At 37.2% G+C, this 72089-nt stretch overlaps 1 protein-coding gene and 3 pseudogenes across 1 annotated transcript; 3 read left to right on the top strand and 1 right to left on the bottom strand.

Annotated features, from left to right (window-relative positions):
* Nucleotides 1-1065: 1065 nt before the first annotated feature.
* Nucleotides 1066-44851, bottom strand: LOC120069654 (1-aminocyclopropane-1-carboxylate oxidase homolog 1-like; annotated as a pseudogene).
* LOC150038265 (uncharacterized) lies at nt 5725-6748 on the top strand (annotated as a pseudogene).
* Nucleotides 31456-32936, top strand: LOC150038266 (serine/threonine-protein phosphatase 7 long form homolog; annotated as a pseudogene).
* Nucleotides 44852-69803: 24952 nt separating the features above from the next.
* On the top strand, nt 69804-70406 carry LOC120069658 (uncharacterized). Its single transcript, XM_039021441.1, has one exon. The coding sequence runs from the start codon at nt 69804-69806 to the stop codon at nt 70404-70406; it is 603 nt and encodes a 200-aa protein (XP_038877369.1).
* Nucleotides 70407-72089: the final 1683 nt, after the last annotated feature.

The raw sequence follows: 72089 nt of genomic DNA on the forward strand, positions 1-72089 counted from the left end.
CCAGAGTCAGCACTTCAGGAAACAACCTCTCTACTATCCCAGAAAGTGGGTAGGAGTAAATTCCATCTTGCACCTTATGTCCCCAGCTATCTACCCGGTCTTACCCCTAAAATGGAAGTTTATTGAGCCTACGTTGTTGAGCCAACCCTCACCTATACAAATCGAAGGATAATCCCGAATAAACATGAGTTCATAGTTAGCTCAAGATTAAGATCAAGTTACCTAGGTCATCGCTTTGAAATAGTCAGTCTTAAACAGTAAACAACGTCATAAAGTAAGGGTGACTGATTTCGTGGTCCGATCTTGTAAAAATCTATTGCACAGGACGCCCCCACTCCTCATGTCATAACATGTACGAATTACGATCACATCGTTTGTAGCACTTTATAACTCCTCGTAACAACTACAGAGTGGGCCACACCCAATAGTGTTACTATAAATCATTTTGACCATTTACTTGAACCTGATCCATTTTTATGTCTCCACATAAAGTTCAAGTACTCATGTAATAGTCATGGATCTTTGAGTTTATTAGATTGCTAAAACGAAATAAGTAATACATATATTCAATAATAATTTATTGCAATTTTTAGAATAAATTTTATTGTTTACAACCACGAGTTTAAGGATATAAAACCCAATAGCCTTTTGGTCCAATAGGTTATCTACTTATCCTAAAGCAACTCGGAAATCTTATGAAACACTCTAGGCCAACTTTCTCTATAAATACTTCATTATAACTTCATATAAGGAAGTTGAGTCCTACTCTTAAACTCTCTAGCTTCCACGTTCTTTCACTTTCTGACTTAAGTATTGGGGTGGGTGTGGCAAGCACCACACCGTTGTGCAGGTTTTTCTTTTTGCAGGGCACATTCTTCTCCTCTTCAAACAAATTTATTGCTAGTGTCACGTGAAGGTCAGATACATTCACCCCTATCTAAAATTTGGTATCAAGACCCATGTTTTAGAAATTAAAAATCACACATCTTTAACAAACTCAAACTTTAACACAATTTAAATATTTTACAAACCTTGGAATTCGAAACCAAAAAACACTAAAGTAAATCAAAGCCTAAAATGTGTGAGAGCATCTATTCCGTCGAATCCCTTTTGAATAAAGTAGAGACGGTACTCTCTAACAGTGATTTGTTTATACTCGGGAGGATTTTGTTCGGACAACAACTGTTTGATGGATCCATAAAGTTTGGAGGTTGGTATAGAGCCAGTACTGAAGAAACATGCCACTGATACTCTTGGACCCTTACTATTAGCCACCACTCTATGCACCGAGCTCACAAATTTGTCATTTGAAATAAGCTGTGTCCATAAAAGGAACCCAAACCCGCCATTATATTTTAAGTTTGTCTCAATTACAATTTAATTACTTAATGAATGCATAATAAAACCTTGCCTGCAATAAGCTGCCGACGTTGACGACTAAGGCTCCAGGAACTGGCGGAATATCCACCCATTTGTTGTCATGAAGCACTTGAAGACCTCCGATGTGGTCCTGCAGCAACACGGTGATGAAGGTATTGTCGGAGTGCTCCGTGGTGCCGATGGCGAGTTCCGACTGAGGACACGACGGATAATAATGGCATGTCCTTCATTGCAATCCAAGTCCACGAGATGGGTTGATTTCAGACCAAGGGCCTTTGAAAGTAGTCTAAATATCAATTCTCCTAAGCTTCTCTATTTGTTTTGAATATTAAATTAGGATGTCTCTGCAACAAAAATCTTTTATCACCAATCACAAAAAGTAACACCAAAATTCTTTACTCTAATGTATTCAAAATTCGTGATTCAATCAATTCCTAGAAAAGTTTAAATTTATTAACAATTGTTTAAATGACATATTCAAATGGTATGCTAGGAGGTCACAAAAATTTTAACAAAGCTATATCTTAAAAACACGTTAATATTGTATTATAAAATTTTGACATTTATGAAGAAAAGTAGTTAATTTTTTTAGTATGTTGAAAGTAAAATGAAAATGTATTAAAAATAGGAGAAAACATTTTTTTTTTAGTCCTTGAGTTTTCAAGAATAGTTGTATTTGATTTCTAAGATTTCGATTTAACTATTTTAGTCTCTAATTTTTTAAGAATGAGTTTAAAACGATCTTTACTAATAAAATAATTAAATTTAATTAATTAAATATTGATATGGAGAGTGACTTAGAAAAAAAATACTCATTTTTTTTCTCTTTCCTCTTCTCCTCTCTCTTCTTTTCCTCCAATTTCTCCTCCTCTCCTCTTCTACCGGTGAATTAATGTTTCAAGAAGAGTGAAGCAAACCGATCAGAGAGATTAAAAAATTGTAAATTTTCTTCTTGATTATAACAGGGGTTGAAGTTGTAATCACTAATTGGAAGACCCATAAAGTGGTTGTGAAAAGGGAAAAGGTGGTTCCATTGATGGTCTTATGAATATCCAATTCTGAAACTTTGTTTTTTAATTTTGGTTGTAGGGGTGGATGCAGTGAGGCTAGAGAATGAAAGAAGGCAAATGAAGAAAGTGGGAAAGAGAAGAAGGGTGATGGCGGCGGCGAGAGCAAAGAGAGCAACAAAGAAACCGAGGGTGACGGCAGCGGTGAGGCCAAATCCATCGTAGAAGTAGCGCCGGAAGAAACCATACTGGTGGAATTGAAAAGTAATGACTATTTCCAGCATTACCCACAAAGGTACCTGCTACACCAAAGACGGGAGGAGAGAGAAGAGGAGAGAGAAGAGGAGAGGGAGAAAGTAGAGGGAAAGAAGAGAGATGAGAAGAGGAAAGAAAAACATTAAAAAAATTAATCAATTTTTCCTTTGCAAAAAAAAAAAAACATTGAAAAAAGTATTCTTTCCAAGTCATTTGACGGAGTTTTTTTTTAACATTGTGATTAGGAAAACTATTTAGGAAAATATAGTGGTTTTGAAACTATTTAGAAATCTATGGTTGTTTTGGAGATTTCGAAGGGGGATTTAGTTTAAAATATTTTGTCAAGGATTCAACCCTCGACCTGTTGTAAATTAAAGAAGGATCGAGAGTTTGATCCTCGACCTGAGAAGAGGACGAGGGTTCAACCCTCGACCTGTCGAAAATTAAAGAAGAGATCGAGGGTTTGACTCTTGACCTAAAGGAAATTGAGAAGAGGACGAGGGTTCAACCCTCGACCTGTCAAAAACTAAAGAAGATTGAGAAATTTTGAAAGAGGTCGAGGGTGACCTCTGGAAATTAGCGCCTATCGTCTAGCTTCCAGCGTCTATTGTCTAGCTTCCAGCGTCTATTGTCTAGCATCCAACGTCTATCGTCTAGCATTCAACGTATATCGTCTAGCACCCAATGTCTATCGTCTAGCACCCAACATCCATCATCTAGCATTCAACGTCTATCGTCTAGCACCCAATGTCCATCGTCTAGTGCCCAACGTCTATCGTCTAGCTCAATCATTTAGCAAATGATCTCGCTGATCTCGTTCTCAACGATCTCGCTGATCTCACTCTCAACGATATCGCTCTCAACGATCTCACTGATCTCGCTCTCAACGATCTCACTGATCTCGCTCTCAATGATCTCACTGATCTTGCTCTCAAAGATCTCGCGCATAGCCTATCGCTTAGCTACTGCGAGCATCGTTTACCTCCATGCAATTACTACATGATCACCCAACGCCCGCCTACACGATCGCCTACCTCATCGTGTAGTGCCGTTCACTTACTAGACGATCGCATACCTAATCGTATAGTGCCGCTCATCTGCTACACGATCGTCCAGCACCTTTGCTCATACACACTTGAGGCTGCCGCAAGCCTTATCAACGCATCATGCTTTTCGAACTCCCACTCTCGAGAGCTCTCTTTCCTCACTACATGATCGCCCACAAACTCCTACAGGATCGCTTAGCTATTACAATTAGATGATCGCCTTCTCAAAACCTATATATCGCCTACCTTTTACTATACGATCATATATTAAATGCTATACGATCGCTAAGCTTTACTACACGATCGAATAGTGGAAGTACACAATGAGGGCACGCTGCGATGGCCTCTCGAGAGCTCTCTTTCCTCACTACACGATCGCCCATAAACTCCTACATGATCGCTTACCTATTACAAATATGCGATGGCCTTCTCAAAACCTATACGATCGCATACCTTTTAATATACAACCGTATATCAAATGCTACATGATCGCTAAGCTTTACTACACGATCGCATAGTTGAAGTACATGATGAGGGCACGCTGCGATGGCCTCTCGAGAGCTCTCTTTCCTCACTACATGATCGTATACCAAATGTTACATGATCACATAGCTAAGAATCTGAATCTCTGCAGCGCGCATCAGAGTGATTTGAATCGTCGACCTTCTTTAGAATGAATCCGAATCTCTGTAGCACGTTAGCGTCTCGTCCCATCCCACACTGCTTTCACAATCCGTGAGAAACTCGACCATTTAGCTTATAACCCCACCGTCTCTCATTTTCTCCTCACTGCCTTCGTTCTGCTTCTCATTTTCACACTGCTTTCGTTCCCTCACTCTCCTCACTACCTTCATTCTGCTTCTCATTTTTTCCTCACTACCTTCGTTCTTTCATTCTCACTGCCTTCAGCAAATCTTCTTTTTCTCCCACATTCGTCCATTAAATTGTAGGTTTGTACCTTTTATTATACAAAATTTCATTTTTTTTTTAAGAACTATACATTTTGTTCCTATTCTCATACTATTATATCTTTCTTATAGTTTTTTTTGCTGTTTGGAAAACAAAGAACAAAAAAGGTAAGTTATATTTGTGAGTTTACTATTTATTTATTACTAGTTTTATTACATTTAGTAGATCTATCATGTTGAATTCAATAATATTTACATATTGATGTTAGTAGTTCTTTCTCTATTAGTGTTAATCTTAGTAGTTATTATCAGTGTTAATCTTATGGTTGGGATGTTATACCAACATGTTAATCTTATTTATATTTTGTTTGTTTTTGTTTATATTTAAGTATAGTTTATTGTAAGAAATATACTTAAATAAACTATAGTTTAAAATAGTTGATTTTCTGATGATATTTGAGTTTTCTAGTATTAACTTTGAAAATATGGTTTAAAATGGTTTGAAAAAGTTTAATTTCATTTTATTCTTTATTTTGTATTAAATTTGAAAAAATAGTTTAAAAAGTTTACCTCATTGTAATGTTTATAGTTTAAAAATTGTAATATTTTTAGTTTAATACAAAACTATTATGATTTTTTGAAATATATTTCTTATGATATTTGATTTTTCTAGTATTAACTTTGAAAATATAGTTTAAAATAGTTTGAAAAAGTTTAATTTGATTTTATTTTTTATTTTGTATTAAATTTGAAAAATAGTTTTAAAAAGTTTACCTCATTGTAATTTGAAAAGTTTAATTTATTGTTATGTTTAAAAATAGTTATAAAAAGTTTAATTTATTGTTATGTTTAAAAAGTTGATGTTCATAAAACTTAAAAAGTTGATGTTTATAAATTAAAAAGTGTAATATTTTTAGTTTAATACAAAATTAGTAGAACAATTACTAATGTATTGTTTGTCTTTTTTTTTTTTAGAAAATGGCGGCCAAATGCTTGGGATTTTTGTTGTTTACAAATGGTAATATGATTGATGGTATTGATGAAGTTGACTATGACCAACCACCAAGTGGGAGTTTTAGCATAAATGTGAACAGTGGAATTGTATTTGAACAATTCATTGAAATAGTTGGGATGTCACTTAGTGTAGATATGAGAACAAATCAGATAGAAATAATATATAGACATCCTAACCTAGAACCATCAAGATCAATAAGGTTTATGTCATTCCCTATTTCGAATGCACAAGTTATGAACTTGATGTTCTCAATCGCAATGCCACTGCCGAATTTAGTGCATTTTTATGTAAATGTAAATAGGATAGGGGTGGATATAAACTTGAATACATCATTTAGCCAGTTTGAAGATCCAACTGAATGTATTGATCCTGATCCGGAGTCAGTTGCATCGCCATGTGATAATGAAGATATGGCGCACGACCTATATAGAGACTTCAGAACTGAAACAGATGATGAATTTAAAGAGTTGGATTTCGATGGTCGTGAACATGAGTTACTTTTAGATACATTCAACGATTTGGATATGAATGTACTGGATAGCATTCGAGAACATGACCCAATTGTAGCCCATGTGGACGTTGACAATACTCAATTGTATAAAGGGATGATTTGTCAAGACAAAGAAATGCTACAACACGCGGTCAAATGTTTTGCAATAAAATTTCACGCACCATATGAGGTTGTTGAATCGACACCGACGATTTAGACAATTCGGTGTAAGAAGTGGAAGGAAGATTGCAAGTGGAGACTTCGTGCAATAAAGAAAAAATCGCATGGCTTGTTCGAGATCACTAAGTACGATGAGCAGCATACATGTTTTTATTCAGAACTATGTCAAATTCATGTGCAATTGGATTCATCAATGATTGCACTAGAGTTCTGTGATGCCGTAAGAGAAAAACCATCTATCAGTGTGGCACAACTGCAGTCCGACATTAAATCAAAGTTTGGATATCATGTTCCTTACCATAGGGTATGGGAGGGCAAAAGAAAAGCGTTGGCTAAAGTGTTCGGTGATTGGGATGAGTCTTACAAATTGTTACCCAAGTGGTTGTATATGGTTAAGCAAACCAATCCCGGAACACACGTAGAGTGGAGAGTGAAAGAAATGCTTACTGAAGGCCATGTTATCCTAACTTTTGTATTTTAGGCATTTGGTCCTTGTATAGAAGCTTGGCCGATAATTTAGATAGATGGTACACACTTGTACGACAAATATAGAGAAAAATTGCTTATTGTTACATCAATTGACACAAGCGGCCATCTTCTTCCACTTGCATTTGCTGTTGCTGATGAGGAGTCTGTAGACTCATGGGGATGGTTCCTGAAACACCTGAGAGAAATTATCACACGAAGAGATGTGTTTAATTTCAGATCGACATGTTAGTATAATCGCAGCAGTGTACAATCCAGCAAATGGTTGGATGAGACCAAAATGTCACCATCGTTTCTGCTTACGACATATCGTCAACAACTTTAATAAAAAGTAGAGATTTAATTCATTGAAAAATTATGTTTATCGTGCCGAGTGTCAGTTTCAAATTCAGAAGTTCAATAAAGCAATGAAGATATCAAAGGAATAAATCAGAGCTGTTTGAATTTTTTTTACAACATTAATTTAGAGCAATGGACTCAAGCACATGATGAAGGATTCAGATATGGGTGGATAACGACGATCTATCAGAGTGCATAAATGGAGTCCTCAAAGGAGCTCGAATGTTGCTATAAATGCTCTTGCTCAGATAACATTCTTCAAATGCATGAATTATTTCGAGAAAAGAAGAGAAGAAATAAGGGATGCATTGGAACGTCAAGATAAATACACTCGGTAATATTATTTTATATATATATATATATAATTAATAATTTATTTCAAGCATATTTTATAATACTAAGTGGAGTAAAAATCCAGGTACGCACATGAGAAAATAAATAAATAGGCTGCAAGATCTAGTAAACATGAAGTACAATCATACGATCGGTATGAAGGTCTATTTCATGTGAAGACCAGACGTCATAGTCTCAATACCAAAGGAGGAAACGTTCAAATATTGAGGCTAAACAGGTTCGAGTGGTACTGTTCATGTAACAAGTGGCAAGCATTCGACATTCTGATAACAGGCAGAAATGCACGTTATTACAGTGCTAAGTTCTTAAACAATGTTGGCTTGCGTTGATAAAATATGTTAGATTACGTCCAAAAAGCATTAAGTTCATAACATTGTGGTCGCATGCGTTCATCGCATAGAATCAGTTAATTTTCGTATTTTTATGTGGAATATGCGTTGACACAAGGCGAAAAGTGCAATCACAAGAAATCAACGGTCGAGCGCAGCATTACCGCAAGGCTTTGCGATGATTTGTGCTCGCAAACATCTGCTCAAGAAGGATTATCGCATAGAGTCGTCGCAACTTGGTGGGCGCATATGGGTGAAAGGCATAATTAATCACGGTGGGCGCATTTGTCAACCTGCATCGCATGCACCCTCGAGATAGGTATGATATTTTGTGGTCGCCTTATTTGTGTGTGTGTCATTTTGTCATCACATAAATAAGAATAGAGGCTTATGTGTAGGTCCTATAGACTTATCGCATATATCACATGCGTTCTAGCATTAGAAGTCGTAGCATTTACGTCGAGAGATGGTCTACTATTGTATGTGTGTTGCATGGTCGCATAACATGAACGCATCCTAAGGAGTGTTAGCCAAATCCCTTCTCAACCCGTTCACCGCATACTCATCGCATTTTTCGTATTATCAACTCTTTTTGAAACTCCGTCGCATTTGTTTATTTTTATTACCGAAAACAAAAAACCAAACAATTATTTGAGTTACTAGTTATTGTAAAGTCTTTTGAAAAGTTATCACCGCATACCGTTTTCCCAAGTCCCTGAGTTCGACCCTAGACTTACCAGGAAACTCAGTGGGGGTTTATACTTGGATTCCACTGAGAAACTTGTTGCTCAACGCAATTCCATCATCGCATTTCATTCCATATTTTCACCGCATAAACCAACCATCAAGTTTTTGGCGCTGTTGCCGAGGACTTCGGCAAATTAGTGTGCTAATGGTAATTTTTTTGATTTCTTTGCAGCTCTCAATCTCTGGCAAACTACGTGATGACAGAAACATGGAAGTTAATTTTTACTCGACAACCAAAATCCCGTAGACGCAGTATGCGATGCATTTTCCTAAGATATGCGTTGATAGTCATGCGTCAATGGTCGTGCGTTGGAATGAATATGCGTTAATAAATGTATGCGATGACCATGCGTTCTGTCACAAGTTTTCTTGTGCTCACGCCAAGTATAACACGAACACAAGTTTCTCGGGTAATCTGAGGTCAAACACAGGGACTTGTAGCTATATGTATGCGGTAATGTGCATGCGATGGTTTGAATAAAAGAATGAAAGGGAGGTTTTTAAGTTAACCCTACTCCTACTCCTATCTAACAGACAACACAATGAGAATATGCATGAGAGGTAGAGATACGACAAAACTTGACATGAAATAAATGTATGGGAAAATAGATAAAATGCAGAGATGGTTTCATTGCAATCCTTAAGAGTGACCGCAAGGGCAACCTTAGTCAACACAAGCCATGCGATCATGAAACACACATACAATAGTAAACCACGTTTGGGTATGAATGCTACGGCTTCGAATGCTAGAATGCATGCGATATATGCGATAAGTCTATAGGACCTACACATAAGCCTCTATTCTCATTTATGCGATGACAAAGTGACACACACACAAATAATTCATTGAAAAATTATGTTTATCGTGCCGAGTGTCAGTTTCAAATTCAGAAGTTCAATAAAGCAATGAAGATATCAAAGGAATAAATCAGAGCTGTTTGAATTTTTTTTACAACATTAATTTAGAGCAATGGACTCAAGCACATGATGAAGGATTCAGATATGGGTGGATAACGACGATCTATCAGAGTGCATAAATGGAGTCCTCAAAGGAGCTCGAATGTTGCTATAAATGCTCTTGCTCAGATAACATTCTTCAAATGCGTGAATTATTTCGAGAAAAGAAGAGAAGAAATAAGGGATGCATTGGAACGTCAAGATAAATACACTCGGTAATATTATTTTATATATATATATATATAATTAATAATTTATTTCAAGCATATTTTATAATACTAAGTGGAGTAAAAATCCAGGTACGCACATGAGAAAATAAATAAATAGGCTGCAAGATCTAGTAAACATGAAGTACAATCATACGATCGGTATGAAGGTCTATTTCATGTGAAGACCAGACGTCATAGTCTCAATACCAAAGGAGGAAACGTTCAAATATTGAGGCTAAACAGGTTCGAGTGGTACTGTTCATGTAACAAGTGGCAAGCATTCGACATTCTGATAACAGGCAGAAATGCACGTTATTACAGTGCTAAGTTCTTAAACAATGTTGGCTTGCGTTGATAAAATATGTTAGATTACGTCCAAAAAGCATTAAGTTCATAACATTGTGGTCGCATGCGTTCATCGCATAGAATCAGTTAATTTTCGTATTTTTATGTGGAATATGCGTTGACACAAGGCGAAAAGTGCGATCACAAGAAATCAACGGTCGAGCGCAGCATTACCGCAAGGCTTTGCGATGATTTGTGCTCGCAAACATCTGCTCAAGAAGGATTATCGCATAGAGCCGTCGCAACTTGGTGGGCGCATCTGGGTGAAAGGCATAATTAATCACGGTGGGCGCATTTGTCAACCTGCATCGCATGCACCCTCGAGATAGGTATGATATTTTGTGGTCGCCTTATTTGTGTGTGTGTCATTTTGTCATCACATAAATAAGAATAGAGGCTTATGTGTAGGTCCTATAGACTTATCGCATATATCACATGCGTTCTAGCATTAGAAGTCGTAGCATTTACGTCGAGAGATGGTCTACTATTGTATGTGTGTTGCATGGTCGCATAACATGAACGCATCCTAAGGAGTGTTAGCCAAATCCCTTCTCAACCCGTTCACCGCATACTCATCGCATTTTTCGTATTATCAACTCTTTTTGAAACTCCGTCGCATTTGTTTATTTTTATTACCGAAAACAAAAAACCAAACAATTATTTGAGTTACTAGTTATTGTAAAGTCTTTTGAAAAGTTATCACCGCATACCGTTTTCCCAAGTCCCTGAGTTCGACCCTAGACTTACCAGGAAACTCAGTGGGGGTTTATACTTGGATTCCACTGAGAAACTTGTTGCTCAACGCAATTCCATCATCGCATTTCATTCCATATTTTCACCGCATAAACCAACCATCAAGTTTTTGGCGCTGTTGCCGAGGACTTCGGCAAATTAGTGTGCTAATGGTAATTTTTTTGATTTCTTTGCAGCTCTCAATCTCTGGCAAACTACGTGATGACAGAAACATGGAAGTTAATTTTTACTCGACAACCAAAATCCCGTAGACGCAGTATGCGATGCATTTTCCTAAGATATGCGTTGATAGTCATGCGTCAATGGTCGTGCGTTGGAATGAATATGCGTTAATAAATGTATGCGATGACCATGCGTCCTGTCACAAGTTTTCTTGTGCTCACGCCAAGTATAACACGAACACAAGTTTCTCGGGTAATCTGAGGTCAAACACAGGGACTTGTAGCTATATGTATGCGGTAATGTGCATGCGATGGTTTGAATAAAAGAATGAAAGGGAGGTTTTTAAGTTAACCCTACTCCTACTCCTATCTAACAGACAACACAATGAGAATATGCATGAGAGGTAGAGATACGACAAAACTTGACATGAAATAAATGTATGGGAAAATAGATAAAATGCAGAGATGGTTTCATTGCAATCCTTAAGAGTGACCGCAAGGGCAACCTTAGTCAACACAAGCCATGCGATCATGAAACACACATACAATAGTAAACCACGTTTGGGTATGAATGCTACGGCTTCGAATGCTAGAATGCATGCGATATATGCGATAAGTCTATAGGACCTACACATAAGCCTCTATTCTCATTTATGCGATGACAAAGTGACACACACACAAATAAGGTGACCACATAATATCATACCTATTCCTAGGGTGCATGCGATGCAGTGTTGACAAATAGAGCTTATCCCTAAGTCCCTATCTCTTGCTTATGCCAATCTAATATCGCTCTCTCGTGTCTAGATTCTAACCTAGCTCTCTCGAGACATTAGGTTCTTTCTTTAGACTCTCTCTCAAGTAGCTCTAAAAGGGTGTTGGGCACAACATAAAACAAGACAAATGCATGAACTTGGTTGACGTAAGATTATTCTTATCTCTAGTGAACAATGCATACATTGCTTAATGCGTCCAACCACTTACCCTCCCGGGCAGTTGATTGTTGCTGACTTTACTCATAGACAAGCAATGCGTTAGCATATAAACAGGTGTTGCAGCAGCTTCACACTAAGCAAATAAGATTACTCACACACTCACACAACGTACACCACTTGGTGGGTTGCTACATGCTTCATATCCCTAATCCACACGACTAAGTATGCGATACCCAAGCAATCCAACTAAGTGTTGCAATGAAAGTGAAGATGCTAAGCAAAGAAGATGGAGATGAAGTTGAAGGAACAGAGAAATGCATTGGAAACAAATTGTATTAATTCCTTAATCACAAAAGGTCATACAGTACAATATAAAAAAGAAAGGAAAAGGAAATGACCGGCTGGAAGCAAAGACTTGCTCCCAGCGGATGTGCGTCAAGGCTGCCGGTGGTGCCATGGATGGGCAGAGGAACTGACTCTCTCGAGATCTAGCTCTGGTCGTAGGCTTCGGTCGTCACTCGAAATGGATGAAGGAGGTGAAGAACTCTCAAACTTCTTCTCACGCGTTTTTCTGGATCGCAAGGATCTGCCCGAAGCGAACCTCAGGTGAAAACCTTGGATTACTTGAATTTCAGCTCATCGGCTTCTATTTATAGAGTTGGGTCGCCGACAACATTAATTGGACTGCTCTGAGTCTGACATTCGACACGTTAGTCCTTTCTAAACCTTTGCCACTAACGACATGGTAGGTGAAATGTCAATATCATCTTTTGATTTTTCTCGAGGAAGATGCGTTGATGCGTTCATTCCACTAACCTTGCGTTGATCCCATTATCATGCATTGTCGCGTTGCCTCAATCATTCAATGACCGTATTCGCTTAATACCGCAACTCTACATGATGACCACAATCGCTTGACGAGCGCAACTCCCATGCGATGGACACATACGGCTGATTATTGCAACATCTATGCATTGATCGATGCGTTTACCTTTGCGATGGACTGTTTCTCCACATGTGGTCGTCTATGCGATGGTCTGGTTTCCGCGTTTGCGTCCATTTCTTGTTTTAGCCATAAAAATAGAACATTGAACGCATAATAACGCAAAATAATGGGTTAGCTGAGATTCAACATGCTGATCGACGCAAGCTCATTTTCTCGTGAATTCCTATCATGATTGCCGCATATTTTGCCTAACAACCTTTATAATTCTAAGTAAAAGGCCTAAGATGACATGTATTTTTGCATATTATCACTACGACCCGGAGATTGAGAGAATATTTCGACAAAGACTGAGAGACAACCGCCAACAACAAGACAGAACCCCAAGAATGGCGGAACAACCAAAAGCAAGGGCCACAAATGCGAACAATATAATGGCCAACCCCATCCTTCTGGCGAATGACCGCAATAGACCCATTCGGGACTATGTGTCGCCCGACCTCCATGATCTCCCTCCAGGAATCATGAGGCCAGCGTTAGACGAATCGAGGTTTGAAATGAAGCTAGTAATGTTGCAGATGATCTAGGCTGCTGGGCAGTTTGGAGGGAGGTGTAGCGAAGACCCACATGCCCACCTCCGAAGCTTCATAGAAATCTGCAACACTTTTGTGTTCTCGAATTCTCCACCGAGGAAGTTCGACACACTCTGTTCCCATTTTTCTTATGCGATCAAGCAAGAAATTGGGCATATTCTCTCGAACCGGGGGAGATAACCTCGTGGGAACAAGTCGTCTAAAAGTTTATGAAGAAGTATTTCCCACTAACCGAGAATGCCAAGAAAAGGAAATTAATAAAAATTTTGAACAAGAAACTGACGAATCACTTAGCAATGCTTGGGCAAGGTTTAAGCGGCTTGTAAGAGACTGTTGATAACTTGTAGAAATACAAGTTATTTATGTTGTTTTATTTAGATATTGAGGCAAAAAGAAAGAAAAGTTGCGTCGATAGTATAAGAATTGGCTAAGAAATACGAAAATTATAAAGTGTCGTAAACACACCCACTAACGCATTGCGATGACGAAATAGAATGTCCAAGTCTCTGTTTTGCAGGAAATAGGTCACCGCATGCGTTAATGACTCGAGGAAAAAATGTACAATGCATCTACATCGCATACGCCAATCGATCAAGAACGAAGAAATGATCAACGCAATGGCGGCGCATGCGACGATCGATCATGGGTTAGAGAGATCAACGCATTTCCACCGCATGTGGTAATCAAAACAATAATACCGCATGCAGCGATCGATCGAAGATGTGAAGAGCAACGCATTCGCGGCGATTATGACAAGTGTACAGATTTCTGTTGTATGATTCTGACAGATTGATCGTGGAGCAGAGCAGACATTTCCACTACGCCATAGTAGGAATTATCAGAATTAACAGCGGGACCACCAAAATAAAGAGCTAAGGTCTTGTCTATAAATAGCTTCCTTGAATTCATTGCAAAGGAGGCTGGTCTGAAGAGACTTTACAGAGAAAATCTAGGAGAACAACAAGACAAGGCTGAAAAGTGAGTCTCTGAGCAAGGAATTCTTTCGATTCTCGAAGTTGAAGCTTTGTGCAAGAGGTCACTTCCTATTGGGAAAGCAAGCCTGAGAGGGAAGCTTTCCTCTCCACTTCATCCATACGCGGGCAAGCAAAACGTCTCCGATCAGGATATGTGTCAAGACATTGGCACTCTTTCCGTATTTGTTTCTATTCTTTTATTCATCTACTATTTTCATCTTCTTTAATCTGTCATTCACAAATCATGTATCAAACGCTTATCTTTAGATTTAAATGTGATTATCATCATCATTATCATCTCTTTGTTCCTTTCCATAAATTTATCATCCATTTTCTCCATCATGTGTTCTTAATCCCCTAGGTAAAGAGGAAGAATTAAGCGAGTGAGTTAATCTTTGTTAAGGTAATCAGCTAAATTTAGCTAAAGCATGCTCGACATCATCTTCACCTGTGAGAGTAGAAGTGAAGATGTTATTACGCCTATCGAGAGAAGGTTGGAAGAATGTGTTAACTAAAGCGAGAAGTATTTCCAGAGATGGAAACAACCTTGTGTTCATTACGTTCATCTCTATTTCACCATAGACATATGGGAACGCGACCGATCACTGAAAGGTGTACGCCAAGAGAAAGCAAAACCTTAGGTGCATCCTTAACAAGATTGACAAACTTGCGATGTCCTTTCCCTCTACTCATTCTCTTTCTGATTCATTCATAAGACTTGCCATCGCATTTATTAGATTCTTTTGTACAACTTCACAGCCAGTCCTTACCCTGTATCATAGTAGTTTAGACATTTATTTTATCAATGCATTTTATTTACAACACAATTTTACATTTCCACATAAACAAAACTCTTTATTCTTTATGACTACCGGTCACATGTGCCACATTAGTATCACATCTAAATGACAACAATCCCCGTGTTCAAGCTCAAGTCCGTCTGAGAAACTTGCGTTGGAATTATACTTGGTTTTAGCGCAAGGAAACTTGTGACATGCACTACATCATTGCATACTACGAGCATATTATCATCAACGCATACACTTAGAACATAGTATCGCAAAATATCTTTATCGTAAAGCACTTGAGTGCATAACACATCATCAATTCATTCATAAACAGCGCAGTAGATAAAGATAGATATAAATTTTAGTCATCAAGTTTATGGCGCTGTTGTCGGGGACATGAACTTGTTCATGCATTCATATTCATCGTTGTCCATATGCTTAAAGACTAATTTATCCGTACAAGTTTATGGCGCTGTTTTTGGGGACATGTACTTGTTCATTCATTCACATTCATCATTGTCCATATGCTTAAAGATATAAAATTTATCTGCACAAGTTTATGGCACCGTTGCCGAGGATTGGTAATGGTTTAGTGTTGAATATTCTTGTGGTATCTTGCAGGAGAGATCTTTGCTGTACTATTTGTTTATCACGAAGAGTAGGCTGACGATTTATGAGTACTGGAACTGATCCAGAATTCGAAGCTAACCCAGAGATCGAGCGTACTTTTTGTGCAAGGGCATGCCAGAACCGAATTAGGCGAAGAAGAGCAAATATGACTAATAACGAGAGGCCCGAAGGAAATCAAGGGGCGAATCGGCCAGCTCAAGATCCTATTTTTCTTGCTGCCGACCACAACATCCCGATGAGGAACTATGCGACGCCAAATCTATACAACTTCTCGCTCGGAATTTCAAGACCAATGGTTGAGGAGAATGCACGTTTTGAAATTAAGCCGATCATGCTTCAGATGATCCAAAATGCGGGACATTTTGGAGGGATGAAAGGTGAAGACCCACATGCCCATCTAACAAGCTTCGTGGAGATGTGCAATACTTTCTCCATTCCTGGTGTTACTTCTGAGGGAATCAGACTATACCTTTTCCCGTACACACTGAAGGATGAGGCAAAGAGGTGGGCTCATTCATTGGAGCCAAACGAAATCAATTTATAGGATCAATTGGTGGAGCGGTTCATGAAGAAATTCTTCCCTCCAGCCGACAACGCAAGAAGACGAAGGGATGTGTTAAATTTTGAGCAGATGGAGAATGAGACTCTAAGCACCACCTGGGTGCATTTCAGAAGATTTGTGAAGAATTGTCCGCATATCGGGATTCTCGATTGCGTTCTGATGGAGACCTTCTATAATGGCTTGAATCGATCAACGTAAGCTGTTGCTGACGCCTCCGCAGTAGGAGGATTTATGGATAAGGCCTACACTAAAGCCAAGGTCATCCTGGATCGCATTTCGTGAAGCATGGATGATTGGGTGGACGATGGGTATGGGGGAAGAGGCCTCGAGAGTAGAAGAATTGAAAATGCCATTGTACCAGCAGATACAATGACAATCTTGGCCGCGCAAATGGCCGCAATGACCTCTCTCCTCCAGACGATGGCAATAAATCAAGGTACCCTCTCTCAGGGTGCAGCGCAACCCAATGTGCCGGCACAGTGGCAGTAATTAGCTGTGCACAATGCGGAGGGGGTCATGCTGCAGAGATGTGCCCATCAAACCTGCAATCAGTGTTTGCCATCCAAAACAACCCTTACAGCAACACTTACAATCTCGGTTGGCGGAATCACCCTAACTTCAGTTGGGGAGGTAACAATGACCAAGAAGGCCAGAGGAATCATCAGAACAGTAATTCCGGGAATCAAGGAAGTCCTTCAGCTTTTCACCAAAATCAGAATCAGAGTCACCAACGGCAACCGTACAACCAACCGTCCACATCAAATGCCTCTGTAAATTCATCATCCTTGGAAGCCCTGCTGAAACAATACATTAAGAAAAATGATGCAGTTATGCAATCGCAGGCGTCTTCGATAAGGAACTTAGAGGTCCAAGTAGGGCAATTGGCAGTCGAGCTTCGCAATCAAACACCGAGAACGCTGCCAAGTAATTCAAAAGCCCTTGGATCTCATAGGAAGGAACAATGTCCGTGATGAAATTGCGCAGGCAAGTCTAACCGCCTACTGGGATGCAGATTATGGTAATCTTGAGGAATTTATCTTTCAATCAGCATCCCTAACATCTATCTTTACTGCTTTCGTTAACACTTTCTTTATCGCTTTCCTCTACTGATTTCTTCATTACGTTATTTACTGCTTTCTTAACATTAGTCTTTACTGCTTTCTTAATTTACTTCTACTTTAATTCAAGTTGCGTTAATTTCATGCCTAGCTCAATTTATTTACTCTCCTGCCTTAGTTTGCGTTTTTCCAAATTGCTATGAATGATTGAATAAAAAGAAAATGAACAGCGCAAAGGCTTATCAACCTGGTATAAGCATTGCGTTGTTGATGAAACAAAAATATAATAATAATAAATAAATAAATAAAATAATAATAATAAAAATAATAACATATGGTATGCATTACGGTGACAGGTGTATTTTGCACTGATGGATACACTTTGTGTTCATCTTCCTCAAATGCATTACGTAGAGGGGTGTGTTGCGCGCATATGTACTCTGCGCCCGTCCTCAGCAAAAAGCACTATATCGAGGTAGTGTTGTGCTGGTAGAAATACCGTGTGCCCATCCTTCATAAATGCATTGAGTTGAGGGGTGTGTTGCGTTAATGCATGCGTTGTTGCCCGTTCTCCGCAATATGCATTTGCGGTAACGGATGCATTGCGTTAATCTTTAACATTGCACCCGTCCGAATAAAATACAAAAGATAAAATCTTTTTGCGATAGAGTAGTCGAATCATTTAAGCTTCCAAGGAAATGATGACTTAGCAGATGAAAGGACGTCATTTTCTGCTAATTCATAAATGCGAGGAGCGCAGCGGGCAAGCTTTCTGAGAATCTCGAAGCCTGCCACGCAGAGTTTGCGTTGGGCCCATCAAGGCCCAACCTATAAATCTCGCCCTTCTTCAACCTAAGGAAGTTTATTTGGATTCCTCGCAAAAAAAAAACCCTAAGAATTCCTCTGCATACCAGACCTTTAAATTTTCCTTCCTAAGTCCTAAAAATTTTCCAACTCTTTCACTACACCGCAACCATGGCCGAGCAATCCTCACACTCATCTTCCCTACCTTCATCACCTTTCCAAGCCCCCGTCACCGTATGGGAGGCGACATTCCTCACAGCTAGCTGACGCCTCACTGCCCAAAGAAGGAGAAGCGGGTAGAAGGAGATGAAGAGGCCCGACCAAAGAAGGAGAAGAAAGAAAAGAAGTCGAGTGAGAAGAGACAGCGCAGGTGAGAAGAGAAGCGCCTGAAGAAGGAAGAGAAGAGGAAGAGGGCGGAAAGCTTAGATGTCGATGGAGAATCCACCACCGCAAGGGTGGAAGAAGGGGTGTCACCACAAGAAAAAGAATTAGTGCAACCTCAAGTGTCATCAACGTATATCAGGACGGTTGCGATTGAAGATAAAGAAGATCCGGACATTACCCCTCTGATGCGATGTCGCAAGGTGAATGCACCACAAGGGTCAACAAGCGACCCACCATTTTTACAATGCATAGCAGAGGAAAAGAAGAGAAGACAAAGAGAAGAAGAGGAGAAACAAGAAAGATGTTACGTGCGCACCAAATCATTGCATCTGGCGATTTGGCAAGAAAACTCCACAATGAGAAGGTGCATTGTAACAACGTAATATCGGCAGAAGAAGAAAGAAGAAGGCTCGAGGATGAGCAACGCATATTGCTTGCCTCGAAGAAGTTTGAAAAAGAGATGAGAGAAGAAGAAGAAAAGAAAAGAAAAAGGAGGAGAAGGAAAAATGGCGCAAGGCCAATGTGCAGCACATAAGAGAAACTAAAAGAAAAGAAGTTGCGGAATGGAAAAAGGAACAAGAAGAGCAATGCAAGGAACGAGAACGCAAACATCAACAGTCCCGCCTTGCATTGGCTCAAGATAAAGGCAAAGCAAAAGTTGGAAGCAGCGAGCTTGCGCCGGCTATGAGGCGCCCATCAACAAAGAAAGAAAACGATGATATGATGATGGAGATGGGTTTCTTTCTTACGTCAACGTCACTACCAGATTTGATTACAAGTGTTGTACTGGAGCATGGGTAGGAGACTTTCTACCAATGCCCATCCATCATAATTCCTACGGTAATGAGGGCCTTTTATCATGGCCGGCTCCATGACACCAATGATGCGGTGATCATGAAAGGGTGGACAGTGCCATTCAGCGCAAGGGACATCAATGAACTGTATAGGCTGAAAGACATCTCGGATGCACCGGGTAACAAAATAATTGATAATCCCAATGAAGCACACATAGAGGATGCGCTGAGAGTATTAACGCAACCAGGCACTCAGTGGTCAGTATCTTTGAAAGTCATTAAGACCCTTGCATCCAACAAGCTGCTTCCAGAGGCGAGTCTTTGGGTTTACTTGGTGAAACGGTGACTCATCCTAACATCGCATGATAAAATAGTTTCAAGGGATCAAGTGATGGCTGCATATTGTATTGCGCACGACATTCCAATTGACATAGGCCAGCTGATTGCGAAGCAAATTCGAGGCTTTGAAGGCCGTGTAAGAGGCCAATACTTCTTCCCATGGACGATTTTGAGCTTATTCCTCTCTGTAGGTGTAGGCATTGTCGAAAAACCCATGCCGAAAGTCCACGGTCTCATTCACACAAAGATCCTGAGAATGCTTCTCAAGGACTCTCCACACTGCCCTGAGCTTCCACCCAAACGACCTCTCCTAGATCTGAATGCACCGCAATAGCGCAAGCCAAAGAAGCAACGCAAAAATGATAAAGGGAAGGAAAAAGTCCAAGATCAATCACCGTAAGACAAAATACCCTTGGACCCCTTACCTTTAATCATTCGCTATCCAAGCCCTCTAATGGAACCCCTTTCCCCACTTCCTAAACATTTCACCAATCTTCTTCTTGCTTCTGATTCAAACACCGCATCCCCAGCAGCATCTTCCCTTCATCTATCTCCACCTCACGCTTCACCTTCACCACCGCATGTTGATGACCCACACGATTTGGGAGAAGGCACTTCCGCTCAACCTCAAACCGTTGCTGCTGAAACATCGCAGGCGCATCCCACCATCGCAACCCTTGCTGCTGAACTAGCAGAGATGCAGTCCCTTCTCTCTCAACAACAAAATTTCTTCTGCCAGAAAATAACAGAGCTATAAGAGAGCAACGCAGAGTTGCAATGCAGTCATGTGATGACGCGGTAGGTGATGATTAATATTCAACGCAATATCTTCACCATCCACCTGAATCAAAGACAGATGGCAGAGCGCAACCATGAATACTTCAACTTCTTGACAGCATATTTACATGTTCCCATGGTGCCTCCCCATCTACAACAACCTCTGCATTTTGAAGAAGCGACTCGAGTTCCTCCGCAAAATCCTCCTCAAGATCCCCTGCCGCAACTCTAAATTTGGGGGTGTGCCACCTTCCCTGCAATTCTGCAATTTTTCGTTTGCGGCCATTCTTTTATTCATTCATTATTTTTTTTTATATATAGAAGCTATACCTTGATTTCTTTTGTACATGCTAAAATTTTGTGTATGATGATTGTAGTTCTTTGTATACTTAGTTAAATTTTATATAACTGAGTAATGATTCTTTCCATATGCGTTAGCCTCTTTACTTATCATCCTTTGTCAATTATTGCGGTAATTCTTGTCTTTTACTTTGTGTTATTAATTGCGCTGCCATGATGAGTAATATACATACCCTTAGCAATATTTCTTGTACATTGCACTTTCTGACTAACACTTAGATAATTCATCGCAATAGCTCTACTTTACCTTCTCTATTTTAAGACTCTGCTCAAACCTTCTTTTCAAAATTTTGACTAAGTGTTTTGTCTTTTCTGTCCAAAACAATGCAATGAGAACCTTGCGCATCTCTAAATTTGGGGGTGGGGAAGGTCTGAGCAGATGCGGTCAAGCGGATGCGGCAATATCAGACAAATGCGTTCATTATTATCAAAAAAAAAAAAAATCATAAAAACTCCAATGTCAGCGCAAGGGAAAATCCCAACCTGATAAGAGTTAAGTCGTGAAAGGAACATGTTCGTAGTTGGATGTTCTAGTGTCCCCATGGGAGCAAGTCAAAACGAATGTAGGTTTCCAAGATCGACGCAATATGAAAAGAAAAGAAAAAAAAGAGAGAGAGAAAATAAGAATAAAAGAGACAACTCCTCTGACCAGCAAAAGTAAAACTTGGCTGAGGATCAAGAGTTGAAGTTGAGATTGGTACACAACCGTAGTTGGATGCTCACATGACACCCGTGGGAGCAAGCCAAAACGAAGGGTGTAACCATGACCAACAGTCTCTAATAAGATGACACAAAGTAGGCCACCGCATAAAGTTGCACCCAGTTGTTTTTGCAAGAAGAGGTAAACATTCTTCTCAAAACAAGAAGGGAATTTTGGGTAGAGGTTTGTTGTAGAAAAGAATAAAGTAGAGCATGCGATGAATTGTTAAAGGATAGAAGGAAATGTGTTGTCAAGTAATTTTGTAGAGGTGGAGCATTTGAAGTAGCTGATCGACGCAAAGTTAAGACAAGAGTTGAGCAAAATTGCCTTGGTTGAAGATATGTTTGAGGCCAAGCATATATCAAAATTTGAGGGTGTGATAACTTGTAGAAATACAAGTTATTTATGTTGTTTTATTTAGATAATGCGGCAAAAAGAAAGAAAAGTTGTGTCGATAGTATAAGAATTGGTTGAGAAATACGAAAATTATAAAATGTCGTGAACGCATCCATTAACCCCATTGCAATGGTGAAATAGAATATTCCAGTCTCTGTTTTGCAGGAAATAGGTCACTGCATGCGTTAAGGGCTCGAGGACAAAATGTACAACGCATCTACATCATATGCGCCAATCGATCAAGAACGAAGAAATGATCAACGCAATGACAGCACATGCGACGATCGATCATGGGCTATAGAGACAACGCATTTCCACTGCATGTGGTAATCAAAACAACTACACCGCATACGGTGATCGATTGAAGATGTGAAGAGCAACGCATTCGCAGGCGATTATGACAAGTGTAGAGCTTTCTGTTGTACGATTCTGACAGATTGATTGTGGAGCAAAGTGGACTTTTCCATTACACCATGGCAGGAATTTTCAGAATTATACATTGAGACCACCAATACAAGAAAGCCAAGGTCTTGTCTATAAATAGCTTCATTGAATTCATTGCAAAGAAGGCTGGTTTGAAGAGACTTTACAGAAAAAATCCGGGAGAATGACAAGACAAGGCTAAAAAGTGAGTCTCCGAGCAAGGAATTCTTCCGATTCCCAAAGCTGAAGTGCTGTACAAGAGGTCACCTCCTACCGAGAAAGCAAGCGTGAGAGGGAAGCTTTCCTCTCCACTTCATCCATATGCCAGCAAGCACAAGTCTCCGATCGGGATCTGTGTCAAGATATTAACACTCTTTCCGTATTTGTTTCTATTCTTTCCTTTCATCTACTTTGTTCATCTTCTTTAATATTTCATTCACAAATCATGTATCAAACGCTTATCTTTAGAATTAAATGTCATTATCGTCATCATTATCATCTCTCTGTCTCTTTCCATACATTTATCATCCATTTTCTCCATCATGTGTTCTCAATCCCCTGGGTAAAAAGGAAGAATTAAGCGAGTGAGTTAATTTGTGTTAAGATAATCAACTAAGTTTAGCTAAAGCATGCTAGACGACATTTTCACCTGTGAGAGTAGAAGTGAAGGTGTTATTCCGCCTATCGAGAGAGGGTTGAAAGAATGCGTTAACTAAAGCAAGAAGTATTTCCCGAGATGGAAACAACCTTGCATTCATCACGTTCATCTCTGTTTCACCATAGACGTATGGGAACGCAGCCGATCACTGAAAGGTGTAAGCCAAGGGAAGGTGGAACCTTAGTTGTGCCTTAACGAGATTGACGACTTGCGATGTCCTTTCTCTCTACTCACTCTCTTTCTGATTCATTCACAAGACTTGCCATCGCATTCATTAGATTCTTTTTGTACAACTTCACAGCTAGTCCTTACCTTGTATCATAGTAGTTTAGACATTTATTTTATCAACGCATTTTATTTACAACGCATTTTACTTTCAACGTAATTTACATTTCTGTCAAAACCAAATTCTTTATTCTCTATGACAACCGGTCACATTTACCACATTATTATCGCATATAACCACAACAATCCCCGTGTTCGACCTCAGGTCATTTTGAAAAACTTGTGTTGGAATTATACTTGGTTTCAACGCAAGGAAACTTGTGACACGCATTATATCATCGCATACTACGAGCATATTATCATTAATGCATACACTTAGAAAGTAGTATCGTAAAGCACTTGAGCGCATAGCACATCATCAATTTCATTCATAAACAACACAGTAGATAAAGAGATATAAATTTTAGTCATCAAGTTTATGGCACCGTTGTCAGGGACATGAACTTGTTCATTCATTCACATTCATCATTGTCCATACCACATAATGGCTTACCAGACTACGTGCAGATGGAGATTTTTTACCAAGGACTGAACCCTGCTTCGCAGACCGCTGCCAATGCGGCAGCAGCTGGTGGTCTGCTAGACAAAACATATAAGGAGGCCAAGAGTATACTTGATCGCATTTCCAAACATCACGAGGATTGGCGGGAAAGCGATCAAAGATTAAGAATTGGAAACAATGACGCAAACAACGGGGCCATCGCATCCCTTCAAAACCAAATGACTGCAGTGATGAGTTTGATACAAGGCATCACAATTAACAACACAGGAGCGAAGAAAGGGCAGGTCAACGCAATTGCTCAAACGACCGCAAGTTGTGTCATATGGGGAGATGCTCATTCGATGGAAGAATGCTCAGGATATCCACAGTCAGTGTGCTTCATAAAGAATAATCCCTATTTCGATACATACAACCCCAGGTGGAAAACACCCAAATTTTGCGTGGAAAAATCACAATAAAACTTCCAACCAGTGGCGTAGAGAGAAGGGCCACCCGAATTTCTCCCGCAAACAAATGGTCCAACGCATAGCCAAGCTAGCAGCTCACAAACACCGCAATCCTCGTCCTTAGAGAGCTTGTTGAAGCAGTACATCGAGAAAAACGAATCAGTGCTTCAGAATCAAGCAACATCCATCCGCAATCTCGAAATTCAGCTGGGAAAAATCGTGGGCGAGCTGAAAAATAGACCACAAGGAGCGTTACCAAGCTTAACTGAGCTTTTTCGTAACGTTGGGGGTACCAGGAAGAAATAATGCTTAGTAGTCTCCGTGCTAAGCGACAAAATGACTGCAGAAGTAAAGGAGGACCCATCGTGACCAACTTGAATGTGGTGATAACTGAGGACCCGTTGACCTATAGTTCGAAAAAACCTGAGAAATTGAACCCCGAAGTTGCGTCCACCCTCAAGCCTTCAGAACATGAGACAGAAGAAGTCCAGCTACCACCTGCTCAGCAAAGATTGAAGAAGAAACAAAATGGTGAAGAAAAGATCGCAACAGTGGCCGCAATGCAAAATGCGATGATCCCACCAAAAATTTGCAACCCGAGAATCTTCACGACACCATGCTCCATTTGAGGGGTCTACAATGGCCAAGCACTATGTGATCTTGGGGCGAGTATAAACATAATGCCGCTATTAATCTTCAAACGATTAAGTATTGGCACACTCACGCCCACGACAGAGACTCTATTACTTGTGGATAGATCCCGCATACATTCTGAAAGAGAGTTGAAAAATGTCACAATGTCAATTGATAAATTCATCTTGCTGGCAGACTTTCTCATTTTGGATTATAAAGTGAACAAAGATGCGCCCATCATATTGGGACGACCATTCCTTTCGACCGGTCGCGCTCAAATTGATGTGCGCAAATGGGAGATTGTAATGAATATTCATGGGAAAAAGCTTCGGATTAAGGCAGTCAAGATCCCAGAGGACAAAGAAAAGAGGGAAAAGCCACCATGGATGTGAAAAGACCAGCTTCGAATAAGCAGTCCCTGAGCTACTATATAACTCAACCTCATTAAGGACGCAACTCTTTTGAATATCCTTTTTCCTACATCAATACTTCATGAACTTTCATCATACTCGTTATTATATATTATCTCAATTACTTTGTTGTTATTGTTTATCTCTCTGCACTTTTCTTTATTTTAAAAAAAAATGCGATCATACTGAACGATTGCGGTAAAATATTTTGTTTTGTTTAATATCATTTGACCCTCTCGATGTTTTTCTTGCAACGATCAAGGCGAACGATTGCGGAGGCGCTACACGAAGATGCAACTACTTTATTCCATCATCGCAATCCCAAGAAGAAAGATCGGCATAAAGTAGGATGCGTCGACAAACAATGCAGGCGACAGCGCAAATTTGGGGGTTGTATTCTTCCTTGACTTTATTCCAAATTCTGCACTATCGCATCGCATTTTTAATTTTGAAAGTTTTATCAACGTATCCTCTTTGATTACCGCAATCATTTAACATTGATAAATTTAGTAAGTCACCGCATGCTGTCTCTTTGCCAATTATGATTTCAATGATGAAACACATGCTTCTATTTTCTTCACATATACTAGAGTCAACTTGCATGAAATATTTCTAAAAGTTAGAGGTCTGCTAGCTTTCTTTCAAACTCTCTTTACGTAACTTCCTAAGAACATCGCATGAATTCTTTCAATCTTTTGGCAATGAGGATATTGCCGCATTTTAAATTTGGAGGTGAGGTATTTATTTTTCGACCTTGCTATTTTTAGCTCTATAAAAAAAATGAGAATAACAACTCCACTGTTAACACAATGGGGAAACCCATGTTGATAAGAGTTAAGTTGTGAAGGGCACTTACTTATAGTTGGATGTCCGCATGACACATGTGGGGGAAAGTCAAAACGAAAGTAAGTCGCCAGGATCAACGCATAAATAAATGACCGCAACTCTGTTACTAAGTAAGTATGAGTTTAGTCTAAGGAAGAGTGTCTTGCTCGTAGTTGGATGTCCGCATGACACACGTGGGGGCAAGCCAAAATGAAAGCGAGGCACTTGGATCAGCGTAAGGTCAGAAAATAATAATAATAATAATAATAATAATAATAATGTCAAAAATATGCAAAGATAAAAATCATTTGACACTCTGGTGGAAAAGGTTTTCGAAATAAATCATGCGATGTCCCAGAATTTAGTAAAGTCCTTTTGAAGGTTTAACTTGCGGTCCCTAGGTTTTAGAAATATTTTAAGAGGAGACTTGAATAAGAATTAAGGAAATTTTGGTGATAGGATTTGAATGAAGTATCCTTGAGAAATCTAGGAAAAGAGATTTTCTATCGACTTTCTAAAGGAAATCTTTAGCTTATGCTTGAGGACAAGCATTGTTTAAATTTGAGGGTGTGATAACGGACAGAAATGTACGTTATTACAGTGCTAAATTCTTAAACAATGTTGGCGTTGATAAAATATATAAAATTGCGTCCAAAAAGCATTAAGTTCATAACGTTGCGGTCGCATGCGTTCATCGCATAGAAATAGTTAATTTTTGTATTTTTATGCAGAATATGCATTGACGCAAGGCGAAAAGCGCGATCACAAGAAATCGACGGATGAGCGCAGCATTACCGCAAGGCTTTGCGGTGATTTGTGCTTGTAAACATCGGTGCAATCATAAGAGAATTAAAGCCAACCTTCAGAAAAGAAGTTCGGCAGTTCAGTTCGAACACTTAGAGAATTTTCCTTTAGTTTAGCCTTGTCCGTAGTTTTCCTTTTTTTTATTTTAAGGCGGAGCAAGAGAAGGGAAGAGATGCTGAAAGATCGCTCGGGGCAACTCGAGAGAGAACCCAGAGGCGTAGAAAGCAGAGAGCGGGCCGACTCTCGCGAGAGTGAGAATATCTTTTGATTAGAGTAGAAAAGATAGTGTAAAAGTCTTAGGAAGCAAGAGATTACTACCAGGCTCTTTATTCTCTTCTTGCATTGTTATTTTGTATTTCAACTTTACATTTATACAATGAAAGTTCTTATTCTACATCTGTTCACTCTCTTAGCATGCATGAGTAGCTAAACTTATCGAATGGGTTGAGAAGAACTAAGCTAACATAACCTAGGATCTTCATTGCATGCGATTATCTTGTTTTATGTTGTGCCCAACACCCCTTTAGAGCTACTCGAGAGAGAGTCTAAAGAAAGAACCTAAAGACACGAAAGAGTTAGGTTAAAATCTAGACTCGAGAGAGCAAGATTAGATCTGCATAAGCAAGAGATAGGAACTTAGAGATAAGCTCTATTTGTCAACCTGCATCGCATGCACCCTCGAGATAGGTATGATATTATGAGGTCGCCTTATTTGTATGTGTTTCATCTTGTCACCGCTTGGGTAAGAATAGAGGCTTATGTGTAGGTCCTATAGACTTATCGCATATATCGCATGCGTTCTAGCATTAGAAGCCGTAGCATTCGCGTCAAGAGATGGTTTACTATTGTGTGTGTGTTGCATGGTCGCATAGCATGAACGCATCCTAGGAAGTGTTAGCCAAATCCCTTCTCAACCCATTCACCGTATACTCATCGCATTTTCCGTATTATCAACTCTTTTCAAAACTCCGCCGCATTTGTTTATTTTTATTATCGCAAAAAACAAACCAAACAACTATTTGAGTTACCGGTTACCGCAAAATCTTTTGAAAAATTATCACCCCATACCATTTTCCCAAGTCTCTGAGTTCGACCCTGGACTTACCAGGAAACTCAGTGGGGTTTATACTTGAATTCCACTGAGAAAACTTGTTGCTCAATGCAATTTCATCACCGCAATTCATTCCATATTTTCACCGCATAAAATAACGCATCACATTCCATGCTCGCATTTTATGGCCGTTTGCTCACATTTTAACATGAACTACGAAGACTTTATTGAGGACTACTATAAATTGTCAACGTATGTTGAATGTTACTTTCCTCAATTTCAACCTGTACCGTATGAAGATTACTGGATCACGTACCCTAATATACCCGTTTTACATCCTGATCCATCGTTGTTGAGAAAACCTGGTAGACTGAAAAGTTCACGTTATCACAATGAGATGGATTGGACAGAACCAGCCACTTGACAATGATGTGGATTTTGTAATTAGTTAGGCCATAATCGAAGGAAGTTTCCTTTGTTATTAAGACGGGCTCCGGATAGTTAGGGATTGAAAAATAAATATTTTTTTTATTATATATTCATTTTATTGTATATTAAATTTTTTTTATTGTATATTCAATTTTTTATAATAATTTATTGTATATTCAATTATTTTTATTGTAATCTATAAAGTTATACATTATTCTTTTAATTAAGTTGTACATTATTTAATTAAGTTAATTAAATTGTACATTATTCTTCTAATTGAGAAATAAATATTTTTTTAATTGAGAAATAAATATTTTTTAATTAAAAAATAATTTTTTTTTATTTTAGATCATGGCTTTAAACCCAGGACCTGTTGATCCCGATGTTTTGTACGATCAGTGTAACGACCAAGATTGTACGCATACAGGAAATTAAATGTCAAATATTAAGCAGGACGAAATTTTATTTAAAGGGGTGGAAATTTAAAAGAAGAAGAAAAAAAATGAATAATTGGAAATTGGAAATTTATTCATTATCCAAAAATAATGAATAAGGGAGTAGAATCAGGGAGGATTAATTGGAAGATTGGACACTAGCCAATTCAAGAGACAACGGGCAGTAGATAACTTTTGTTTGGACACTAATCATTGGAAGAATTTGAGGTGAATGCCCATATACTCTTAAAAATTGAAAGAGTTAAAAAGAGGAAGTGGAATCCACAAGCAGTGAAGGCAACCACGCGTGAAAACTAGCGAGATTAGAGAGAACATTGGAGAGAGTGAGAGTAAAGAGAGCGAGAGTAAAAAGAGCGAGATTCTTAGCGAGACAGTAGGAAAGAGCGGGAGCAGAAGCAGGAGCGAGAGCGGGAGCGGGAGCGAGAGCGAGAGCGATAGCGAGAGCAAGACCGAGACCGAGACCAGCGAGAGCGAGAGCGCGACCAGCAACAGCAAGTGCGAGAGCGCGACCAGCAACAGCGAGAACGAGAGCGGAAGTTGCGAGAGCCAAACCAGCGAGAAAGCTGAAGAGAGCGAGATTCTGAGAACAAAGAGAGCGAGATTTGGACAGAAGCGTGGATTATGCGTTGAATTTGGCCACGATCTTATAGATTATACATAAAAAAACACCCTAAAATTGAATTCAAACAAAGAATGATGACGTAAGGGCAAACATTAGCCAAGATTAGGTGTCTTATTGAGAGGAATCCTTAAACCTTAAGTAATTCTAAAGAAGAAATCTGTAGGATGATTTGTCACACTGAGAAGAGCTGAAAACTACTATAAATAGGACCCTTTGCAGAAGATTTAACCCATTCTCAAACAAATCTCAGTAACAAAGAATTGTGTGAAAAAGTAAGTGTGAGTGAGGAAGTTCTGTGAGATTAAAAGAGAAAAGCTCGGGTAAGGTGCTGCCAAAATTTCTTCTTTTGATTTAAAAAGGGAAAGCTCTACTGATCAAATCATAAAGAATAATAAGGAATAATTAGATCACAGTCAAGGTAAGTAGTTTATCTCACCCTCTCTTTAAATGTTCTATGGTAGTGTACCTTTATTATGTTGCATGATTATGTTAATTGTTATATTGCATTACATGTTTAAAACATGTTTCTCTACAAAGGACCCCATGCATTATGTTTGTTCACAATTACGTTAAAATCAAGTTTTAATTGGGTGTAAGTTATGCTTCCAGTCTAATCTTATGTTTATGTTAATGGTTGATGTTGGATGCGACTCTGGCCTTACTGACTGCATGACCCGCTAATCATCAAATGGGTTAGTTTCCGCTTAAGTCCTCATCTTCCTATTAGGGCGGAGAAATTTATGCTTCTAGGGCTGGCAGGGCATGTATGGTTGCACCCCTCCAGGCCTAATCTTACGTTATGTTTACGTTAGGGACTAATAGGGTATGTATGGTTGCACCCCTCTAGTCCAATATTACGTTTATGCTAGTGGTTGATGTTGGATGCGACTCTGGCCCTACTGACTGCATGACCTGCTAATCATCAGATGGGTTAGTTTTCGCTTAGGTTCTCATCTTCCTATCAGGGCAGAGAGATTTATGTTGGAAGCATAACCGACCACCACATGTTATTATACGTTTTCGGTCCCAACCATATGTTTTCATGACATGTTGCTTGTGATTGTGCATTTGGTCACTACCCTACGTGAGAACTACTTACTGGGTATATTATATACTCATCCTATATTTTTATAGACTTTGTAGGTAAGGACACAGCGTAGACGGCAGAATTGGACGTCGCTCAAATGGCCAACCATCAAACTCACTATTATAGGCATATGCATTTTGTACCACCACGCTATTGTTTTATGGATCATGGTGTTTTGATAAATAAACTTTTTTTATATAGTTTTCTATCTAATCAATAAAATTTAGATATGTTCTTTTAAATTTTCACCAAACTCATCTCATGATAGAAAAGTCTAAGTATGCATGTCGTAGTGGTCGGATCATAATGTGTAAGAATCCGGGCATTACAATCAGTCCATTTATCGATCATCTGTTGTATGACGAGATCGTACTATTGGAGAAATATCTTGCAAGCGTTGGGAGGTAGTCCTCCAGCGCACTATCTCACTCCACCCTCGAATACTACCGCTATTGCGCACATCTGGATTCTATGAGGTTGCCAGATTGGGATTTATTCAGTTGGACTGGTATCTGATCACAGGCTTGGTCGATAGATGGAGGCCTGAGACACATACATTTCATATGTCTGTTGGAGAGTGCACTATCACTCTACAAGATATAGAAGTGTTGTTGGGGTTACCTGTTGATGGTGAGCTGGTCACCGGAGTGATGTACGATGACTGGTCACAAGTTTGTCAACTGTACCTCGATGTAACCCCACCTACTGACAAAATTAAAAGATCGAGGTTAAGTTTGATATAGTTAGGAACACAATTCCGTGACCTCATAGATGATGCAGACGAGAAAACCGTCATAAGATATGCACGAGCATATATACTACAAATGATGGGTGGAAGTCTGTTTTCCGACAAATCAAGACATTTTGTTTACTTGATGTTCCTGCCACTATTAGCTAACCTCTATGATGCGGGGCGATATTCATGGGGTGGAGTATGTTTGGCATGGTTGTATAGACAACTATGCAAAGCAACAAGACCTGAGGTTCGAGAGATAGCTGGGCCTCTCATACTTTTGAAACTATGGGTTTGGGACCGATTTCCAACAATGGCTCCACAGCTACAACATTTTAATGACGCTCAGTTAGTTGGACGAGCCTACGGTTCTCGGTATGTTGTTTTAATTCAATTTAATTTTTCTATCACTGATCTATTTAATTTAGATTCTAAATTATCAATTTAAAAATTTAGGTGGAGAGAAAAATTTTGTGTGACTAGGATAGCCACACATGTAGTCAACCAGTACAGATACATGTTTGATCTGCTTCAACCTGATCAGGTACATTACACTGAACCTAATTGATTATTTTATACTTGTATTTGTCTTTAATGTTCTCCAATATAATATTTTGTGTTTCAGGTTATTTGGGAGTCATACAAAATTATTATGCATACTTTGCCCAATTTCTGTACAAATGGTCAAAACATATGGCGGACGATGAGTCCTCTCATGTATTTTCACATTGGTGAGTGGCATCTTCCTGACAGGGTGATGAGACAATTCGGTTTTCAGCAGGATGTCCCATCGCCTTGTAGTACTAAACCCCTACTGCATGATATCGACTTAAGAACTGTAAATTGGTCCAAAAAAGTTGCACATTTGGTAGTGTGATGGCACTATCGTGCAAGGTTTATTGTAGTGGGGTTTTCTATTGAACAGTTTGACAGGGATGTCACTCAAAACTACATTCATTGGTATAATAATATCACAAGGCGCTACATCACTCGTCCAGGAGCAGTTGTGGGTTATCTGGTAAATGAATGAATATTATCTAACTATTTTTAATTAAAATTTATTTTAAATATTATCTAATTGTTTTATAATTCACAGAGATCGAACAACAGTAGACTCTGTGATGCTGCGAATGATCCGAACCAGGTTCTTGCTATATGTAGTGACAACCAAAGCTATATGGAGGAGATACATTATATGTACGATATACCTATTGTTCTTCCACCAAATCCTAGACATAGAGAACTTGTACAAGAAGAGGATGAGTTTGATGAGGTTGCCCATAATGTGGAAGAGTTGCCCCCTGTGATGCAGATGCAGAGTCAAACTGATTATGTTAGTCCGATGATGATGATGCCAACATTTGGTTTAGGACATTATGACTCAGAGCTGGTCCTTCGTCTTCATACGTGCATGGACATGGTCGGGGTCATGGAGAGCATAATGAATATTTATATCATGAAGCGTCTACAGAGGTACCAAAGCAACATCAAGAAGAACCAGAGCAACCTCAAATTCGAAGTCGACGACGACAACCAGCTCGAAATCGACAACGTCCACCTTGTGGGACACATTGATTTTTATAATTATTTTTATATAAATGAGATATTTTAATTTATACTTTTTTATTTTTATGAGATATTGTTTTTTTTTAATTTATTCTTTTTAGAGTTTAAATAAAATATTAAAATAATAAAATATTTTTAGAAATTATTTTTATAAAATGAAAAATTAAAAAGAAAAAAAAGAAACACAAAGGTCGAATGTTGAAAAGGTGAAAAAGAAAAAAAAAAGAAACACAAAGAATGCCTAAATTGTTAAAAAAGAAAAAAAAAAAAGGTAAAGTAGGTCGAATTTTGAACCCTCGACCTATTTAAAAAAAAAACAATATTTTTCTAAATAGTTTGAAAAGTACAATATTTTTATAAATAGTTTTTAAAACTACCATATTATTTTAATTTTCCCGTCATTTGACATGTCCATATTTAATTATTTTATTAATAGAGTGACTTTTTTTCTAAACTCAATGACTAAAATGAAATTTTAGGAACCAATATATCTATTCTTAGCAAACTCAGAAATCAAAAATATATTTTTCTCCAAAAAAAAAAATATAAATTTTTAGTACACATAAATGTACATTAAAAATATATCCATGCAGGGAGTGAGTGAGCAAAAATGAAGAGGATGGGGGTTTAAAAGAATGTAGGTCGAGTGTTGAACACTCGACCCACGGGTTTGGGGTGGTTGAAGAGGCATTAAGGCTATGGTAGAGGGGCATGCATGCGTCAATGCATGTAGAAAATCGGAGCAGTGGCGGGCAGAGGGAGCATGCATGCAGTCGGTCAATGCATGTAGGGAATCGCGCAGGGGAATCGGAGCAAGGGCAGCATGGTGATAGGACCTCACACTACATATCCTGAGTGAATTTACCCTCACATTTCTCTACCATTCTATTTACTTATTTCGTCTTTTTTTAATTTACTTGATAATAAAATCAAGGTTGATCATATTTTTTCAGATTTATTCAATTATAGTCAATTTTAATATATGCACTTTCATTAAACTTACTCAATTATAGTTATTAGTTGTAACAAAATTCTGTTATTGTTATTTTTTCATTAATGATTATTAGCTTTTTTTCTCATTGATCATATATATATATATATATATATATATTTCTATGGAAAGTAAATAAAGTGAAGACAATTATGAGCGAGATCCTCCTCATGAGTGAGATCCTCATCAGCGAGATCCTCTTCATGAGCGAGATTAAGCATTTTTTTAACAAACTGTCTTCCTAGCGATGCTCACTTTACCAGCGAGATTCAGCCCACATTTCTAGCAAGATTCCTTTCTAAAGCGAGATCCCCATCACAAAATTAGTGAGATTTTCTTCTAGAGCGAAATCCTCATCACAAAATTAGCGAGATTTCCTTCACTCACTTAACTTCCTTGTCAATGGTTGAAGTTTCGACTTATGTATGTCGAAACTTCAACATTTGACAACCTAATATACATCACCACAAAATTAGCGAGATTTCCTTCTAGAGCGAGATCCTTATCACAAAATTAGCAAGATTTCTTTCACCCACTTATCTTCCTTGTCGAGGGTTGAAGTTTCGACTTATGTATGTCGAAACCTCAACCTTCGACAACCTAATATACATCTTCACAAAATTAACGAGATTTCCTTCTAGAGCGAGATCCTCATTAAAAAATTAGCGAGATTTCCTTCACCCACTTAGCTTCCTTGTCGAGGGTTGAAGTTTCGACCCTTCGACAACCCTAATATACATATTGTTTTCAAGTTTTTCTTTGTTTGTCGAGTTCTCAACGTTCGACCTCTACATTAATCGAATCATCAACCCTCGACTTCTAGCCTCGATCTCCCAAAACAACAATATTTCTCTAATAAGTTTCAAAACAACCTTACTTTCCTAATAAGTTTTGAAAACAACCATATTAATATAAAAGGTCCTCCATATTTCATGTACACATTTATTATCCTCACCAACTGCACCAACACCATTTATTATCTTCACCGATTGCACCAACACTGATGTGAAAGTTGATGCGGAAGAGAAAACTCGTATAACACGTACACTAGTTTTTTTTAAAAAAAAATAAAATAAAATCAAATCCACCCCAAATCTGTCAATCATGCATGTCTCTGCCCCAAATCCATTTTTTGTTTACATTATTTAATTTTTTTTTCAATACTCCCTAAATTATAATTTAGTTAATTTAATTTAACTATCTCGGTAAGTAAATTACAATTGAATTAATATAAAATAAATTAAAAAATTCAAATATATATTCTGAAATAAAATGATGATATAATTATAATATTTTTTATAGTAAAGTGATGGAATTATTTATATTTAATATTGAAAATTTCAAAATAAGAAAGATGAAAGAAAAATAAACACATGGAGTTGGAACTTAAACCTAGGTGGTGTGAGAAAAATGCCAATACTTCATCACCATTCCAAAGTAGAATATGTTGTCAAAATGTAAATAATTTATAAATATAAATAAAACCCACACCGCTAAAAAATTTAACAACTTCAATTACTTTTGTTTGATGATGCCGCAAATTTCAAAGTGAAGAGACGCGTTCCAATAAGGATAAAAAAAAAAAATTGCATCTTTTTTCTAATTTCTTTCAAAAATACCAATTTTTTCTTAAATTCACCATATTGTTCCAGTTGACTCCAAAATCAGTCATTTATTTTGAATTAAATTGTCACGAACTCTTAACGTTGAATTTGTCACAAAAATCCAAACATATAACATTTAAAAACATTGTGCACATATTTAGACATTTTTATATAATCTCCTTTTAATCTCATACGTTACTAATCTTTTAACCGATTATTCACAAAAATTTTCTACACCTTTCAATAATATACATTCACTGATACAAATTTAGGGACGTTTGGCACGTAGAATAGAGTAGAGTAAAGTTGATAATTATTATAGGAGAAAAATTATTAGGAAAATTAATAACAAAGTGAGAAATGTGAGTTAACGCGAATAAGAGGTAATAAATCTCTTTAATAATTTATGAACCAAACGGTGAATGAGTTTTTTTTACCTATCAAATCCAACCCAACTTGTGGGGCCAAATGCCCTCTTATAATATACTAAGGACGCTTTGGGGTTGATTTTAACCAGATTAGAAGTGATTTTAAAAAGAATCGTAAGTTTGGATTAAATCTAATAAAATCACTTTTACAACTCACATTCATTTCATGCTGACTTTCAAAATCAATTCCCTACCCACTTTTAGAGTTTTATAAAATCATGTTTTACTTTTTAATAAATCATACGATATTGATTTTTTTATAAAAAAAAAAAAATCAAAGTTTTTTCCTTAATACTTAACAATCAAGAGAAAGCGTAACATTTTAAATATTTTAAATTTCTAAAAAAAAAAAATTACAAAATATGATAGTAGGTTTATGTACATATTAAAAATGATTAAAAAAATAGCTTTAAATGATAAGAAAATTATTTTAAATGGTAAAACTCTTGAAAATATTTACAAAATATAGCAAAATTTTAGAACTATTAATGATAGACGCTGATAGATTTCTATCGGTGTCTATCAATATCACTTATAGTCTATCAGTGTCTATCCGCATCTATCATTGATAGTTTTAAAATTTTGTTATATTTTGTAAATATTTTGGTTTATTTTTCTATATTTAAAAATAGCCTTTTAATGGAAAAATGGACAAAAATAACCTATTTGGAGTATGATTTTGTATTTTTTACTTACTTTTGAAAAACAAGTTTTTTTGACCCCCTTGATGATGAAAATGATGTAAGCATGGAAAAGATTTGTTGTACAATTACTCTTATGCCCTTTACTAAATTCTCACTTTCAATTTCAACAACCAACCTACCAAATTAATTCAAAAAAATTCTCCACCTCAAAGATTTATTCACAAAAAAATTATTTTATCCAAAAATAATTGACAAAAAATTATTTTTCACATTTCAACACTAAAAATTCATCCACCAAATTTAATTTGTTTATAACCCCACAAAAAAGTTATCTACACTAAATTATTTCCAGAATGATATTTTATATAAAAAAACATGAAAAATAGTTAGACGATCGTATAGCAATGTAAAGAAAAGTTAGACGAATATTCAACGAAGCTGAGCGATTATTGGGACTGGGTATGGGGAGGACACTGGGTAGAGAGGGGGCGTGCAGAGAGGGGGCAGGTATTAGGACTAAACGATCGCTTAGTACCATCGCCTAATACTAAATGATCGTTTAGCTATGATCGATGGGAATGAGAGGGCACCAAGTAGAGAGGGGGCGAGTATTGGACTAAAAGATCGCTTAGTAGTACTAAACGATCGCTTAGCTATGATCGATGGGAACGGGAGGGCACCGGGTAGAGAGGGGGCAGGTATGGGACTAAACGATCGCTTAGTACTATCGCCTAGTACTAAATGATCGCTTAGCTATGATCGATGGGAACTAAACAATACGTTGGATTTTCTAAACGATGGCACTACACGATCGTGCTAATTGATGCGATGAAGTGCTATGCAATAGAACTGAGCGGTCGTTTAGATGTAGACCTAAGCGATCGTGGTATGAGAACTAAACGATATGTTGGATTTTCTAAACGATAGCACTACATGACCGCTTAGCTACGACGCACGCTAAGTGATGTGATGAAGTGCTACGCGATAGAACTAAGCGATCGTTTAGATGTAGACCTAAGCGATCGTGGTGTGGGAACTAAATGATACGTTGGATTTTCTAAACGATGGCACTACACGATCGCTTAGCTACGACGTGCGCTAAGCGATGCAATGAAGTCCTACGCGATAGAACTGAGCAATCGTTTAGATATAGACCTAAGCGATCGTGGCATGGCAACTAAACGATATGTAGGATTTTCTAAATGATGGAACTAACCGACCGGTTTTCTCAAGGTGCAATCTGGTTCAGCCCCTTAGTAAATGCCCACTTTCAATTTCAACCACCCACCTACCAAATTAATTCATATTCCACCTAAAATTAATTTATCCAAAAACCATTTCTAGACTTGTATCTCTTTATTAAATTGTTTCTCTTCATCAAATTCTCCACTAAGAAGTTCTCTTCATCAAAAGTCCAAAACTTGAATCTCACGAAGTTATAATTTTGTACACTCCGTCATAAGAAGATATGTATTTCATTTTTATATGTATGTATTTCTTTTTCATATGTATTCTCAATAGTTTACTAATTACTAGAAAAATTGACAATGCCCTTCATTTGATATTTATTTATAAATTTTTGGAGGTTGATTTTTGGAGTTTGAGTTATGGTTGCTTTGTTAATTATATGTTTCTTTTTTCTTTTTTTTTTTTTTTTGTTAATAATGCGTCTTAGGAAGTTCTAAAGGAATGAGAAAATCAGAGAATGTCAAAAAATGGCCTAATATATAGCGTAACTACAATGTCAGATAACATACCGTAACTACAATGTCAGCTATAGCAAATTTTCAATGACACAAGCCTGGTTGGGCTTGCATTTTCGTTTTTATGAACATAAACAATATGTCTATTACTTGCACGATAAGAGTGTTCAAGTAAATAGGGACACATATACACACACGAGAATCTAAATTAAGGTTATATACCTCGTCATTCATCCATTGGGACGGTGTTAATAGACTATTAAACCAATTTTTATCCATTTGAGCATATGCCTTCCTCTGGATCATCGCAGCAGGGTCTACGTTGTCCATCCACTTTTGAAATTTAATGTTAAGATCCTCAGGTATATCAACGAGGGGATCGTACTTCTGAAGCATTTTTTTCCTTTTTCCATACTTACTTGTGTCCTTCCACGGTGTAGTTAATTTCCAAGAAATTTTCCTCATTCGGCCACTGCGACCTTCTATTACATTTATAAATTTTTAGGTATATCCCTACATGCTTAGTTATGAAGATACCATACAAGAAGCATCATAATGGTATATCCTTACTTTTGATAATTGTCGCAAGTACTTTTTAATGTCTTTTAGGTCACGTTCCACACTTTCCACACGACGATCAAGACTTTCCACACGATGATCAAGACGTTTGACTAGCTTAACCAATTTGTGATACTTCTTCCGTTTTTTATATGACTTCTCGTCATGTCTTTGTTGATTGTCACTGTCATCGACCTCCTTAGTGTTCGAAGATCCAGCAACATCGCCATCATTTGTGGGTTTTGGTTGTACAGGTGGTGCAATTGGTGCAAGTGGAGGGATGGGTGGCTCCATAACACGATTCATAAACTGGATCTCTTCCTCAGAAGGAACGAGTTTCAATGTAATTCCCACCTACAAAAAATTGTAATCATGAATAAATAAACTAAGAAGCTATAAGTATCAAGATAACTCTAACCTAAAAAAATTAAGAAGAAACATACTGCATCTAACCCAAAGACTTTGTCTCTAATCACTCCATATGGAGAAGAATGTGAGCACGACCATCTCAAAATACGTGGTATCGCATTGTCATTCAATCTGTTTGTAATGCGTCCGGATATTGATGAAACTGTTTCATATGCCCATACCTATATGAAATGTAAGTGTATATCAGTGGTGTACTTTTATGAGTATTCAAACAAATGTAAGTGTAATTCAAACAAATTAAGTTACCTGAAAAGCATGGGGAAATCCGTAAAGACTGTACATCTGTTGTTTTCCATCTGCATTGCCTTTTTAAGCTTGTGCTTTATCTTTCAATCCTTATTTGAATCGTTTAATTGTATTGGCAAAAATTTTCTTGCTACAATCCTCATTACAAAATCTATTCCAATCGTCTATGATCGCTAAATTTTCAAAAACCATTTTCTTTTTCCTCTCTCTACCCATCATAGCAAACTCAATAAAATAAAACAATGCAATTTTCACTGCATCAAAATCGTTTTCAAACTCAAGAGTGGAAAAATATCCAACTCGTATGCCTTCATGCCATCATTGTCGTTCAGATACTTGGCTCTAAGTCTAACAAAAGAATTTTCTCCTCTCACATTTCTAGTTTGATGTTTTAGTCCTGTGATAAGGTTAAACTCTGCTTGGCTGAAGGATACTTTATTCCTCATAAGATTAAAGCTAACCACATCTCTCCTAGGTTCCTCTACCTCCCGAAGAAAAATATAATGAATTAGTGGTCCATTGAATATGATGTTTGTGTCAAGGAGGGGACCAAAACATGTTTGTCTAAACATGGCTAATTGTGCCGGAGAGTTTTTTTTCTTAATTTTAGGGATAGCCTTTCCTATGTGGTAACAACATGAAAAGGTCGTAGGAAAATGGTCATTAGGATGTACCTTCATATCTAGTTCCATTATAACCTACATTTTTCATGAAACAGATAAATTAGAAGACAACACATCATGATCATCAATGCGTACTTCAAAAAATAAAAAAATTATATATAAATATAAATAAATGGCTCGACCCATACCCGACTAGGTACGGTGTCGGGCGAAAAAATAGAATACCCTAATCGGTCCAATACCCGGCCAGGCTGGGCCGGGCCAAATTCCAGAAGCACCCCCCACGGCTCGCCCCCCTTTACCAAGTCCAATACCCAACCGAGCGATCGTGTAGTGCCATCGTTTAGAAAATCCAACATATCGTTTAGTTCCCACGCCATGATCGCTTAGGTCTACATTTAAACGATCACTCAGTTCTATCGCGTAGCACTTCATCGCATCGCTTAGCACGATCGTGTAGTGCCATCGTTCAGAAAATCCAACATATTGTTTAGATCCCATCGATCATAGCTAAGAAATCGTTTAGTACTAGGCGATGGTACTAAGTGATCGTTTAGTCCCAATACCCATCCCTTTTCTACCCGGTGCCCTCCCATTCCCATCGATCATAGCTAGACGATCGTTTAGCACTACTAAGCGATTGTTTAGTCCCATACTCGCCCCCTCTCTACCCGGTGCCTCCCATTCCCATCGATCATAACTAAGCGATCATTTAGTCGCATACCCGTCTCCTCTCTGCGCGCCTTCTCTCTACTCGGTGCCCTTCTATTCCCATCGATCATAGCTAAGTGTTCATTTACTACTACTAAGCGATTGTTTAGTACCACCAAGTGATCGTTTAATATTACTAAACGATCGTTTAGTCTCATATTTGCCCCCTCTCTGCGCACCCTCTCTCTACCCGGTGCCCTCCCCCTACCCAGTCCAATACTCGGTCTGGCCGAGACCGGGCGCCACCTACTTCTACCCGGTTTTGCCCCCCTCCCCATCGTCCTTTCCTATCTTTCCCGCCCATACCAGATCAAAATGACTTACGGCCCGGTTGGTCTACCACCGGGCACAATCCCTCTTCCCCAAATCTATCCTCAAGTAACCTCAAACTTGCCCACCCGGTACAATGTTATGATGTTCGGTCGGGTAAGACTGATTTCTGGAAACGCATTTTAGGCTCAAACTTATTCAGAAAATGCCGAACATGATGTTTTTAGGGAAAAAAATAACATTCAACATAGATCTAACATAGATTTCAAATATTCACACAAGAAAACCTAACATAAACTAACACATAGAGTGAAACAAAATGAAAATCCATACCTTAGTTGAAAAATCCCAATGATCTTTAATGAAAAGGAGAATGATAAGGAAATATGGAATGGGAAGAGTAAAATGGAGTGAGATTGAGCTTTTGAAATGGAGAAGGGTGAAAATAGAAAAGAAAAGTGAGGGTTTGGAGGGTTTGAGTGAGTTTTGAAATGTGAGGGGTATTAGGGTAATTTTCATTCATTTTCAAATTTGTGGGGGTCAAAAAAACTTATTTTTTAAAAAGGGTCCAAAAATCAAAATGAAAACTTGAAAAAAGTCATTTTTGTCAATTACCCCTTTTAATGGTATGGTTATTTAGTTATTATATCTAAAATACAATAATATAGTATTTAATTATATACCAAACACTATAACCAACCTTTTAGATGTAAGTTGAAATTTACCGAATATTAATTTGCTTCGATTTTTATAAAAGCACACTTAGGGGCCATTTGGTTGGAGGGAAAAGAGGGTGGGAATGGGAATGGGCTTACAAAACCCATGTTTGGTTGGTGGGTTTTGTTCATTTGCCTTGAAAAAGATAATTCCTAGGTTTTTTTCCCACACAAAAGAAAGAATTGAATGCCCATTGAAAAGTGTGGGTTTTCTTTTCTTCTTCCTCTTCCTATCACGAAATTTCTTCCTTCCAGCCGTGAATATCTAGAAGAACGTTGGGAAAAAGGTAAATGATAGGACAAGCGTCTACACGATAGAGGTAAGCGTGTAGACGATGGGGTAGAAGACTACAGGATTGGGTTAAGCGTGTAGGCGACAGAAAGGTGAAGGCTAAACGATCATTGGGAAAAGGCTAGACGATCGTTAAGAAAAATGCTAGACGATCGTTGTCAAATATCTAGACAATCGTTGGGAAAAAGGTAAACGATAGGACAAGCGTCTACACGACAGAGGTAAGCGTGTAGACGATGGGGTAGGAGACTGCACGATTGGGTTGAGCGTGTAGGCGACAGAAAGGTGATAACAGGCAGAAATGCACGTTATCATAGTGCTAAGTTCTTAAACAATGTTGGATTGCATTGATGAAATATGTTAATTTGCGTCCATTAAGCATCAATTTCATAATATTGCGGTCGCATGCGTTCAATGCATTAGAACAGTTGATTTTTGTATTTTTGAGCATAATATGCATTGAGCAATGTAAGAATTGCAATCATAGGAAATCACCGCAAGGCTTTGCGATGATTGTGTTCGTAAACATTTGCCCGAGAAGGATCACCACAACTTGGTCTGCGCAATATGTTGGGCGCATCTGAGTGAAAGGCTAATCAATCGCGATGGGACAAAAAGCTGATGACAATCGAATCTGAATTAAGTTGACAGCCGATAACAGTCACAAAGTACATTCAGCTTTTCGGTGACAATTATTCGACGCATCAGTCAGGAATTAAAGTTGTCCCATCTGTACAACCAAGAGAGAAAAGTCACCTTTCACCATGGATGCTCTATAAATACCAAGAGCATTCTTCAGAGAGGGGGGTTGACGAATTAACTAGTTCAGCTATTCTTTGTTCCACAAGTTCGTAGTTTTCTTTCATTTTAAGACGGAGCAAGAGAAGAGTGGTGACGCCGGAGATCGCTCAGGGCAACTCGAGAGAGAACCTTGGGGTGAAGAAGTAAAAAGCGGGCAGACTCTCGCGAGAGCGAGATTATCTTTTGAGCACGAGTAGAAATCAGTGTAAAAGCCTGGGCAGCAAGAGATTGCTTCCAGGCCCTTTATTCTATACTTGCATTGTTATTTTGTACTTCATCTTCATATTTATACAATGGAAGTTCTATTTCTACATCTTTTCACTCTCTTAGCACGCATGAGTAGCTAAACTAGTCGAATAGGTTGAGGAAAACTAATGATGGGAATGATATTATGTGGTCGCCTTATTTGTGTGTGTGTCATTTCGTCATCGCATAAATAAGAATAGAGGCTTATGTGTAGGTCATATAGACTTAGCACATATATCGCATGCGTTCTAGCCTTAGAAGCCGTGGCATTCGCACAAAGAGGTGGTTTACTGTTGTATGCATGTTGCATGATCGCATAGCATGAACGCATCCTAGGAAGTGTTAGCCGAAACGTTTCTCAACCCGTTCACCGCATACTCATCGCATCTTCCATTTACCAACTCTTTTCAAACTCTGCCACATTTATTTATTTTTCATCAACGTAAACAACATACCTAACAATTTATTTATTTATCCGGTTACCGCAAAGTTCTTCACAAAAAATTACCAACGGAATCTATTTTCACAAGTCCCTGTGTTCGACCTTGGACTTACCAGGAAACTCAGAGGAATTTACACTTGGATTCCCCTGGGGAAACTTGAGTGCACAACGCAATTTCATCAACACATATCATCCACATCTCCACTTCATAAAATCAAGCATCAAAAGGTGAAGGCTAAATGATCGTTGGGAAAAGGCTAGACGATCGTTGTCAAATATCTAGACGATGATTGGGAAAAAGGTAAATGATAGGACAAGCATCTACACGATAGAGATAAACGTGTAGACAATAGGGTAGGAGACTGCACGAATGGGTTGAGCGTGTAGGTGACAGAAAGGTGAAGGCTAAACGATCGTTGGGAAAAGGCTAGACGATCGTTGAGAAAAAGGCTAGACGATCATTGTCAAATATCTAGACGATCATTGGGAAAAAGGTAGACGATAGAACAAACGTCTACACGATAGAGGTAAGCATGAAGATGATGGGGTAGGAGGCTGCACGATTGAGTTGAGTGAAATCAGTATGATATCATATTTTTATTGTGGTTGCTGTACCAAGTTTTTTTTTTTTTTTTTTTTTTTTTTTTTTGTCGATAGAGAATGGTGAGAGTATAGTTTACCTGCAAACTTGATGCAACGCTTGAGGGTTGGGAGAATTTGGGGTCATTTGAGTGTAGATGGTGTCCCTCCAATTGGCAGTGGGTGCGCTAAACAAATCAAAATTGCAATTGAAAGAAAAAGGCTTACTATTGTCTCTTGTATAATATTGTTTCTTCACTTCACTGTCCTGTTCGAAAAATTGATGTGTCCCATTAATGATCTCTTCCTGAACACTCACTGGAACTTCATGGTTAACCACTTGGAAGAACCCCCATGTCTCTGAAGCTTCTCGGATTTTGTACACCACATCTCTGCGTTTCAATGGATCTTTATCGATATCTTCCAGATCCACCACCGGAACACCTAAATGGGGTTCGTTCGAAACAGGGGTCTCGCTGGAATTGGAGTCGTCTTTGGGTGGGCAATAGAATATTCCTGGGATCTCAACAATGCCAGAGTCCACGTCCTTTAACTCCGGCCTTAGTATCATCGAAGGCTTTTAGTTCTGAAGCTCTATCGAAGGTTTCATCAAGTTTAAAGAAGGGTATGAGGTTGATCATTTTGTTTTGACTTAGAATTCTCAAGGAGTTGGAAGAGCCAAAAGGTTGATCTAGGAAAATAAAAACGGAAGGGATTGGTATCATTTACCTCTTCGTTGTACACGATCGAGTCAGGGAGCTAAACGATAGATGTATTGATTGGTTTACCTCGTTGTTGTACACGATGGAGTCTCGGAGCTAAACGATAATGAGAGAGTTGATCGTTTACCTCTTCGTTGAACACGATAGAATCAGGGAGCTAAGTGATAGAGTCAACTGTTTACCTCTTCGTTGTACACGATGGAGTCTGAGAGCTAAACGATGGAAAGAATATTGAATCGTTTAGCTCTTCGTTTTACACAATAAGATTAGAAATACTAAACGATAGAGAGAGAATTTTATCACTTGCTTCTTCATATTCTATTACTTGTGGGTAGTTCAACTATCCCAAGTTTGGATCGTAAGTTGAAAAATTGAGAATGTGTCAATGATTTTGTGAGACAGTCAGCTAACTGATCTGATGAAGGTGAAGGAAATCAAACATGAGGATTTCCATGAGCAGCGGAAGGGAACGTCCCAAATTCCATTCGAACTGAACACTAACAATTACAGTCTCAAAACAGAAACTAACAGGTCATGCACAACAAAAAATTACAACATGCTTTAAGATGATACAAGGGATAGAGGATGCATACCTTTGAAGAAACATTCTACACGAATCTCTCGATCAATCTCCAAGCGTCCAAGAACAACAAGGCTCAAATGCAACGACCGAAACACAGCATGAACACAATGAACAGCCTCCACGAAACCAATCGAGTCCCACTCGATCCACGAACTGAGTGACGACACCACCACAATGGTTACCTTGTGCTCGATCATTTAGTAAATGGCGGCTTATCGTATAGACTTAGCCATTCAATCGTTTAGCTACGATCAGCTGAATGACTATCGTATAGTCAAATCTGCACGATCGTTTAGTGTCTGTGAGCTATCGCTTAATGAAACTCTTTCACTTAATAGCTTTTCTCTGTGAGTAACTTTCCGAATGAAGTAACTCTAAATTTAGGAAAACATTTTTCCTTTTATCTCATAGTTACCATAAAACCACCAATGACCTCCCACTTAATCGGTTATTAGAGAAAAAGAAATTAATTATCATATAATTAATATATTATAAATAAATATGATAACCAACTTATTGTATTTATAAACTATAGTTTTAATATTTCATCTCATGAAACACATAAATCATAGTTCTTTTTCTATTTTATGGTACTTAATGTAAATCATATTTACATTAATTCCTCCATTTGATGTGTCTCATACATCACACCAATTATATCATAAATAATTGAATTTTCTCTTGTTAATTTGAACACTTCAAACTAACCTCAAGAACTTCTTCTCAACTTGAATCCATTGAGCTACCAAGGGGGACCTTATGGACCTGTAGTTTGAAGCTCCAACGGTACGTGAATAACTGACTAAACTCTTTAGTCACAAGATCTGTTGGGTTTTATGTCCTAAAACTCATGGTTTGTAAACAATAAGACTTATTCTGAAAATTCAATAAGGTGTTATTGAATAAATGTTTTACTTATTATAAATCCAATAAACCTAAAAGTCCCTTGGCTATTGGATGAGTACTTGAACTTTATGTGAAGACATAAAAGAGGATCAGGTTCGAGTAAATAGTCAAAATGGTCTATAGTATATGAATGAGGTTGGGTACCTTATTCTGGTAACACTATTGAATGCGGCTTGCTCTGTAGTTGTTACAAAGAGTTGTAAAGTGCTACAAATGAAGTGATCCTAATTCGTTCATGTTGGAACATAAGGAGTGGGGGTGTCCTTGTGCAAAAGGGTTTGTACAAGATCGGACCACGAAATCAGTCACTCTTACTTTATAACACTGTTTACTGTTTAAGACTGACTATTTCAAAGCGATGACCTAGGTAACTTGACCTTAATCCTGACCTAACTATGAACTCCTATTTATTTGGAATTATCCTTAGATTTGCATAGGTGAGGGTTAGCTTAATAGCGCCGGCTCAATATCCTCCCATTTTAAGGGTAAGACCGGATAGATAATTGGGGACATAGGGTGCAAGATGGAATTCACTTCTACTCGATTTTAGGGATAGTAGAGAGGTTGTTCTCTTAAGTGTCGATTCTGGGTCTGGAACAAGAGACCCCGCCCTCTCATTGGCCCGAGAGGGACTCGGTTTTGTTGATTGGATCACAAAACAATTGTTCATTAGGGGATCAGTGGGACTTAAGGAACAAGAGGTAATTTCGGGGGTAAAACAGAGATTCGACCCACCTATTATTACGAACAACCTGTGAAGGGTTAACTTACTAATCATGGTTATATCGAGTGGACATAATATATCTATAATGAGAGGAGTTCAACTATGGGCTTTAGTGGAGACCCATTAGTTAACGAATGGGGGTTAGTTCGGTCTAATGAGTTTAGCCGATTAATCTCGGATCATTAGAGCCCATGATCTGTAGGTCCACAAGGTCCCCTTACTAGCTCGAAAATGGATTAGCTCTAGAGTAGCGTGATAAGTTAATTTGAAAAGTTCAAATTAGAATCAAACAAAATTGGAGAATATATATTTAAATATGATTTAAATATATGAAAATAGATTTGTGTAAAATTAATTTAATATTGGATATTAAATTAATTAGAATTATTTAAAATTTTAAAATAATTATTTATTAATTTTATTAGAAAATTAATTTGTAAAAATAATAAATTTTGATTTTTAAATCAAAATGTGATTTTTAAATCAAAATTAGATTTTGGAAATAGAAAATAACACAAAATGGAAAAATGGAATTTTCCAACTCCATCTTTAAGTAGCTCACAAATAACCCACCATCTTCAAACTTCAATAACTCCAAGCATGAGTTGCATCTCATGCAGCTATTCTCTTTGCTGATGGTCTGCAATATATTGAAAAGATTGGAGTGATTTTGAGATAAGCCAATCAAAAGAATTTTGCTGAAAATTTGGTTGAAGAAGGAGTTTTTCATTAGGTTTTTGCTGTGAGCATTCTCCAAGTTTCCTTGATTCTAGCTTATTTTAAGTCTCGCAACTCAATCTAGAGCACCAAAAGAATAGTAGGGAAGATCTTGTGGTGGTCTACACAAAGATTTAGAGGAATTCGCAGCTGGAAATTAAGATTTTAAAAGTTTTTCAAAGGTATGTCTTGAAACCCATTAAATTCTGTTATAGCATGTTTTCGTTTCTGCCAAAATTAATCAATTAGTGTGTTTATTGATCCTCGTTGCTTCCGCTTCGTGATGATACAATCCAACAAGATCTACCATCCATTAACTGACAGACACTTCACTAAAGACTGACAACTACACTTTTCTCACTACAGATATATTTTTGTGTCCATATCAACCAATCAACAGTGCGATAACCCTTCACATATTGCTCGTAAGTACAATTGGGCCAATTTACCGTTTTTCCCCTATAGTTACATCTAACTCCTTAAGTACCACTGATTTCTTTAATGACAATAAGTCATAGTCCTACTATGATTGGGTCTTCTCTTCCAAAGAGAGGATATGGCCACTATGTTCAAGACCCGAAATCAACCCTTAAGGGAACAATCTATTTACTTACCCCTACTTCGAGGAAGAAGTGAATTCCGTTTTGTGTAACTGAGTTCCCGGCTCCCCAATCAAACAAATCCCTAAAAAGGTTGGCTTGTTGAGTTGGCAATTTGGCTACTTTCACCCATACTAATCAAAAGACCGCTCTCATAGGCAGGAGTTCCTAAAACACTCAGGATTAAGGTCATGTCACCTATGGTCGTTTAAGTGAGATGTAAGTTTCAAGTATCAATGACGTTATATAAAGAGATCAATCATCTCGTGGTCCGGTCTTATACAAACTCTTTGTATAGGACACCCCCGTTCGCATGTCTCCACATGAATGATCAGGATCAAACCATCTGTAGTAGTTCACAATACTTTTAAAACCTCTACAAAGCGAGCCATATCTGTAGTGTCACCAGGATAAGGTATCCCTCCTTTATCATTATACTACAGACCTTTTAGGTTATTACTTAAGGCATGATCTACTTGTATATCTCATATACATGCTTAATTTTTCATACAATAACCACAAATATTTTTTTTTTATTGGATATGAGTAAATGCAAATAAAATAACTCTTATTTTATTAATAATAATGTGTACAAAGTTTACAAACTATGAGACTTCGGGAGAATTAGGATACCAATCCCAACAGAAGATATATACCTGATTTCAAGCTTCCCTTTAAGGACTAGGTCTCTGACAAAGTGGACGTCTATTTCAATATGTTTGGTATGAGCATGGAAGACAAGGTTGTTGGCTAATGCCCCTACACTCACATTGTCACACCATTATTGGTTTGGATGAGTAGGACTGTTGAATCTCACTTAATAGCTGCTGAAGCCAAACAATTTCTGAGGAAGTGTATACAAGGGCTCGATACTCTGACTCAATACTTGATCAAGCTATTGGTATTTGTTTCATTGAGGGCCAGGAGACAATATTTCCACCAACAAAGACACAGTACGCAGCTACTGACTTCCGGTCATCAATGTTTGCTGCTCAATCTACATTTGAGTAGGCTGAAACTTCAAGTGAGGGGCTTTGTTGAAATAGCAGTCCATAGTTCTTGGTACCACTGATGTACCGAAGGACTCTTTTTGTTGCTTGCCAATGAGCATCTGTGGGAGCTTTGAGAAATTGACTGAGATGATTTACCATATATGTGATGTCTGGATGAGTGTGAGTTAGATATTGAAAAGCTTCGATTGTACTTCTGTATAGATATGGATTAGTGAAGGGAGCTCCATCAGTAATAGACAAGTGTTTGCCTAAGTAGCTAGGTGAGGCTACAGGTTTCAAGTCTGAAAAACCAATCCTTTGTAGTAGATCATCAACATACTTCGACTGATTCAATATAAATCCATGCTTCAGATAATGAACTTGGATACCTAAGAAGTAATTCAACTTGCCCAGGTCTTCGAGTGCAAACATGCTATGCAAAATGGCTACTAACCGAGAGATCAAGTTGTTGTTGTTACCTGTCACTATTACATCATCAATATAGACAAGGAGTAGTATGGTTGAGCTCTTTGAGTTTAATATAAATAATGAGGTATCTACCTTCGAGTTTATGAATCCTAGCTGATTAGAGTAGTGCTAAGTAGATCATTCCAGGCCCGAGGGGCCTGTTTCAATCCATATATAGCCTTGTTCAACTTGTACACATGATTAGGGAAATCAGAGTTAACATACCCTGGTGGTTGATGCATATAGACATCTTCTGTAAGTTTCCCATTGAGAAATGCGTTGTTGAAGTCAAGCTGACGAAGGGCCCATCCTTTAGAGACAACAATGCTTAGAACAACCCTCATAGTTGATGCTTTGACCACCAGGCTAAATGTTTCAAATAAGTCAATTCCAAGATGTTGATGAAATCCTTTGGCTACTAGGCGTGCCTTGTATCTTTGTATTGACCCATCTAGATTTTTTTTTAAGCTTGAAGATCCATTTATTGCCAACACATTGAAGGATGGTAAGGGAGGAACTAAGTGCCAAGTCTAGTTGTTGATGAGAGCTTGAAACTCAGTATCCATGGCTTGCCTCCTTTAAGGTGTAGCAAGAGCATCAGACACCCGCGTTGGTTCCGTTAACGACTAGTCACGTTGGACAGTGCTTAGCCAAGCTTTTGGCTTAAAGATACCAGCTTTGCCTCTGATAATCATTTGGAGACATAGTGCTAGGTGACCGAGTGGAAGAGCTGGACAATGAAGATTTGATAGATATATGGTCTAGACAAGGGCTAGATAATGCATCTGGTATTGGGGAACAGGGGACAGCTCCAGCTGAGACATAAGGAAGGGGAAAGGCTGGATTGATATCTGGTACAGGGATATTTGAGGGGAGGGACTAATACAATGATTTGAGGAATACTGTGACAGCTAGATAGGGGCAGTGTGCAACAGTAGAGTTATGTTGGGAGAAAGGACTTGAGGGCCACTGTTCACTGTAGGTTTATGAGTTGATGGATCGAGCACCTGAAAACCATAGGAGAAAGGAAAACCAGACTCATTAAAAATGACATTTCTGGAGATGAACACTGATTGCATGTCATCTTAGGCCTTTTTCTTAGAATTATGAAGGTCGTTAAGCAGAATATGTGGCAATCATGATAGGAATTCACGAGAAAATGAGCTTGCGGCAATTAACATGTTGAATCTTAGCTAACCCATTATTTTGCATCATTATGCGTTCAATGTTCTATTTTTGTAGCTAAAACAGAAAGTGGACGAAACGCGAAAACCTGACCACGCATAGACGACCGCATACGGAGAAACTCTCCATTGCAAAGGCAAACACGTCGATCAACGCATGGATATTGCGGTAATCAGCCGTATGCGTCCATCTCATGGGAGTTGCGTTCGTCAAGCGATTGCGGTCATCGTGTAGAGTTACAGTATTAAGCGAATGCGGTCATTGAACGATTGCAGCTTTGCGATAACGCATACTAATGGGATCAACACAAGGTTAGTGGAATGAACGCATCAACGCATCTACCTTGAGAAAATCAAAAGATGATGTTGACATTTCACCTACCACATCATTAGCGGCAGAGGTTCAGAAAAGGATAACGTGTCGAATGTCAGACTCAGAGCAGTCCATTAATGCTGTCAGCGATCCAAGCTCTATAAATAGAAGTCGATGAGCAGAAATTCAAGTTATTCGGGGATTTTCCCCGCGATCCAGAAAAAATGCGTGAGAAGATGCTGAGAGTTCTTCACCTCCTTTATCCATTCCAAGTGATGACTGAAACCTTCGACTGGAGCTAGATCTCGAGAGAGTCAGCTCTTCCGTCCATCCATGGCACCACCGACAGCCTTGACGCACATCCGCTGGAAGCAAGTCTTTGCTTCCAGCCGGTCATTTCATTTTCCTTTCTTTTCTCATATTGTATTGTATGGCATTTTGTGATTAAGGAATTAATGCAATTTGTTTTTTAATGCATCTCTCTGTCTCCTTCGACTCCATCTCCATCTTCTTTGCTTAGCATCTTTACTTTCATTGCAACACTTAGTGGGATTGCTTGGGTATCGCATACTTAGTCATGTGGATTAGGGATATGAAGCATGTAGCAACCCATCGAGAGGTGTGCGTTGCGTGAGTGTGTGAGTAACCTTATTTGCTTGGTGTGAAGCTGCGACAATTCCTGTCTATACGCTAACGCATTACTTGTCTATGAGTAAAGTCAACAACAAACAACTGCCCGGGAGGGTAAGTGATCGGTTGTATTAAGCAATGTATGCATTGTTCATTAGGGATAGGAACAATCTTAGGTCAGCAAAGTTCATGTAGTTACCTTGTCTTATGAGCACTTCATTCATCATTTAGGCATACTTGGGAGAGTAGTCTAAAACACAAATCTAAGACTCGGGAGAGCGGATTGGAACGCATAGGCAAGAATGGGGATCTTAGAGATGAGCTCTGTTTGCTTTCACACAGTGTATGCACCCTACAGATTGGATATTGCATGCATCTAGGAAGTAGGATAAGGGGTCATGTGGCAATCATGCTCATACGGCGGGAGCTAGTGTGCTGGTTATAAAGGTCTAGGTAGGCATAGGCTTCTCGGCAATATCGCAGATACACCACATACGTCCTAGAGTTAGGTTCACGTGTGTGTAGCATGATTGCATGGCTTGCATTAACTAAGGTTGCCCTTGCGGTCACTCTTAAGGGTTGCAATGAAATCATCTCCACATTTGATCTATTTTCCCATTCATTTATTTCATGCCAAGAGTTGTCGTATCTCTACCTCTCATGCATATTCTCATTGCGTTGTTTTTTAGATAGGAGTAGGAGTAGGATTAACTTAGCAACCTCCCTTCCATTCTTTTATTTAAACTATCGCATGTACATCACCGCATACACATAGATACAAGTCCCTGTGTTCGACCTCGAATTACACGAGAAACTTGCGTTCGCGTTATACTTGGCGTGAATGCAAGAAAACTTGTGACAGGACACATACATTGTTAACGCATAATCATTCCAATGCATGACCATCGATGCATGACTATCAACACATATCTTAAGACCATGCATCGCATGTTGCATCCAAGGGATTTTAGTTGTTGAATAATTTGACTTCTAATTTCCCGTCATCAAACACTTTACCATCTTTGTTCAGACATCGATGTCCCTTGTGAACCATGCTTAGACTTAAGTAGACACATTTACAGAGTGGAATTGAAACTTGTTTGGCTGGTATGCTCGGAGACATGGAAAGCAAGCGCAACCAAACACTCTTAGTTTTGTAACTTCTAGTAGTCTTCCATACATCAGTTGTATAGGTGATTGATTCTTTAGCATCTGCGAAGGAAGACCATTTATTAGATGACCAGCATTAAGAAAGGCATCCCAACAGAACTGAAGAGGCATTGATGCTTATGCTAATAGAGTTAGTCCTATCTCTACTAGGTGTCTGTGTTTCCTTTAAGCTCGTCCATTTTGTTGAGACATATAGGGGCAAGAAAACCGAGATGCAATGCCTTGTGAGCTACATAACTGATACAATTTAGTATATTCACTACCATTATCTGACTGCAGTTCTTTAATGATTGTTTTAAACTCTGTTTGAACAACTTGTAGGAAATGTTTGAAGGCTTGTAGAGTATCAGATTTTTATTTAAGGGGATAGACCCAGAGGTATCTATTGTAATCATCAATAAATTATATGTAATATCTATATCCTTCAGTGGAGTTTGTAGAGGCTGGACCGCATACATCTGAGTGGATTAAATCAAATTTATGTTGTGCACGAGACAAAGAATTAGGAAAGGGTAGGGAGTGAGCTTTACCAAGACAACAGGTTTCACAAAACTTAATCTCTTCATTCAACTTAGTAGGAAGATTACAAGTTTTTAGTATAGTCTCCAAAATTCGAAGAGAAGGGTGACCTAGTCTTCTATGCCACAACCCTTTTGATTCTACTAAGTTTGCTCCACTTTTGAACAGAACAAATGTTGTAGAACTGTTATTTTTTTTTCATTAGGTTGGGAAAACAACTGGCCTCTTTGGTATTCACATCAATTGGGATCACCTCTGCTTCATTCAACTGATATAGTCTATCTTTAAGAGTTCTTTTCACCAGTACTTGCCCCAAACATTTGTCCTTAACAACACAACAATCATTATAGAACTAAACAGTAACATGATTATCTTGAATCAGTTTTGATATACTAACCAAATTCTTTGCAATATTTGGTACACATAAGATGTTTTCCAGACTTAGGTTGCAATTAGAGGAACTTAAACATGCATTGCCTATGGAGGATATGTCTAACTATTGTCCATTCCCTACCATAATATGATCATTACCTGTGTACTCAGAAGGGTTGGCTATGTTGTTGGGATCAGCTGTGACATGGTTGGTTGCTCCACTATCTGCATATCAATTAAAATCCCCTGCCGACTCAATTTGAAGAAATGGATTCAAGTTCTGAGAGGTAACAAAGGCTGAAGGGTTGGTCCATGAGTTCCCTTGGTTCTGGCTGTTTCCTTTACCATTGTTTTGATTTGGAACAAATTCTCGATTGTACCTTTGATAGCATACATTTGCAACATGTCCATACTTAGAGCAGACCTAACAGGTAGGTCTATTTCCTCTACCTCGACCTCTTCCTCTGTTTCCTCCACTATTATTATTTCCTTTGGATTCATTGAACTATTACCCTGTCCAGATGTCTTAAATGTGGAATCATTCAATTGACAGCAACATTAGCCAAGGCATCCCATAGACTCTTAGCATTTGTGTATCCCATCAGCTATACAGCAACTTTAAGAGTCATGGAGTTGTATAACCACCCTAACAAGAGTTGGTCTACTGTAACCCAAGCTTCATATAGTGGGCTCAAGGATTTCTCGCCGGTGAAGCTCAAAGCTCCTTCTGAAGCTTGAGAATCAGCTTCACCAGGTTTAGCAGCTGATGAAGTAGCAACAATGAACATAGTAAGACATACCTTGGTTCCGGACAGATGACCTTCAAGTCTGTATTCTTTCAAAATTGGAAGAGCTAGCATCTTCCATAGCATAAAGTTCCTCTGTCCAACTTGGTGCTAGTTATTTGGTTTAAAAATTGATTCAGAGGGGTGACGGATCTCATACCGAGAGTTCCATGAGCGCGTTCGGATCGCTCCGATCTCACCATGATCGAAATATAACATTATACATTCAACACATACAGTTATGCAAATAAAATCTGATTAACGGCATGCTACGAATAACAAAAGCATAAGGGAAAGAGTGTCATACCAGTTGAAGACGTTCTTCACACTTCAGCACTCCAATGCAGCGGAAAACCTCCACACAATCTACCAACATCCGATGGAAACATCGATTGCAGCAGCACGATCAACGTGAACTCACGACCATAACGGAGACGACACCACCACTAATGAGCCTCAGTTATTCTCGGAGTGAAAACCCAAAGGGTGGGCTTTGGTGAATTTTGGTAGAGGACGGAGGAACAACGAGTCATGTAGGCGATAAACAAGTGGGAGAGAAAAAGATGCTATCGTATAGCAGAAATGCTTATCGTTTAGAGGAGCTACACGATCGTATAGGATTTGCTAAACGATTGTTTAGGAAAAGGTATACGATCGTTTAGCTAAATCGACACACTATACCATCGTTTAGAAAAGCTATACGATCGTCTAGGCAACAGTGTGCGATCATTTAGCACGAGGTGGATGATCATCTAGGCGGAGAAGCAACTATCGTATAGGCTCTCGAGCGATCGTCTTCTTTCACCAACTTGCGCTTCACGAATTCTCTTTGGGCGGATAAACGACAATCGATTGCACGATTCAAAATGAAAACTCTTTTCATTTTTAACCCATCGGTTACCATAACCAACGCTGCCCACTACCCACATCCGAACGTGGAAAAATGATTAATTATCATATAATTAATCAATTAATTAATTAATAAATATAATCATATTATATTTATATCCTATAGTTTGATATCACATATCTACTATAGTATTTTCTCCTCTACTTGATATAAATATGATTTATATCTAATTTCCTCCAAAATAATGTATCTCATACATTTGCTAATTATATCATATATAATTAACCAGTCCAATTATATCATATATATAATCAAACTTCCTCTTGTCAATTTGAACATTTCAAATTAACCCAAATACTGGTTCTCGACTTTTATCCAAGTTACTAGGGGACCTAATGAACCTATGGCTCGAAGTTCCAACGGTACGTGAATAACTGACTAAACTCTTTAGCCACGAGATCCACCATCCATTATCTGTCAGTGATTCCACTAAAGACCAACAGCTGAACTCTTCTTACCACAAATATATTTTTGTGTCCATCGGATATAACCAATCATGAGTACAATGACCTTTCACAGATGCTCGTAAGTACAGCTAGGCCAATTTACCGTTTTTCCCCTGTAGTTACATCTCACTTCTTAAGTACCATTGATTCCTCTAATGAACAATACAACATAGTCTAACTATGTGTGAACACCTCTCGGGCCAGGAGAATGTGTGTGGCGTCACATCATTCAAGCCCCGGAATCAGCCCTTAAGGGAGCCATCTATCTACTTACCCCTACCTCGGGGAAGGAGTGAATTCCATCTTGTGTAGCTGAGTTCCCAACTCCCAAATCAGACGAATCCCCAAAATGGTAGGTTTGAATCGGCAACCTGGCCACTCACACCCATACAAATCAAAGGACCGCCTTTAATGACAGGAGTTCCCAACTCACTCCGGATTGAGGTCATGTTACCTATGGTCATCCTAGTGAAGTGAAGTCTCTGTCATGAACGGTGTTATATAACGAGACGTTAACACTTCGTGGTCAGGTCTTATACAAACTCTTTGTATAGGATGCCTCCGCTCGCATGTCCCCAACACGAATTATCAGGATCAGACCATCTGTGACAAGTCACAACACTTGTAACCATTCCATAAAGCAGGTCGCGTCCGTAGCGTTACCAGGATAAGGTTTCCCTCTTGTATCTATATACTATAGACCATTTTGGTTATCACTCAAAACATGATCCATTTGTATGTCACCACATACATGCTTGAGTCACATACAGATAACCAGGGATTTTATGTTTATTGGTTTGTGGTAAAGCAAATAAAACAATTAACCGAGCAAAATACAATATGTGAAGTAAATGTCATATATTAACAACACAAGTGTTCATACATTATGTTTACAAACTATAGGACACGAGACTTTAGGGCATCAACCCCAACAAGGGGGTGTGCTGAACTTCATTGTTTCATTAGTCGCGTCGAATCTTGTGACAGTGGCGTTTGCCATAGCTGCTCTGATACCAAGTTAGGAAAATAAAAACGGAAGGGATTGGTATCGTTTACCTCTTCGTTGTACATGATAGAGTTAGGGAGCTAAACGACAGAAAATGTATTGTATCATTTACCTCGTCGTTGTACACAATGGAGTCTCGGAGCTAAACGATAGTGAGAGAGTTGATCATTTACCTCTTCGTTGTACACGACAAAATCAAGGGGCTAAGTGATAGAGTCAGTGTTTACCTCTTCGTTGTACATGATGGAGTCTGGGAGCTAAATGATGGAGAGAATATTGAATCGTTTAGCTCTTTGTTGTACACAATAGGATTAGAAATACTAAATGATAGAGAGAGAATTTTATCACTTGCCTCTTCATATTTTATTACTTTATTGGAAAGGGGCAACCTGCCCATTTTATAACTATTCCCTATTTTAGGGATACAAAGAATTAAAAAATTATTTAACAAACAACTAATACCATGGTATGAGGACACATGATCCAATACATAGAGAGAATCTTTGTTTGTTATTACCCAATCCTAACAGAATTCTGGAGCACTAAAGGAATATTCTTTCATGACTCACCTAAGTGATATGGCGTTTTTCAACTGATGTGTTTTCTTGACTCTTCTTTGGTAGCGGTAGAGTCTCTAAAAATAATGCCCGATTTGGTACAATGTGAATGGTTTTCATACATCATTCGCTCCATTTAAAAAACTTTGATCGTGTGAGACATCAACTTCAGAAGAATCTTGAAATGATAACGTTAAATCTGAGATTTCAATAATGTATTAAAAAAACTACTATGTGCAAAACGTCTTTTTTAGCTATATATCATTTTAATTTAATTTCTGAAAAAATAAGCTTTGTGCCATTGTTATGTAATTTACCTTTTTTTATATGTATTTTAAAAAATCAAATCATTTTTGAAAACAAAACAAAAAAAAATCGTCAAAGATTTGGTTTTGTTTTTGAAATTTGATTACAAATTCACCTGTTTGTTTATGGAGGATAAAATTTATTCTAATGATTTAGTGGGAAAATAAGCACAAATTTTAAAAATCAAAAATAAAAAAATTAAGACCTCATTGGGTAACTATTTAGTTTTTTTGTTTCTAAAAATTAAGCCTATAAAAATTAAGCCTATTTCTATCTCCAAAATTCTTCTTTTTTTTAATGGTTTAGAAACCTAACCAAAATTTGAAAACTAAAAAAGTAGTTTTTAAAAACTTGTTTTGGTTTTTGGAATTTGGCTAAGAATTCGATCATCGTATTTAAAAAAGATACAAATTATTGTAAGAAATGGGAGAAAATAGGCTTAATTTTCAAAAACCAAACAACAACAAACAAAATGTTCACCAAACGAGTCCTAAATATTTATCCAATGAGACCTAAGTTTTCAGTTTTTGAATTTTGAAAATTAAGCATATGAACACTATTTTCATCCATAAATTTTAATGTTTTGATATCAATTTTCTCCTCATGTCTTCAAAATTCAAGAAAAATTTAAGTTTTGAAAACTAAAAAGTAATTCTCAAAAACATATTTTTGTTGTCAAATTATACTATTATTTCATTAATATATGTGAAAACTATAATACAGAAATTGGAAAGAAACAAATATAAATTTTAAAAAAGATAAATAAAAAATGATATCGTTAACAAATGATGCCTAAATTTTATATTTATCAAATATGCCAATTTTTTGAGAAGGCCAAAGGTTAAAATCTCATACCCTACTTTATTCTACTCAGAACAATTAATCATCAATAATTGATAGGTTGCTTATTCGATTAAAATCATAAGTTTTCATTGAATTAAATTGTCATATTTAATACAAATTTCAGGCTAGGTTTTGGGGGCAAGGAGAATTAATAAGGGTCATTTAAGTAGACTAGAATACACAAACGTGTATTGCACGTGTCAAGTTTTTTTTTTTTCGTTTTCCTTTTGGAAATATATACATTTTTATTCCATATATATATTTATTTATTTATTTATTAGAAAACAAAAAAAATAATATTTATTATAAATATTATAAAATAAGTGTTAGATAGATGCTCATACTTAGTGTCCAAAGCCAAGTGTCATTTTTTCATTACCATAAATGTTGGTCACGTGTCATACAACAATCTATATTTAGTATCCAAATGTATCTAATCCTACTTATCAAAATCCCTATAAGCCAAAATTTCTAGAAATAAATGGTCATTTGTGGATTTTGTAGTTACACACGTTGGTGAGAATTCAAAGAATTTTGAAGAAGTTGGAAAATTTTCATATTTTCATAATTTTACTTTTACTCTTCCTACTTTTATTTTTATTACTTATTTATTTTATATATTTTTTATATTTTATTTCCCCAATATTAGTATTATTGTTGTGAATCATTTTGCTCCTCAATTTTACAATACGTTATCAGTACGAGCTCCTGTCGTTTCCCCCGCTGAAAGTAAGTCATATTTTTCCTCTTTATTTTGATTAATTAATTAATCGATGTTTTGTACATTTAGTATATATTAAATTTCTAGTATAAATATAATGTTTTGTGATAGTGTTACCATGACAAATCTTACAAAACTAGAATTTGCAACCCTTTAAATTAATGGTAACAATTATATGTCATGGGTACTTGATGTTGAGATACATATGGGATGTTATGAAGCTTAGAGAAACAATTAAAGAAGGGAATACAACATTCAGTCAAGAAAAGGAAAAAGTTATGATTTTTTTTCGTCATCATCTCCATGAGGGATTTTAGATAGAATATCTAACGTTAAAAGATCCCTATATCTTGTGGAAGAGAGCTATGATCACCAGAAAATAGTTATTCTTCCTAAAGCTCTTTATGAATGGATGCGTTTGAGACTCCAAGATTTTAATTAGTAATTAATTGCAACTCCACATTATTTAAAATTAGTTCAAAATTGTTATTATGCAGTGAGAAAATTACGTGTGTGAATATGTTGGAGAAGACATTTTCTCCATTTTATGTCTTGAATATGCTCCTGCAACAACAATATCGAGAGAAAGGTTTTAAACAATATTCTGAACTAATTTCATGTCTTCTCATGGCTAAATGAAATAACGAGTTATTGATTTTTTTAAAACAAAATCATGAATCTGAGCTAACTAGAGCAACAACATTCCCTGAAATGAATGTTGTGAATTTTAAAAATCATGGATGAAAAATCATGAATCTAGACCAATTGGAACAACGCTATTCCCTGAAGTGAATGTTGTGAATTTTAATAATCATGGATGAAAAATCATGAATCTGGACCAATTAGAACAACATCATTCCCTGAAGTGAATGTTGTGAATTTTAATAATCTTGGTCATGACATGGTTGTGGTTGAGGTCATGATAGCGATAGAGGAAGAAGTAATTGTTCTTTTTGTGGTGGTCGTTATAATCATCCAAATTTCAAAAGAACCACATGAAATAATAATCATAAAGGAAAAGCTCCATGAGATAAGAGTTCAATAAATATTAAGAAATGCTTCCAATATAGTATGACTAGGCATTGGGCACGTATATGTTGTACATTGATAGCTCTTAAAACGAGCTATAATTTCTAGCTTAATTTAGGCTCGTTAATGGATTTTATGTGTCAATTATCTTATTTTGTAGGTACCAAGCACCCAAGAGGTAGAATAGACCATTTGATGAGAAACGGGGTTAATTTGAAGTAATTTAAAGGTAATTTAAGTATTCGGGCTTCAAAAGAGAAAAAATTACCAAATTGCCCCTATTTGGAGAATTGTAACGCTCATACATGTATAAGTCCAATGCTCGCGCAACGCTGAGAGACAGAACCTGAAGATACAGGGTAGCGTCGCAACACTACCCTTAGAGTTGCAACACTGTGAAGATTAACGGAACACCAAGCATTCGCACACACATGCCTGTCACAAGAGAGCTTCACATCAACGTTGCAACACCACACCAATGCTGAGGGTTGCTGTCGACAAGAGCATTGTAACATTCTTACTAGCATTGCAATGCTCGTCTCGATTTCTATTTAATCTCTCTTCGATTTTAGGATAAAGACTACACTGATTTTTATGGAGGCCGAGAAGAGGCCTAGTTTTCTTCCTTCGTCTTTACATTTTTAGTATCATTAGGTTAGATTTATATTTTATTTTGGATTGTAAGCATGGATTGAATTGTATCTCATGAATTTGTCTATAGATATTTGAGGTAATTTCTATCTAGTTTCTTAGATCAAGTATTCTTTGTAATTTCTTGAGTTTTTTTTATTTAATTAGTGTGTTGCAATATGAATTTATGTGTTCTTTGAATCCTCTTTAATTTCCAAAAGCATGCTTGTGTTGGTGACTTTTCACTCATAAGCATGATAAGCTATGATTCATAGTTTTGTCACAATCTTGCATCAATATGTTGTTTTAATGTATTTTTGCATAAGAATGTTTAGCTAAGGTTACCTAAGTAGCAATAGTTAATTAGGCATTTGATGGCTATTCCTAGAATGTGCTAATTGCTAGATTCAAAAATAAAATTGGTTGATTGAATATGGCTTTCTTGACAATTAATCGAAACAATTGAATCCTAAATCGTAATGCATATGTTTTTAATTCTATATGACTGCTATCAAATCCAATAGAATTTAAAAGCATATAAGTTAGAGTATGGCCTTTCCAACCTTAATAAATGATTAGGATGCTTTCTTGGTTAGATTCTTGTTAGTTATCCGCCACTGTAGAGGCTAGTTAGATCGAATCGAATGAGTAGTTGTGCATGCATTATTCGGTTGCATAATTAATTGACAGAAAAGGATGATCGAAATTTCATTGAATGTCTATCTTAATCTAAGAACTAGATGAACCAATTCATGTTTACATTTATCCCTTGTAATTTGATTTCTTGCATTTAGTTTTCTTCTTAAACAAACCAAAACCCTGTTTTTATTGCTTTTCGTAATAGTTTAGCTTAAGAGAAGATTAAATCCTTGCCTCCTTGCGGTTTGACCCTGTACTTGCCACTTATGCTATTTGTTAGTATAAGAAGTAGTTTTCGGTGATATAAAAATATTTTTATTTCGGTTTGAAGTTGAATCAACGGCATCGATTTTCGAACCCGAACAAACATCAAAACATTTAGTTGATCTTTATCAAGCTTCCTTAAAGAAAAAACTAAAAAAATGTGGAAGAAAATTTTGCATATAAGGATAATGATATATTTGATCCATCCAATATGAAAATTTTAGATGTGGTAGACTTCTTTGAATCTCCTGAAGAGAAAATTGACATAGTTGATGGCATACAAGTTCTTCTTTTGATTTTAAGAATATTTAAAATTAATATTGTTTATTTTGTTCATCTATTTTTCATTTTTTTAAGGTTAAAATTTTTTATTTCAACTTTTATTTCTCTTATTGTAATTATCTTGTTTAATGAAGAATCATGAACAATATTCATATGTTGAATGACTCAAAAATGAGCAAAGAAGATATGTGCCTGGTAAACAATGCAACTACATAAACAATACTTACAAGTAGAAAATATTTTTCCAAACTGATATTGTTGGAAACAAAAGTCAATACAATATCAGGTTCTGCAAATTTAATTGAAAATTTTGGAAAAGCAAATATTGTTTACCTAGATGAACAAAATTTATAATTGAGAATACATTATTCTCCAGTCAGTCTAAGAGAAATCTACTGAGTTTTAAAGATATACGTTGAAATGATTATCATATTGAAACTGATAGAAAGAATGTGATAGAGTATCTTTATATCATATTTACTATCTCAAATGAAAAACGTATACTTGAAAGTTTCTTGCTTTATCTTCTGGATTATGTTACACTCATATATGAGTAATTGAAAACATAAAAAACAGTGAATCTGAAGTTCATGAATCCAGACATATTTACCATTTGACATGATAGACTGATCATCTAGGGTTTATAATGATGAAAAGAATTATTGAGAATTCAAATAGAAACCCATTGAAAAGCCAGAAGATTGTTCAATCTAATGAATTATCATATGATGCTTGCTCTAAGGCAAATTAATAATTAAACCATTACCAGCTAAAGTGAGAACTGAATCACTTGCACTTTTTGAACGAATTCATGGTGATATATGTGGACCTATTAACCCACCAATGAAAGAGTAAAGAACATGTAAGCGAAAGTCTAATTACATCAATTTTATAGATTAAGCATGTTTATTCAAAACTATAAAATAGAGTTTTGAAGAACAAACCTTGATGTAGCTCAAAATTAAAACAATCCACTGGTTGTTTTTTTATCACGAATACTTCTTGACCACCGTTAGAGCCTTCTCTGCTATTATCCGACCTTAGAACAGATCGTGGGACCTAAAATAGTGATGAATTTTTAGGAAAAATGGATTTTGAGAGAGTTTTGGAGCTAAGTATATTGGTAGGAAATTCTAGCTTCAAGAGCAAGCCTTTCAACCTAAATCTCAACAATTCTTTCTTCTACTTAAAGAAGAAATCATACAAAATAAAAATCATCTCAAAGTGAGACCATGTTGATCACTAATTAGTGGAAATTGAGGTGTCTTAAGGAGGTTCAAGTGGGAAAACTCCATTACCTCTAAAAATCTAATTTTGAATTTCTAAATTCAAATTTTAATGAATTTTCTTAAAATTAATTAAATTAATTAATTTAGATAATTAATTAAATAATTTAATTAATAATATTAATTTAATATGAAATATTAAATTAATAATTAACACCAATCCTGATTATGAAACCCTATTCATGTGTATAATATTTAAATCATATTTAACTATTTTCAACTTTTCATATTGTTTAATTCATAGTTAAACGATAAGATGTTAAGTATATCAGATATAATTGACGCTTACTTCCTAAATAAAATTTGAACGTTTCAAATTTTCTATCATACTATTCTAATGTTTAGTCCGATATGAGCTAGCAGGAGGACCTAACAGACCTACAGATCATGAGCTCCGAGATCTGAGATTAACAGGCTAAACTTTTTAACCTAGTTAACCAACATTCGTTAACTATCAGGACACCCCACTATAGCATTAGCTATACTCTCCTAATTGTAGATATATTTTTGTCCACTCGATATAATCATGATTAACATCGATCCTTCATAGGTTGTTTGTAGTTATAGATGGGCAAAATTACTGTTTTACCTATGTAATTACATCTTATTCCTTAAGTCTCACTGATCATCTAACGAACAATTGGTTTGTGATCCAACCACCAAATTGAGTCCCTCTCAAGCCCATGAGAGGGTTGGGGCCCTTGTTCAAGACCCGAAGTCAGCACTTAGGAGAACAACCTATCTATTATCCCTAGAATAGGGTAAGAGTGAATTCTCTTATCCCTAAAATGGTGGCTTATTGAGTCGGCGAACTCAAGCCACTCTCACCCATGCCGATTAAAAGATAATCCCGAACAAATAAGAGTTCATAGTTAGCTTAGGATTAAGATTGAGTTACCTAGGTCATCACATTGAAATAATCAGTCTTAGCCATAAACGACAATAAAGTAAAACTGACTATTTCTCGGTCCGGTCTTATGCAAACTCATTACATAGGATGTCCCACTCGCATGTCTCCACGTGAACGATTCAGGATCACATCGTTTGTATCAAATACAAAGTGGGTTGCATCCATAATGTCCCCAGGGTAAGGTACCCAACCTTATCCATATATTATAGACTGTTTTGGCTATTACTCGAACTTCATCCACCTTTATGTCTCCACATATTGTTCAAGTATTCATGCTATAACCAAAGGTTCTTAGTTTATTGGATTTATGGTTCTTAAATGCAATCCACATATTTCTTTACTGAATAAGCACTCAATAACAACTTTATTGTAAAATAAAATATGTATAATGTTTACAAACCACGAGTTTTAGGACATAAAATCCAAAAAACTCCCACTTGGACAAAAACTCTAGTGGGGTCACTTACATATAATGTTGAGTGTGAAAGAAAAAAACATAAATACAATAAACTAGGGCATCACATAACCATGGCTTGGCTCGCTTGCCCTAGATTTACATAACTCGTAGTCCTAGACTCATTAGATGACCTTCAAACACTTTACACGTGAAGACCTTTGTAAATAGATCAACAATGTTATGCTCTGATGCTATCTGTTTCACAATTCTGTCTATTTATTGCACAATCTCCCTGATGAGATGATATTTGCACTTAATGTGTTTCCTGCACTTATGGCTTCTGGGTTCTTTAGAATTTGAAATTGTGCCACTTTTATCACAATAAAGGGTGATGATGTTGGGTTTTATGTTTTAAAACTCGTGGTTCGTAAACAATAAACTCATTTTGTAAATCGATAAAATTGTTATTGAATATATGAATTGCTTCTTTCGTTTTAGAAATAAAGCATATAAACTAAGATCCATGACTACTACATGAGTACTTGAACTTTATGTGGAAACATAAGAGTGGATCAGGTTCGAGTAAATAGTCAAAATGATCTATAGTATACGAATAAGATTGGGTGCCTTGTTCTAGTAACACTATCGGATGCAGCTCACTCTATAGTTGTTACAAGGAGTTGTAAAGTGCTACAACGAAGTGATTCTGATATGTTCATGTGGTGACATGAGAAGTGAGGGCGTCCTGTGCAATGAGTTTGCATAAGATCGGACCAAGAAATAAGTCATACTTACTTTATAATGTTGTTTACTGTTTAAGACTGAGTATTTCAAAATGATAACCTAGGTAACTTGACCTTAATCCTGAGGTAACTATGAACTCCTGTTTATTCGAGATTATCCTTAGATTTGCATAAGGGTTGACTCAACAGCATCGGCTCAATAAGCCTCCCATTTCAAGGATAAGACAGGGTAAATAGTTAGGGACATAGAGTGTAAGATGAAATTCACTCCTACCCGCTTTCAGGGATAGTAGAGAGATTGTTCCCTTAAGTGCTGACTCTGGGTCTTGAACAGGGGCCCCCCTCTCATTGGCCCGAGAGGGACTAGATTTGATGATTGGATCACAAACCAATTGTTCATTAGAGAATCAGTGCGACTTAAGGAACAAGAGGTAATCTCAAGGGTAAAATAACCTTTTGGTGTTTGGCGTAAAGAGTTTAACCAATTAATCTCGGATTGTTGAAGCCCATGATCTGTAGGTCCATTAGGTCCTTCTACAAGCTCATAAATGGATAAGCTTTAGAATAGCGTGATAAGTTGATTTAAAACGTTTAAATTCGAATTAAGGGAATTAATAATTATATGTGATATAATTACACGTTTAATTTTGGAATTTAATGTAATTGGATAATCGATTAATATATAAATATGATTTAAACATTAATTTCATGAATAGGGATTTATGGTAATGGAATTGGTGACAAATTAATTTAATATTTGATATTAAATTAATAGAATTAATTAAATTGTTTAATTAATTATTAATTACTAATTTTATTAGAAAATTGATTATTGAATTAACTTTTGTAAAATTAATAACATTTCAATTTTAATTAAAGAATTAAAATTGGAAAAAGATTTCGATTTTGAAAATCAATTTCAAAATCAAAAAATGAAATTGAAAATTGGGGGAAAAAAAACCCAATGTGGGATTTTCCCACTTTCAAGCAAGAAGGTTAGTCACCTTCTTACACATAATTCCATCACAAAATTCAAGGGATAGTTGGTATCACTTGAGGTGATCAATTTTGCATGGGAGTCATGTAATAAAACCACTCTTGATTGAGTGGAAAAGCTGATACAATTGCTGAATTGTTGAGTTCTTGAAGGTTGAAGAAATTGTTCTTCAACAAGCTGAAAAACCAGAAAACCTCTCCTTCAATTCCCTAAGTTCAAGCTTGTTTTGAGTCCCACAACTCAACCTAAACCTCCTATAGAATGGTAGAAAAACTTTAGTGGTGGTCTACAGTAAGGATTGAAGAAGATTGCAGCTCAAATTCGTGTTTGAAGAAGATCTTCAAAGGTATGTGTTGAAACCCTCTTAATTCTTTGTGAACATGCTTATTTTGATGTCAAAATTAAGGAATTAGAATACTTAATGATCCCGTTCATGTTTCTATATTCCAACAATTGGTATCAAAGCATCATTTAAGTGTTCAATTCGAGTTAATTTTTGCTTGGTAGGTGTTTTTCATAAGTTGTATGAAAATGGTGAACTGATATGGTTTTTATGAGTTTTGGCATTAATTTCTCTTCAATTATGTTGTAATTCTTGTGATTGGCTCTTGATTGATCGGCCTTAATGTGTGATTAAGTGTCTGTAATTCAATTAGAGTCATTAGAGTTGCAATTAGGTTGTAATTGAATAAAGAAGTCAAAAGGGTCGAGCAGCAGAAACTGGATTTTCATCCACTACCCAATACTCGATGCACGATGCCATACTCGATGGTACATGATGGCATTTACTTGATGGTATTTTGATGCATACTCGATGCACGATGCCATACTCAATGGTACTCAATGGCATTTATTTTGATGGTATTTTGGTGCATACTCGATGCACGATGCCATACTCGATGACTCGATGACATTTACTCGATGTCATACTTGATGACTCGATGGCATTTACTCAATGGCATATTTGATGCACGATGCCATACTCGATGCTCGATGGCATACTCGATGCATAATGCCATACTTGATGCTCATGTTCGATGGCATACTCAATGCACGATGGCATACTCGATGCTTGATGGCATACACGATGGTTGATGGTATCCGATGGTTTTTTTCCGGGTTCAGCCATTTTTTGAGCACTAGAGGATCAGTTCAAAAGGTTCAGGACCAGTTTAGGGCGGTTCAAGTGGTTCAGAAGTGTTTTGGAGCCAGTTTTTGGTTATGCTCGATGACCTTTGTTTGCTTGAGAATGCCAAAACTAAACCATATCAATCTATGTTTAATTACTTTGCATAGATATATGTTATAATTAAATAAATCTTGTATGTGCATATAGTATGCCATCTAGATTTAAAATCCCACCATAGAAAGCATGTTACATGCATTGAAAGTATGTTGTAAGGTGTTATAATATATAGTATGCATGTTTAGGGTTTCAGATGTTTTAATATAAGTGTTATATTAAATCATGAGGTATCTGATGTATGTTATGGATGCAAAAACCATGTCTAAAGTTTTGTAAGTTGTTATAAAATTGGGTTAGATATTAAAATCCATAACAAAGATAAGCTGCATACTCACGTAGGTTAACCATTTGTTTTAATAGTTATAATAGGTCGTTATCTTATAAAACTTGGGTTACAAACTCAATTGGTATATAAAACAACCTCCTACCTGGGATTATGGCCAAATAATTACGCGTTGTTAACCAGTTTTATGAGCAACACATGAACGGTGTAAGGTTTTAAAACTGGTTTATCACCTAGACATCGTAGGTTAAATCCAAATATAAATGTTATACTTGGATAAATACCTAGAGTTAGGTTGTTTAATTAGCCCAAACAAATGTTACGACACTTCAGTGGGAGTTTAATAGCATATATGATATGTTATTAGAACACTTCAGTGGGAATTTAATAAACGTATTAGTGGGAGATTAATAACTTATATGATATGTTATTTTTAGCTCTCACGTCCCTAAGAGTTCACAATCAAGATTCCTGTTTCGCATCGTGTCACCCTGGGAGTGACCTCCATTTAGAAAGTGTTTACATAAATCGAGATTATGGTGAATAGGGGAAGTTGTTCATAGTAAAATCAAAAGTGATATTTTGATTTTGGTTCTCATGACCTAATAATTTCATATCGTGAGAATCATGCGACACTTGTGTCACCTTGGGAGTGACCTCCATTCGAAAAGTGTTTGCATGAGTTAATATCAAGGTGAATGAGGGGAAGTTGTTCAATGTAAAATCAAATATATGATATATTGATTTCAACTCTCACGTCCCTAGAAAGTTCACACCGTGAGATTCATACGACGCTTCATGTCACCATGGGAGTGATCTTCATTCGAAAAGTGTTTATATGGGTCAAGATCAAGGTGAATGAGGGAAGTAGTTCATAATAAGTGGATGAAGGATATGTGTCAACACATCCTGCGATCTCTTCCGTTTGTTTGGACCGTGAGGTTTCTATGTTGCGCCTGCTAGTTAGCTTTAGGCAGCCCTTGCTAGTCGTTTAACGACGACTATCCCCTCAGAGGGTTGTAACATAGGATTCAGAACAACTCAAACTCCAAAAATGGATAGGATTTCTTAGGTCATTTTCCAACCTCGACTTTCCAATTCGGTAGCATTGTTGGGGCCAACCTCTGACGTCTGAAAATGGAGGGTTACATTTATGGAATTACTAAAATGTTAGCAAGTTCTAACAAAAAACGATAGCTAAATGACTATTGGAATATGAGTTATTCTGGAGATAGTATTTAGTCAAGAATATCTTACTTTAGTGAAGGAGTATTTGACTACCCCTCAATAGCACTTATTCTGACTCACTATAGTATCGTTGTAAAATAATGAAATTTTGGGTACATTATTACTTTGCTAAAACATGATTGGGTTTAAAGCAATTCACTAATAAAGAAATTGTTTATTTTTCAGAATGGCTAGTTTATTAGTACAACTGTTGGCTTCAGATAAATTAACTGGGGACAATTATGCTACATGGAAATCAAATTTGAACACAATACTAGTTATAGATGATTTAAGGTTCGTTTTGATAGAGGACGGTCCTCCCATCCCTAGCTCAAATGCAAACCGAACTGTTTGGGAATCATACGATAGATGGACGAAGGCGAATGAGAAAGCCTGTGTCTACATTCTTGCCAATGTATCTGATGTCTTGGTTAAGAAACGCAAAAGCATTAATACTGCCAAAGAGATTATGGAATCTCTACGTGAGATGTTTAGACAATCGTCATTCTCTCTGAGGCATGATGCAATAAAATATGTTTACAAATGCCGAATGAAAGAAAGGGCCTCTGTTAATGAACATGTTATGGACATGATGGTCCATTTCAATGTGGTAGAGGTAAACAGAGTTGTTGTAGATGAGAGAAGTCAAGTCAATTTTATTCTAGAGTCTCTTCTAAAGAGCTTCTTGCAATTTCGCACTAATGCGTTAATGAATAAGATAGAATACAAACTGACTACACTTCTCAATGAACTACAGGCTTTTCAGTCCATTTTAAGAACAAAAAGATGAGAAGCAGAGGTAAATGTTGCCGATGCTGAGAAAAAAAGATCGTCCTCTAAAAACCCTGATGTTGCTTTTTCTTCTAAGAATAAGGGTATTCTCTTGAAGAAGAACAAGGGGAAAGAGAAAAAGAAAAATTCTACTGGCCGTAAAGGAAAGGCCAAAGTTACAGACAAAAGAAAATGTTTCTACTATAGCGAGGATGAACACTGGAAAAGAAACTGCCCACAATACCTTGTAGAGAAAAAAGTGTAGAAAAAAAAAACAAGAAAACTAGTTCCTGACGATTACTTGCAATAAGATAATGCTCCAGGTTATGAACATGGGAGAATATCTCAAAAAGACCAGTGGGAGAATTTGGAGTTGCTGACAAAAGATGAATCCGATCATTTTTATTAATGTAATAAAAGTTGTTTTATCTTTTGTAAAGGACATATTGTATATAATCTTTTGTTATAAATCAAATGTTCATTAGAAAAAGTTACATTTTATATTTGTTCTACTATAAAGCAACTTCTGTTAAAACCAACCAAAGCTCAAGGCCATTTCAAATATTTAGATATTTAAAACGACTAAAAATAATAAGGCAAAAGATGTATTCTGGTACTTATCTTTGGTAATTAAGATTATTGTCACATCATGTCTTAATGAGATTAAGAAGGTTAAAAGTGGTTGGTGACGTGAAATTAGCCGCCAAAAACTTGATGGCTAAGATCATGTGGGAATGCAATATGCGATGCATGTCTTAAGGTATGCGTTTACTCTCATGCATCGGTGGTCATGCATTGGAATGAAATATGCGTTAATCTTATATGTGAAGACCATGCACTCCTGTCACAAGTTTTCTTGCGCTCATGCCAAGTATAACGCGAACGCAAGTTTCTTGGGTGATCCGAGGTCGAACTCAGGGACTTATAACTAAATGTATGTGGTAATGTGTTTGCGACGGAAAAATAAAAGAATGATGGGGGGGAGGGGGTTTAAGCTACAAACTACTCCTACTCCTAACTAACAGACAGACAAAGCATTGGAAGTATGAATGAGAGGTAGAGACACAGAAACTGTTGATGCGTAGTAAAATGTATGGAAAATAGATAAAATGTGAGGATGTCTTCATCGCAACCCTAAGCTTGACCGCAAGGGCAACCTCAGCCAACGCAAGCTATGCTATTATGCTACACACACTTGAGCCTAATTCTAGGATGCATGTGATGTATATGCGACGTGTCGAGAGGCCTTATTTCTAAGTCTCTATTCCTGCTCAAGTGCTCCCACACATAAACAAGATGACAGCATACCACCGTATCCTACTTCTTGGAGCATTCAATATCCTCTCCGTAAGGTGCATACGTTGTGTAATAGCAAACGAAGCTTATCTCTATGTTCCCCATTCTTGCTTATGCATTCCAATTCGCTCTTTCGAGTCTTAGATTTGGTTTTTAGACTACTCTTCCAAGTATGCCTAAATGATGAATGATGCGTTCATAAGACAATGTAATCGCATAAACCTAGCAGACGTAAGATTATTCCTATCTCTAGTGAATACTTGCTTATATTGCTTAATGCGACCAACCACTTACCCTTCCGGGCAGTTAGTTGTTGCTGACTTTACTCATAGAAAAGCGTTGCGTCCGCCTATAGACAGGTGTTGCTACAACTTCACACTAAGCAAATAAGGTTTTCTCACAATAC

This window comes from Benincasa hispida, chromosome 1 (genome assembly GCF_027475165.1).
Source record: "Benincasa hispida cultivar pf3 chromosome 1, pf3_genome.v1.1, whole genome shotgun sequence".
NCBI lineage: Eukaryota > Viridiplantae > Streptophyta > Magnoliopsida > Cucurbitales > Cucurbitaceae > Benincasa > Benincasa hispida.

Excerpts from the sequence above, each read along its gene's own strand:
- LOC120069658 (XM_039021441.1), top strand. The coding sequence starts at position 69,804 with ATGGCTAGTTTATTAGTACAACTGTTGGCTTCAGATAAATTAACTGGG.